Consider the following 72,089-nt stretch of genomic DNA (forward strand, 5'->3'; position numbering starts at 1 on the left):
TATTAATGTTTTTCTTAACCGATGTACATATGTAGCATCATCTACAACAAAACTTGTGAATTTGGACTAATTTCATTAAAAACAAATGAAGTTACAAGCAGCTACATATATTTCAGCATATGTGCGCCCAGAAAATCATTCCCAAGCAGTCATAAGTACAACACGAAATGTACAGATTATTAAAATGACTTTTTGGGGGGTTATGGGAGGTATAAATGTCACATGTCACATTACCAACAACATCTTTGACGTTCAAAGCATGAATGTGACAATCCACATTTTGTTTACTATCACTAATAAGCAGCGTAAGTAAGGCAGTGAGCTCCGTCCCCTTTAAAGTCATGCCCAACATGGGATGCAAATAATTGCTATTGCGACATCCAGTAGACACATTTAGAAAAGCAGTTTCTTTCATTTAAGAATATCAGCTCAATGTTATACTTACCAAACTCATCTTGTGGGCCGGATAAAACATGTTGGCGGGTCTGATCTGGCCTGTACATTTGACACCCCTGTTTCAGTGAAACTCACTAACAGAAAATCTAAAATGGCACTGCTGAAACAAAGAAAGAAGCTGAAGAGAACAAATGTGCACAGGAATGAGCACCTCACCAAACATAATTCTGTAATCGCCAAGAAAGCACACAACTTGAGGAAGCAGGTGAAATTTCCGAGAACTTGGAGCACCAACTGTGAAATCTTACATCAACCTGAATGGGTGTCCAGAAGCAAGAATACTTGTTGTCAAATACATTAAGGAGCTGAACAAATAAAACGTTGACACTGCTTCGACAACAACAACAATGATAATATAGTATGATGGACAACATCAATATTCAACACTAATACTACTACGTCCCAAAGGACCATTGAAGAAGAAGTCTTGGAGTCAGGAGCACAACGATCAACACTCTCAGACCTTATTAAAAAAGCACAGAAGATTGCTGAACAATGAGATATGTGTAAGTATGTGTAGGTCCCGGAATATCCCTAAAAAAAGCTTTAAAGTGCCTTATTTTCGCTCTCTCGAAGCCACTGTTCATTTTCCTGTGACGTCATACAGTGCTGCCAAAGTAAACAAACAATGGCGAATAGCACAGCAAGATATAGTGACATTAGCTCGGATTCAGACTCGGATTTCAGCGGCTTAAGCGATTCAACAGATTACGCATGTATATAAACGGATGGTTGGAGTATGAAAGTATTAAAGAAGAAACTGAAGCTATTGAGCGAATAGCTATTGACGCTATTCATAGCCATAGCATGGCCGAATAGCTGCGTTAGCATCGCCGGTAAAATGTGCAGACCAAACAATCAGGACTTTCGCATATTGTGACACTGGAGCAACTTAAATCCATCGATTGGTAAGTGTTTTTTTTGCATTAAATGTGGGTGGAAGGAAATGTAATATAGTTTCAAATGTACATACAGCTATAGCCTAAATAGCATTTTAGCATTGATTAGCTGGCAGTCACGCCGCGACCAAATATGTCTGATTAGCACATAAGTCAACAACATCAACAAAACTCACCTTTGTGATTTTGTTGACTTTATCGTTACAAATGCATCTGCAGGTTATCCATACATCTCTGTGCCATGTCTGCCTTAGCATCGCCGGTAAAATGTGCAGACACTCCGGCACATTCGATGGGGTCTGGCGGCAGATTTCTTGCCACTTTCGCATCTTCGGGCCAGTGGTGCAACTTGAATCCCTCCCTGTTAGTGTTGTTACATCCTCCGACAACACACCGACGAGGCATGATGTCTCCAAGGTTCCAAAAAACAGTCGAAAAAACGGAAACTAACCGAGCTGAGACCCGGTGTTTGTAATGTGTTTGAGAAAATGAAAATGGCGGCTTTCTAACCTAGGCAACGTCATGTACTGACGTCATCGCTTTAAGAGGGCTAAACAGAAAGGCGTTTAATTCGCCAAAATTCACCCATTTAGAGTTCGGAAATCAGTTAAAAAAATATATGGTCTTTTTTCTGCACCATCAAGGTATATATTGACGTTTACGTAGGTCTGGTGAGAATGTTCCCCTTTAAAGATGTTTTTATTTTAAATGTACGTTTACCAGAAGTGTTGCCGTGATACTAAAATACTTTGTTGTATTTGACACAGAAAAAACACTATCTTTCCAGCCATGTTTGCAACTGTCTAATTCCTCCAATTAGCACGCAGACAATGAAGGAGCAGGAAAGCGAGAAAACAGCTGACCACTCGAGACACATTTTGACTCACAGCAAACCAAAACTGACTATTTAATTTGTATTTTTTTTATTGTGTGTATATATATGTGTGCGTGTTAATGTGCACAGTTCCACGTTGGAAAAAAATATTTACAGTTAAATGTGAATAATTGTTAAAATCCAGTGTTGGTCTCCATTGTTGTTAGCCCCCTAGGCTCAGACAAACCAATAGTCGTTCTGATTTTGCCCAAACATTGCAGTTTCAGGCAACTATACTGCCTCACCTACAATCTAAAAAAGGTACAAGATAACACTATATGGCACAAAACCAATACTCCCCCTCACCCACTACCACTGCACCCCCAAAATTAAACAAAAATGGGTAGAGCTTTGTAATCTTCCCTAGGAATTGGGAGACCACTTGCTACATCACTGCATTGTTTACGTTCTGGAACGTAAACTACTATGTAGTTACGTCCCACCAAGAGTTGTCCCGGCACCAATATTTTGGTACCGAAATGCATTTTGTTATGTATTTCAATACTGTTTGATATGTTTCAAAATAATTGGTACCACAAAAATGTCATGATTGGCTTCATATTAACATAACTTTTATGATAAAACGTATGATTACACACATGTTTCTTATTGCAACCATATAACAATTTTAAAGATTGGAATTAAAATTAAAAGGCGCATTTTACACATGGGTTTTTCCTTTTGCACTCAAAGAACAGTTTACAATTATTGTACATATTACATACAGCTGCCATAATCTTGAAATTAATTTGAATTCAATAGAAACCTTTGTTGACATTGTATTAAATGCTTCATGATTTATTGTCGCTGAGTTTGATCTGTGCTTTAAGACAAATACATTCTTTAGTAAATACTGACAACAATAAGGCTAAAAGTACACAGATAAAACAAGTAGCAGTTAAGACACACAATGTACCAATTTAATTGTGGGACTTTGATACGAAATGCAGTCAATTCATTTACATTACTTGGGCCATTTTACTGCGCTAATAGTCAGTAGATGTTGTAACATCTATGTATCTGTATGTGCACAGGGAATGCTGTTAGCTATTTTACATGCTACTCTTTAAAATCCTTGTCCAGATCTGAATGTCTTTTGTGTTTACTTAAGTTAGAAGCAAAGGTGGTAAAGCTGTATTGACACATTTGACGAGGTGTGTTTTAATGCAGCACTATGCTTTTGTGTTTGAAGCGTCATCTTTATTGATAGTTTTGAAGCCCAAATACCTTTATAATGCCTTTCAGACCTTTTTCATTTAATTGCCTTTTCCTTAACCAGTAGAATTGCTGTTTTTTTTTTTTTTTTTACATTATTCTTTTTTACACTTTTTCTGCTTGTAAGTGCTCAGTGTGTGCGTTTTAATACACACATGTGCCACGCCTCGACTCAGCAATGTCACCTCTGCACGGCAGCATATGTGGATGAAAAATAACTACAGGTATTTTCCGAAGGCAGTAGTAACTTTTTTGTAATTAATTAGTACCGTGGTACTTTATATCAATAACAGGTACCGTACATAGTCTCATCATTACACAACACACCAGTAATAGAATTAACGGCTGAGATTATTCGCGAGCCTTAAACTATTAGGATTTTAGTATTATTATTTAGTATTTTAGGCTAATGTTGGCTAACTTGCTAACATTACAAACTAACTGGTAACTTATGCAGAATTGTGGAATTTTCATGTCAGCATCTGAAATGCCTCACTCTAAAGGGCGAGGTTCACACCCCCTACATCTCGTTATGCCCACTACTCCTACATGCAAATAGTCATTGGGACCCCCTATCTTCACGAGAACACGCAAAATTTAGGGATAGGGTTAAAAAGTAAGGTGAAGGGGTTATTGGGACTGGCCCTAAGTGTTACAATTAGATAGCTTTGATGATTGGATACAAAGGCTCTACATCAGTGATTCTTAACCTTGTTGGAGATACCGAACCCCACCAGTTTCATATGCGCATTCACCGAACCCTTCATTAGCAAAAAAATAAAATCTTTTTGTTTCAAATTCAAGACACTTATGTTTTTTTTACTGGTGCACAAAATGAACTGTGCATCAACATCACCTAGTTCAAAGAACAAAACCAACATATTACATGAACTCACAACAACTTACACACATGCAAATCAGTCTGACTTCTGCTGTTGCCATGTCCATAAAGCCGATAGGGAGAAGTTTTTATTTACACGATGAGTCGGGTGTGTCTTGACCTCCGCGGCGGAGGCTCCGTCAAACCCTTGAGGCCGACTCACCAAACCCCTAGGGTTCGATCGAACCCAGGTTAAGAACCACTGCCCTAAAGGGATATTTATGGAAAACAACATTTTGCCAGATCTCGCTAAAAGTGTTTTTCCTATGTCAGTAGAACCGGAAGTAAAACGGACATATAGATTGTGAACCAGAAGTGAAACAGACAAAGTGATGAAGGAACTTACCAATCACATGTGAGAGATGTTTATTGATTTCTAATTTAGTATTGGCCTAACATATAAAGACATCAAATCGAGGATGGATACACTCCTGCATGCTCCCGCTCCTCCATCGCTGTGTCTCTTGTACTTCCGGTTCACTGAACCCCTAGGATTCGATCGAACCCAGGTTAAGAATCACTGCTCTACATCCAAGAGAATTGTTTTTGGAAAGGATGACAAGCCTTACGTTCAATGCACAGATCTTGGACGGCACTTTGTTGACCAAAAGAACCCCTGTGGCTATGTTATTGGAAACAGTCACCACATAGTTGTCGGATAAATTCTGCTAGTTGGTGAAATGTCTTCCAACATCAAAATAAAGAGACCAACTTGAACCGAACCAAAGTCAGATAAACTTCGCTCTAAGAAATCGTAAAGGTTCTTGAGTCAGATTTCTCATAAAGAACTGGAGAAGAGTCTGTGTCTCAAAAAGACATCACATTTCTGTCAAAATTGAGAGGGAATATATCACAGAAGGATGATGGACATTATGAACTTCTATTACCACTTAAAGAAAAAAAAAACGTAACTACATGATCAATTTGCAAGGTGGGATAAACTAACGAAAACGATCCTCAACTCTGCAAAACATTTGTGTTCAACACTAAATAGAAAGGAGAAAGAACGTTATTGGATCGCCTTGATCGCGTTTCATATTTGTCAAAAGCCGTACAAGCAGTTGCAGGACTGCAACATGTCAAAGAATACAAACATGAGAAGTCAAGAACCAATGAACAATAATTATGCTTGAACAAGAAGAAGGATTTTGGCTGGGGAGGTAAAGATCTTGACAAAAAAAGAAAACAGTTGCTCAACTCAAAACCAGCAACACAAGAAAGCTGAGTCTATTCTTGGACAAAGAGAGCATCTATAAGCAAAGCTGCATTAATTCCATGCGTCAAATATCCTGCAATATACTCCCAAAGGTCAGCCACATCTCAGCTTTACTTATTAAGCAGTTTCATGAGAACATACATCATCAAAGTTGCGTAATGACAACGAATGAATTGCGATCTCATGGATTATGGATTTTAGGTTGCAACATGCAGTCTCTTGTCACATTTTCAAATGTGTCAAGTGGAGAAAGTAGAGGAGGCCCACAGCGGACTGGTGACTTACCACCGGAATCAACAGATAAATCTCCACCATTCACCTATGCTGGCGTGGATTGTTTTGGTCCATTTTATGTCAAGGGATCTGAAAAAACATGGTATCTTACTTACTCGTCTATGTTCAAGAGCAATACACATGTAGATGACTGATGACATGACAGATGATGCATTTATCAATGCTTTAGGAGCCTTTGCAGCTACAAGAGGAAATGCTCGTCAACCTAGAACCTACATCAAGAAAGGATGAAGGTTCTAGGTTGTGAATTTATTCTAAATCCCCCTGCCGCAAGCCACATGGGTAGCGTTTAGAAAAAAGAATTTGAACAATTACAAGTGTTCTTACAGCAGTTCTCTAAGAGATTGTGACAATTGTCAACAGCAGACCACTCAGTGCAGAATACAAGTACCATTGACCGCTAAGCATACCCTGACAATGAAGCCAACTGTAATTTTGCCTCCATCTGGACAATTTATCAAAGAATATCTGTATCTTCAGAAGAGATGGCGCAAATTCCAGTATTTGGCTAATGAGTTTTGGGCTCGCTTAAAGAATGATTACCTGTTAAGTTTGCAACTAAGACAAACGTGGCAGAAAACCAGAACAAATGCAAAGGTTGTTACTCCCTCCGAGGTCTTAATCAAGGCTCAAGTTGTTCGGTTTTCTCAAACAGCCTTCTTCTCCTCCAAAGTAATGCCAAAAAATGCCGGAAAAAATGCCGTCAGAACTAATGAATAAGAAAAAACAGAACTTACAATTAGTCTGACATCAAATAAAAGAAAACACATAGATTTCACATGCATTATGACAAAGAATCATACCTCATTGGCCTCACAAACTCCGAGGGAATTAAGTTTCTTTTCCAGCTGAGACTCCGTTAACCTCTTCCATCAAATGTTTGCTGTCTCATGCTACTTCCCTTATTCCGTCACATATTAATTGTCCCCCCAACAATGTGACCAAAACCGGAAACAAAAATATGTTCCTCTCCAATTTACATGGGTTTTGTAACAAAAATAAAGTTAACATATACTTGCATGAAATTACCAAATACAATACATTTTTAATCACAGTATATGTAAATATGAACTGAATATTTATACATTGTATTTATTTATTAAAACCAACTATGAAATTATATAACATGTATACAATGTGCTTCAGTCAGTATCTACAAAGGTTAATGACATTGTCCTTCCGGAGACCGGCTAAGCTCATTGAAGTCTTTCCAGGGTCACGTGGTAAGGTGAGTAAAGTCCGATTGCTTGTGTGCAGCCACTTAATTTGCTAAACGGGAAAAGCAATTACTTAAAACAGTAATTCAGGATAGACTTGTACAGAAGGTGGTTACATAATAGAAGCAGACTAAAGTTAAATATGCTAAAGTTGTGGTTTTTTTGCAACAATTACAATGTTTATAAGAATAGAAAAATCACATATATTGTGTTGTGTGATTTGGTACGAATGTAATTGTATGTATGCATGTGTCATTAGTGTTGTAATCTAAATGCGCAAAACGTGTAGTTTATTTTGAAGTTTAAAAATGCTTTTTTTTTTAAGTGACATTTACAAGTTGTGCGGCTATCATACTTTGTTGTATTTGACTTACTGAAGAAAAGACTAGCTTTCCAGCCATGTTTGCAAATGTCTAAATCCTCCAAATAGCAGGCAGCAGAGGTTAAGTACTTGGTTACATTTTAGGACATTGGGTTATGCTTACATGCTGTGCATGTCAATTGTATATACTTGTTAAGCTTATATTGTCATATGTGTTTTGGTTGATTTGAAGAGAAGGCTTTGAATAAACCTGTTGCAAGAAAGCCACGTGCTTGGAGGTAGTTAGAAAATGGAACTGAAAAAAATCTGCAAAAAAGATCATGGGAGTCAGAAGTTAGAGAATGATTCAGATCCAGATACATTTTTTCTCTTACATCAATAATAATTAATTTCATTATACAGCTTAACCAAGCAACATTAAATCTGACAACAAATTGTCAAATATTAATTTCAACAGTAGAAGCTTGTATGCAAACTGCAACAACATGAAGCATTTTTAGAACAATTCAGTGAAAAGTGGTCAAAATCTCACAAACATGAATTGATGAAAAAAAGGAAAATATTTTTTTATCAGGAAGGATATGAACTGAAACTACAGCAACAGAGCAAACAAGCACATATCAATTAATCCATCAATGTTTACTAATGTAGCCCTAACAAGCAACAACGACACCTCGCTCCAGCCCTTGACTGTCCCTGGACTTCCGAGCCTGCCTTGCCCTGTGGACTTCTGCACCGATCTCAACACTCACCTTCAACACCACCCGGTAAAACTCCACATATAATCGCTACACATAGTCACAGCGTATACATTCAGATGAGTCACGCACTTCATTTATATATTTTAATAAACACGCTGCAAGCTAACGTCGTCCCTGCCTCCATCTCCTTCTCCCACTGTACCGTTACAATATCCATTTACCAAACTAACAATTACTAAATCATCGCCATATTTGATTTTTGTCTTGTAGTCATATGTACTCTCACACATTTTTGAAAAAAATAAATAAGAGAGATGTAGAAGTATCTTTCCTGACAAAGTATATTGACCCTGACTTTTTGATTTGATTGTTAAGAATGAAAATACAAACAACACCAAGATAATACTTAAACGGGAAATACTAAACGTGTAAAGTATATAAAAAAATATCAAAAAAACTTTTAACAAAGTGGTCACTGCAATCTTGTGCATTCTTCAACTCTGCTCTATTGGAGAGTGCTTTTCTCGTAGTCGTTTCATAAAAGTTTGCACTTCTCTGCCCTTCTTGATTTCCTCTTGAGGAACTCTGAAGAAACATTATCCTTTTTGTGATTTGAACATTTCGTACAGCCGAAAACAACACTCGAGAAAGGCTAAATGGTGGCTAGTACCCACTGACAACAGACGCTAGCCTGACCACCTATCTTGCCTCTTGGTGACCGCGGTCGCATTTTTTTCGGCACCCTCTTTCCCCGCTTGCTCTCTGTGTCTTGTCTTTGTCTGAACTTTTCTAAAGCCTATTTCTTTGCGCTGTCCTCTAATCTAAACATCAAATACGAATATGATCAGCTGGACTCTCCTCGCAATTGACACAATCTTTTCAACAAGAAAAAGAATTTCGGGGGAGCCTGGCTGCCCTGATGGAACCATTGGTGCGGGGTACGTGAGAGACTCCTGGGATAAATGGAGGATCATGTGCCTCTCAGCTCTTTCCATCGAGGACGTGGAAGACATCTACCTATTTGGAGCTGTGATCGCGGGGCACCTGCTGATTGGGCTGGGCATTGCTCTGGTGTATCAACAAATTCGGAAGACAAAGGCAGCCACTCAAGGGGCCCAACGGCTGTTCAACGCAACGGAAGGATTGGGTCGGGCTGTGGGAACACAGACTGGGGCGATTTCTGATTTGAATCGCAAAATGGATCTCATCTTGGAAAAGCATTCAGAGAAGGAATAACTAAATTGGAATTGAAGAAATCCAGCATGGACACACAGAGAAGGCTAGTCACTGTTTTGTCTTCTCAAAGAAGAACAACTTCTTAATCTACGATTTGACTCCCTCAAATGGCCTTGATTCAATCAGGAACAGTCTGTTCTGAAGAACTCCCCCGAGGACACCTCAAAGATGGATGCTTTTGACCTTCCTATTTGTCAACAACACCTGGTGTCGAACTTTGAGATCGGCCTCAGTCCATAAAAAACATTTCATCATCTCTCCCAAGTTAATTGGGTATACACACATACCACCCATGTGACGTATGCCTGCTCTTAGCGGTACTGTGCCGAAAATGACATTTCAGTTCGTATGTGTCTTGTACATGTTGGAACGGACAAATAAAGGATTGTCAATGTCATATTTAATGAACAGGCCATGACGTCATATAAATCCAAGCAATTGAGCATGACCATTTATGGATGATTGTGGGAGAAGTAGTGGGAGGACATTGGGGTGGGACTTTTTTGCAAGTTTGATATATAATGAGACGACTGAGTACGTGTGTGAGCAGCATACTTTTACAGATTTTTTTTTTTTTGCATATGTACATTCTGAGGACACTTCTAAATGAGGCCACATATATCAGCCCCACTTCTGCCATTCAAGGCCGGGACCTAGTAAAGCAGGTATGTAAGATATAGTGCAGTGGTTCTCAACCTTTTTTCAGTGATGTACCCCCTGTGAACATTTTTTTTAATTCAAGTACCCCCTAATCAGAGCAAAGCATTTTTCGTTGAAAAAAAGAGATAAAAAAGTATAATACAGCACTATGTCATCAGTTTCTGATTTATTAAATTGTAAAACAGTGCAAAATATTGCTCATTTGTATTGGTCTTTCTTAAATTAATTGGAAAAAAAGATATAAAAATATCTAATAAATAAAGATTTCTACACATAGAATCAATCATCAACTTAAAGTGCCCTCTTTGGGGATTGTAATAGAGATTCATTTGGATTCATATCCTTAATTCTAGACATTTCTTTACAAAAAAATACATCTTTAACATCGATATTTATGGAACATGTCCACAAAATATAGCTGTTTACACTAAATATTGCATTTTTACATTTATTTTCACAGTTTATGAACTTAAATTCATATTTTGTTGAAGTATTATTCAATAAATATATTCATAACGGATTTTTGAATTGTTGCTATTTTTACAATATTTTAAAAAAATCTCAAGTACCCCTTGGCATACCTTCAAGTACCCCCAGGGGTACGCGTACCCCCATTTGAGAACCACTGATATAGTGTATGCATTTGACCAAAATTCCCTCATATTTTATTTTATTGTATTCATTGACACTTTTATTTTGTAATTTTTCAGCAAATAGTTAGTTTTGGGAGCATTTGTCATTTTATTTTGAAGTCCTACCTTCTTCCGGTAATGACATTGTCTTTCTCACTTGCTGTTGAGACCTGCTGTCGGAGGAGAGCGTTTTTCTCTGCTCTCGTGTTTTAAGAGAATGTAACTGTGAAACGAGGTTAGAAAATTTACTCTTGTGCTGCTAATGTTGCTGATATGTTCATGTACACTTGTTTTGCTCAGAGTCTGAGTGTTTTAGCTAACTTTTTGCTAGTGTACTGTTCGGTAGCACTTCTCACTCACACAGTGGCTGCGGATCTTCATTGAAGTTTTCCCTTCATTTTAGACTGGTGTGCTGCAGACTCGTGTGTTAATGATGCCGCATTATTTTCTGTGTATTTCATACTGGTATGTTTCTGTTGCTCCCAAAACTTTGTTCTATTTTTCTGTACTGTTTTAATGTATTATTTATTTTCCTTTTGTATAAAATATTTGACCGTGGTGTATTAATTTTCAGTGTATTTGTGATTTTAATGACAGCGCAGTGACAGAGGGGTTAGTGCGTCTGCCTCACAATACGAAGGTCCTGGGTTCAATCCTGCGCTCGGGATCTTCCTGTGTGGGGTTTGCATGTTCTCCCCATGACTGCGTGGGTTCCCTCCGGGTACTCCGGCTTCCTCCCACCTCCAAAGACATAGGGGATAGGTTGATTGGCAACACTAAATTGGCCCTAGTGTGTGAATGTGAGTGTGAATGTTGTCTGTCTATCTCTGTTGGCCCTATGATGAGGTGGCGACTTGTCCAGGGTGTAGACCGCCTTCCGCCCGATTGTAGCTAAGATAGGCTCCAGAGCCCCCCGCAACCCAGAAAGGGATAAGCGGTACGAAATGGATGGATGGATATAATTGTGATGTATAGGTTTTGTGACATTGGTGAATGTTTTATATAGCAATTCTGGTCATTTGATCTAATCTGCTATTGAGACATGCCATGAGAAGACTGGCTTGCTGCAGAGTCGTGTGTTAATGCTGCTGCATTATTTCCTGTGTATTTAATACAGAAATAAATACACCACCTGTTTTGGCTAAAGGCAACCACCGAGTCCCCTTGTCTTCCAAGCAACACTGCAATACACAACCCAAACTCGATCCGGCTACACTCGGATGAAGCAACAATATTTGAGGAAAATTGCCCTTTTGTTGCACAAAACCTTGGACATCAAATTCATAGTCATATATTCATTGAGATACTTCAACTGACCTTAGTTCAGTCCCCATTAGACATGGTATGGGTTGTGTTACATTATGAATACACTGTGATACAAAGTATAAATCCCATTGCTACCATTTCAGTCCATATACAGTAACTGCTGTTCTTTGTAGGGAAAAATGGAAACATGCAACAAAAGGGTTTTGTTTTTTTGTGTAAGAACATGACATGGTACTAATTACACAAGTTCTACACGGTAAGTGTGGAATCAACCGCCATTTCTTAAGCTCAGTTGCATTCACACTGAAAGATGTTTAAGGCGAATCTGCAAGCAAATAATACCAACACTTCCATCTACATGGCGTGTGTGAAATATGCAGCGACTGGCATTGTGGAGAATCTTCCAATGCAAGGTGCAATTTATTCCGGTGTATCCTACATAATTTCTCTGAAACAAGCAATGGTATTGTGCGGCAGGCCCACACATCATTCTGCATGAAGAATGCACACAAAACGCATCACGGTTATCTGTGACTAAACAGTCAACATTCATTTTATCCTCCCAAGTATGCAATATTCAAAAAGCCTGCACACATAACACCTAGGATTAAGCCTAATAAAAGGAAATGCACATTTTTGAAGGTGGATTTCACAGGCAGAGAAAGGCGCATGATGAGTCCTTGATTAGTATTCAGATGCTAATGTGATTACAGTCATAAACTTCTCATTTTGATCATGTAAATTTCCTCATCATTCCTGTTAAACAGAATCCATGGAGCACATCAAATATAATTGTGTGCATAGAGCAGACCTACACATCCCAAACTAGAACTATTTCAGATGGTATGATCGTTACAAGCGGCAGAAAAATGGATGGATGGATGGATGACCGTTACTTATCCTGGCCTGGTTTCAGCTTGATTTATTAAATGAGTACGACCTATGATTAAACTGGTATTTTCAACATAAATTTGAACCAAGCCACATGCGCGGTTTATGTAAATAAAATGTTACAGAGACAACTCGGAAGCGACTTTATTTTTAATATCAGTTTGACAACAGTGACTTTAACAATAACTTTTACACCAAAGAATGGAGGTGAAGATTTGTAATTCAACGGAGTGCTCCACAATGTGTATAGACATACACTTTTAACTGCTAGACCCTCTGTCAGCCGAAGGACCACAAATAACCAGAGTGTATTAGCTTTTGTCATCAGCATCGAAAAGCATTGCCTATCACATCCTTTTAACAATGATCAGTGACTGATTGAGATGAGCATTCCTAGTTATTTAGATATATTTTAGGCACTGTAAAAGGGAGCTGCACTTTTTTGGAGTTTTGCTTATTATTCAAAATCCTTATGTAAGACAATCACACATGTTTTTCTTTTTTTTAGGCATTCTACGTAGTAAATAAATAAAAGCAAAAGTCTGCTTTCAATGGAGTCAATGGGAGTTGCTCAATTCCACCTATACAGAACTCTAAAAAACCTCTAAACGCCACCATCATCATTGTATACTCTAAGTACATATCTAATGTGGTAACAGGCACATTCCAGCACTGTGCAGTACAGTGTTGCATTTGCGACTAAAAATATGTTGTGCGAGTTTTAGAAAAAAAAAAGTAGCACATGAGTGAATACAGATTTTTATCCCTTTCATTGCATTTTGCTCCCCAAATCAATCAATTTAAAGTTGATCAAACTAGAGTAAAATTGTTGTTTATTTGTTTAACATTTTCGAAATAAACTTAAACCATAACCAAATTGACTGTGATTGTAAAAGTGATTGACCTGGAAGTGTCACCAATAACATTTATTTAATGTGATCATCACTCTGATTACAATGTTACTGTGTACATGGACCCTGAAAAAAATTATCTGATTATTACGTGCATTTTCATGCATTACACCTACATAAATCGGAATACTTTACTTTGCCATGCTGAGAACCTAACTTAAACAGAAAGGTACGTCATTATTTGTGGTATGGCACCATCTTTCGGACGAGTTCGCTCACTGCAGGAGCTGAAGAAGCAGTGGACTTCCACTGTTATCAAACATGCCTTTGTGCATTTCTGCTTATCTGATTATTTATATTTTTTTCTTTCTATTCACTATTTTAGTTTTACCTCTCTTTTTAAAATGGAGCTGTTCTGTTTTTTTTATGATGTAATTTATTACATGTTGCGGCGGATCTTAATGTTTCAATATTTTATGTATGCGTTTGAGGCTAGCATTTAGCACTTGGAGTAGCTGTAATATCGTGAATAAAACAGCCCGTTAAGACGACAACTAGGTTCCTTTTTTTATTGCTACATCGACACATAACACTACATACCATACTTTTGTTTCTGCTAGTCTTGTTTTAAAGCAACAGCATATAACTGTCACGCCTGTGGATTATGTTGTATTTTTGTTATGTTTGGTCATGTTATGTTTAGTTTTTTGGACATTCAGTTTTGTTTTTGCACTTCCTGGTTTGTTTTCGTCTCCGTGCCAACCCATTAATTTTCACCTTGCCCTCAAGTCACGCCCCTGTCCTCAGCCTCACACCTGTTCGCAATCATCATAATAGTCATTATTTAAACCATTCTGTTTCTGTCCTGGGCCTGGCAACTTTGTACCTACCAACCTACCCTCATGTCCACGCACCTACCTGTCCCTCACCTACCTTCATGCCTTGCCACGCTGTTTGTTATCCGGGCTATACCAAGTAAGTTTTTGGTTTGTTTTGTGCCACAACTAGTATCTTTTGTCCGTTTGTAAATAGTAATGCCATTGTGCTGTTTTGTTTCAGTATAGTCTAGTTTGTTATCCGCCATTGTGCGCGCCCTTTGTTTTCTTGTTTTTGTATTATAGTGTTTAAATAAATCAAATATGTACTTCCATTCACGTCTGGCTCGTGCCAATTATCCTTTGCGTCAAAGAAGCAAAACAAATCCTAGTCCAAGTGTGACAATAGCGCTTATTCTGTACATGTTGAATTTAGTCCCCGCTCCACCAACAAAATATAGCTGACATCAAAGATATGCGCTGTAATAATAATTCTAACGGAATATGTGTTTTCATGTGCTCCAATATGAATGATTTTCGGCATAAACCACCAGTCTTATTTAGATCCGTACGTGTCTGATCGGGTCAGAATATTCTGAATGGCGTGTTTACATGAAGCATTATTATTCCGGTTAGGCTTTTAATCCGATTAGATGTGTCCATTGTGCACATAGCTACTGGTCACTCAGTGTGCGCTGCAGAGCTGTGTGTGTCCTCCTCCGCGTCCTTGCCCACAGGGGAACAGGGCTTTAGTTGTTCACAACACGCAATAAACAAAGTCTTAGTTGTAGGAAATAGTCAGTAAAAGACAACATTTTTTTTCACTACCTTAAAACTTAACACAAACTGCACTGCACGCGAGTAACTATGAGGATTAGTTAGTTAGTTTCAGTTTATTGCTGATGTGCGAAATAGATGACAGAAGGCATATTGAACAACAAATCACTGATTGAAGTGACAAACTTGAGATCCAAACAATTTTACCGGCGATGGTAAGGCAAACATGGCCGAATAGCGTCAATAGCTATTCGCTCAATAGCTTCAGTTTCTTCTTCAATTTCGTTTTCGCTATCTGCCTCCATACTCCAACCATGCGTTTCAATACAAGCGTAATCTGTTGAATCGCTTAAGCCGAAATCCGAGTCTGAATCCAAGCTAATGTCGCTATATCTTGCTGTGCTATCCACCATTTGTTTGCATTTTCATCGCTATGTCACGTCACAGGAAAATAGACGTTGGCTCTACAGATAGCGAAAATCTGGCACTTTAAAGCTTTTTTTAGGGATATTCTGGGAAGGGTAAAATTTTGAAAAGAAACTTTAAAAAATAAAATAAGCCACTGAGAACTGATTTTTATTCGTTTTAACCCTTCTGAAATTGTGATAATTTTCCCCTTTAACCTTGTATGGTAAAATATCTATTGTCAATTCATTAATTATTCCTTAGTCTATTTATTTGTTTTTGTCATTACCAGCTCCATCACAAAACTTTTTTTAAGATCTATGAACGAAGGGTCTTCAATTTTGTCTGGGACGGCAAACCAGAAAAGATTAAAAGAAAGGTTTTGTACAATGAGTATGAATATGGGGGCCTGAAACTTTTCAACCTTGAAGCTATGTGTCTCTCTTTAAAAGCATCAATTCTTCCAAAGATGTACTTACACACTGATTGGTACACAAGTGTCCTGTTGGACAGAAAACATGTACTGTATCAAAATAAATTGTATCCATTTTTACAAGTGATACCCCCCCTTTTTTCTTATGTAGAGAGTCTGCTGGGAAAGATGGAGGGGGTTCATAAAGGAAACAATCCACTCATGGTGGTGTTTTCAATTTTATGTGCCAGAAAAAAAAAGAGACAATATTTTACAGCAGATAATATGGATGAACTTTCTTTTGGACAAATATGTTTGAAAGAGAAATAATTTTTGTCAATGGTATTATCAATGAGAATGGTAAAATTATGAAGTATGATGAATTTAGAACTGTGTCTGGTGATGCTTGTTCAAGCTTTTCTTTTAATCAACTAACTGAAGTAATTAAGAAAAGATGGAAACAAATAATTAATTATGGAACTACTAAAATACTAGTTTGTAAACCTCTAAAAAGAAATTGTAGTTGGCAAAAAGGAACTAAAATAAATTTTAAAAAATAACATTTTTATTTAATAAAGAAATCTTTGAAGGCTGTCCCATACAACACATATGGAAAATGGGATGACTTTTTTGACTGCCCGTTGCCGTGGAGTTCCATATTCTAACTAATCTACGAAACTACTATCAATGTGCAAAATCGTTATTTTCAAATTAAAATTATTAATAATGTCTTACCCACGGGTAAAATGTTACAACTATGGAATATGACTGAGTCAGATGATTGCCGATTTTGTTGTCAGGAATCTGAATCCACCCTGCATTTGTTTTGGTATTGTCATATTGTGTCCTCTTTTTGGGTGGAAGTTGAAAAAATGTGTTCAAGGATTCGTTTTTTTATGAAGTTTGATGTAGTTTCTGTTTTTAGTCAGTTTAATTATAGTACTCGGTAAAAGGTTTATTTTTTAAGGCCAAAAACAGATATTCACTTAGTATTACTTTCTTTAAAATATGTATTCAGTATTTTTTAACTTTAGAAAGAAACATGATAATGATGCCAAAAAACATGAAAAAAGATGGGAAATCCTTAAATGCTTATTGTGAAAATGTAATTATGTTCATAGATATGCAATAACAACAACATATATGCTATCAGTTGTTGTGTTCCCTAATTTTGTACAAAATGAAGGTGTGTGCTGCTGAGTCTGACTTGGACATAATATGGACTATACACAAATGCTTTTTATGAAAATGTAATTTTGTTTATAAATTATATGCAATCTGTTGTTTCCCTAATTTTTTTGTTGGATGGATGAGGGTGTGTGTTGCTGAGCCCGACTTGGACATTATCTGGACTGGAAATGGTTTTAAAAACCTTTTAGACAAGTCTAATTTCATTAACAACCTGGTCTGGTGAAGATAAGGTCCTTTTTTATTTTATAAATAAAATAAGATAAATAAAATGAAAAAAATACATTAATTAAATAGTAATTCAAGTAACGTTTTGGCTAAAAAACAAATAACCATAATTATGACTTTTTAAAAGGTAATTTTCATAACAGAGGTCGGTGTTTCTGGCTAAAATCTTTGTGTTTATATCCTATAATAATGTGTACCTATAAATTCACCATTGTCAATTATTTGCTTGCTGCTGCTGATGTTTAAAAATGTCATCTTAAACCATGGCACTTTATTTCACATTTAGTTCTTTCGCATTTTTGTTAGCTGAAGAATTGAGCATAGCTAAATGTTTTTTTTTTTAAGAAGATTGGAGATTATATTTGAATTTTCTTGTATTATTTGTAAGGTTTTTTTCTTTTTTCTTATCTTAAAACACCTCTATATTTGGGATTGTATTATGCAAAACCTACTTTTCTTAATTGTCGGTACTTATTTTTGTGTATTTGGGATCACCATTAGTCCCAAAACTTTAAAATAAAGGCATGGCAGAGATATTTAGTTATGTCAACATATATTTACATTGATGGGTTAGTTTACAGTATGAGCCAAACTCTATTGGGATATGAGTTTGATCCGTATCGCCCAGCCTGACACTCGCGTTAGTGAAAGTCCTAGCACAGTTTAGGGTTAAAGACCAGTTGTTAAACTTTGACAGCCAATTTAGACTCGGAAATGGCGAGAACAATACGTAAAGACGCTTGATTCAACCCCCCTTTTCTTCGCGAGGGTTATGAGTCATCTTTAATCTCAATGGGAATATATGAACATCCCAGCAGTCAGCATCCTAATGACAGAAGATTTTGTACAGTAAGTGATGTCTTTTATGTTTTATGGCTACTAAAGTCAGCAGTGAGTAATAATCAGTGACATAATAGGAAGAAAAAGCAAAGTTTCTGGCGTTTTTGAAATTGATATGCTTAAAATTTTCTAAATACGTAAATATTAAATGTTATAATCAATGTGACTGTTACTACACTACACATTTACTTACATCATGTTGTAAAACCTTTATAGTGTTTGGATCTTTTTCAAGGGCTTTGTAGGTAGAATAGAGCGGCTCCATTGTAAGCAGACTTTTGATCGCATTTATCTAATATTTAGAATGCATTAAAAAAATAAAAATGTATATGTTCTTGCCTTACAAAGGAATGTGAATGATAGGCAAAAAACTAAAAAAGTGCAGCTCCCCTTTAAGCACATCTGTTTCCACATGCATGGTGGATATTACCATTAGCGTTACCATGAATTGATTAACGTGGACCCCGACTTAAAAAAGTTGAAAAACTTCTGCGGGTGTTACCATTTAGTGGTCAATTGTACGGAATATGTGCTGTACTGTGCAATCTACTAATAAAAGTCTCAATCAATCAAAAAGCATTAAACTAGGTTGGCATGCATGCAGTGTCAAAGTGGCCATAGAGCCACAAAGGAGAAGTCTGTTTATTCACTTTCTTGTTCCTCATTCACTTAAGTCTTCCTGAAGGGTAAATTTGCTTCATTTTCTAACTTAACTTTCAGCAAAAATTCAGATTACGTCAGGACAAGTTGCCACACACACAATTCCAAGGGTGTATTGCTGCTCTAAGGGGCAACCTTGAGGGGAATACCGACAGTGTCCTTAACACAGTGCTTTACTGTCATCAATAGTTTGTTGATGCACCTTTAGCAGCGATTGCTGCCTCAAATTTTTTACACAACAATGTCACAAAAGGGCTTGGCGATTTGGTAAATAAAATTATTATTTTTTTTTTTTCTTAATACGGATAATCCCATGCAGGGTTATACCAAATACAGTATCCTTAATGTTTACAACTGCAGTGTCTTGACATAATCATTTCCACCAATCATTGATTGAGGTAATTTATATTAAACAGCTGACAACTGTTATTTTGAACTTGTTATATATATATATATATATATATATATATATATATATATATATATATATATACAGCTCATGCTACGGTTCGTACCTGGTTTTAGGCCCACAGTTATGCTTCTTTTTTCGGTACATTTTGTGGTGGTAAAGAAAACAACTTTTCTTCCTCTGAAAGTTTTTTTTTTTCTCCCTTATCATCACAAACATACGGAGCACCTAAAGAGACATGGGTGTTTTGCAAGATCTTGCAAAAGAATTATGAGATCTCGCAAAAGTTTTTTTTTTTCCTATGTCAGTGAACCGGAAGTAAAACACACACAGCGATGGAGGAGCGGGAGCATGCAAGAGCGTATCCATCTTTTAGGGCAATAGTTCTTAACTTGGGTTCGATCGAACCCTAGGGGGTCGGTGAGTCGGCCTCAGGGGTTCGACAGAGCCTCCGCCGCGGAGGTCAAGACACACCCGACTCATCGTGTAAATAAAAACGTCTCCTTATCGGCTTTATGGACATGGCAACAGCAGAAGTCAGACTGATTTGCATGTGTGTAAGTTGTTGTGAGTTTGTGCAATATGTTGGTTTTGTTCTTTGAACAAGGTGATGTTGATGCACAGTTCATTTTGTGCACCAGTAAAAAAAACATAAGTGTCTTGAATTTGAAACAAAAACATTTTATTTTTTACTAATGAAGGGTTTGGTGAATGCACATATGAAACTGGTGGGGTTCGGTATCTTCAACAAGGTTAAGAACCACTGCTTTAGGAGCTACGTACAAACATTCTCCAGTAAACTGTATAACAATACAATAAGAATTGTATTTGAAGTTAACATTTACTAAACATTTTTAAATGGTAAATTAGTGCGTCTGCCTCACAATACGAAGGTCCTGATTAGTCCTGGGTTCAATTCCGGGCTCGGGATCTTTCTGTGTGGAGTTTGCATGTTCTCCCCGTGACTGCGTGGGTTCCCTCCGGGTACTCCGGCTTCCTCCCACCTCCAAAGACATGCACCTGGGGATAGGTTGATTGGCAACACTAAATTGGCCCTAGTGTGTGAATGTGAGTGTGAATGTTGTCTGTCTATCTGTGTTGGCCCTGCGATGAGGTGGCGACTTGTCCAGGGTGTACAACCTCTTTCCGCCCGATTGTAGCTGAGATAGGCACCAGCGCCCCCCGCGACCCCAAAGGGAATTAGTGGTAGAAATGGATGGATGGAAATTATTATTTGTATTTTTTAATTATATGTATGCATCGTTGCTTCTCACCAGTACTTTGGCAAACGACAAGCGGTGACCCACATTGGGGAGTTTTTAAAACTCAAATCATGTATCTTATACTATTTGAAAATACATAAAATGCAGTTTGAATATGAGGTAGTGTAAAATATTGTGTGCCAACACATAAAACAAATGTAATGATTATTTCAGGAACAAAGTGTGTTTTATATCCACAAATTTAAAAATGTTTAAAAAAAATGTCTGCAGATTTTTTTACTACATGTTATATCAGAGACAAGGTGAGGTGGTGACTTGTCCAGGGTGTAAAACCATCTTCCGCCCGATTGTAGCTGAGATAGGCACCAGCGCCCCCTGTGACTCCAAAGAGAATAAGCGGTAGGAAATGGATGGATATATCAGAGGAGTAGATCAGAGGTTCTCAACCTTTTTTCAGTGATGTAGCCCCTGTGAACATTTTTTTAATTCAAGTACCCCCTAATCAGAGCAAAGCATTTTTGGTTGAAAAAAAGAGACAAAGGTGCACCGTACTTACAGCCTACCATCCCCAAGCTAACGTCGCTTAAGGCGGCTTTGCGTGCGGCGCTCGTGGATAGCAACTGGGTTGACCGTTTACCTTGGGTTATGCTCGGGTTGCACTCAGCCCCTAAAGAGGATCTCACAGCGGCCCCCACTGAATTGGTGTTCGGTAAGTCACTCCGCTTTCGGGGGGAATTTTTACCTGAGGGTTGTACCCCGCGATCGTTTCCTTTTTTATCGAGGGGGTCTTTGGCTCCCAGCCCGGTCCACCACTGTTCTCCCGTCCAAAAGCAAAACCTAGTAACTCACTTCTAGCTGATTTTGAGAAAACAAAGGAAAACCAATCTATCTTGATGCTGTCTTACAAAGTTCTACAAAGTCATCAAACGTATAGATGTTTTCTTGAGCTTTCATTTTCTTGCCGATTGAGCCATGGATTGAATCTGCTCTCATGAACGTGTGCACTTTCTCCAGATATTTTATCACAATCTCGGGTGGGCCCCATTCTGCGTATGCACATTGGGCAAGAGCCGTGTACAGCGTCCAGTTTTTAGATTAGATTAGATTAGATAGTACTTTATTTATTCCGTCAGGAGAGTTCCTTCAGGAAAATTTAAATTTTCAGCACAATCCCATTCAAGATCAGACAAACATTACAGGGAGACAGAACAGGATCGCTGACGGGTCTGCCGGCTTCCAGCGCCCCTTACAAAAAAGATGAGATACAGGTAAACAAGGTGGGGGAATTGGAGAAAAAAATAGAAGATTAAAATAAAGGGGGGGGGGGGACAACTCATAGCCATAGTACACATCAAACATCAAAGAACACAAAGGACATTGAAGCAGCAGATACAACCAGACACTTCTACATACAGCTGTGAATATAAAGTAAAAGAAACATATCCACTGTGGTGGCCTCTGCAGTGTTCCACGCCATCGTCTGCTGGGGTGGAGGGAGCATGGCCAGAGACAGGAGCAGACCCAACAAAGCAACCAAGAGAGCCGACTCCACTCTCGGCCAGTGTCCAGTCCAAATGGATGAGCGAGGATACGTCCAAGGTGACTGAGGTGTCCGACACCTGTTCACCCAGCCAAGACACCGCGAAGCCTCTCCGTCCCAGTGCTTAGTGCTAGCTCTGCAGCCCTGTTCCCTCATCCGCATGTCCTCCAGTCCCTCCAAACCGACTCCGGTGTGGCAGACACCCAGCAGCTGGTCTCCATGGCCAAAAGGCTCCCGGGAGGTAGATCCAGAAGTCCACAAAAAAGCACCACAGAGGTCACGAAAGTGCCAACCCTTGTCACACAGTCCCAGGGTCCCGGACCAAAAGGCAAACAAGTATAATAACACATGAAAACAAGAGGGAAACACAAAAGGATGACACAAGAGCACGGAGCTCCTGCCAACAGCAGCCACTACAGCAGCCCCATCTTGGGGGAAAAAAAAAAAAACCTCCACAGTTATCTTCCCAAAAAGTATGCGAGGGGAAGAATCAAGAACAATACATTTAATGAAGGTGCTTGCAATGTCCTGGGCTAATCTTCCAAATATCCCCTCGTGCCATAATATCACATAATCGGGTTGACCGTCGGCCCCCATTCGTGCAAATGTCTCATTAAAGACAATAAAAGAAGCTCCGATTGGTCCCTTGAGATACTAGGTTTTTCTGTCGTATCTACGCGGTTATGTGGTAGTTGCTAGGTCCTGCCATGCGCGTAACAGCTTACTTACGGAACAAATTACAATATCGCATACACTAATGTAAAGCATATCACCTAGAACATGGGTGTCAAACTCTGGCCCGCGGGCCAAATTTGGCCCACCGTGTAATTTAATTTGGCCCTTGAGGCAATATCAAATTAACATTAGAGCTGGCCCACCGGTATTATAACACCGCATTCACCGCTAATACTCATACTTACCAACCCTCCCGATTTTCCCGGGAGACTCCCGAATTTCAGTGCCCTTGCCGAAAATCACCCGGGGCAACCCTTCTCCCGAATTTCTCTCGATTTCCACCCAAACAACATCATTGGGTACGTGCCTTAAAGGCACTGCATTCAACGTCCTCTACAACCTGTTGTCCCGTCCGCTTTTTCACCATACAAACATTGTGCCGGCCCAGTCACATACTATATGCGGACTTTACACACAAACAAGTGAATGCAAGGCATACTTGGTCAACCGCCATACAGGTCACACTGAGGGTGGCTGTATAAACAACTTTAACACTGTTACAAATATGCGCCACACTGTGTACCCACACCAAACAAGAATGACAACCACATTTAGGGAGAACATCTGCACCGTAACACAACATAAACACAACAGAACAAATACCCAGAATCCCTTGCAGCACTAAATCTTCCGGGATGCTACAATATACACCCCCCACTACCACCAAACCCCGCCAAGTTAATGTTGATATTTACATCAGAAAGCTGCGAAATAGGAAAGAGGCATTCAATTTTTTGATTTAAATTTTATTTAATATACCATTGATATTTTTAAATTATTATTATTTGAAAATCGATTTTGTATGTCACTATTAAGTTATACAAGCCTTGCTCGTTCAATATTCAATGCAAAACTTGTTTGGGTCCCTATTAAAAGGTTAATTTGTTCAACCTTGGCCCGCGGCTTTGTTCAGTTTAAAATTTTGGCCCACTCTGTATTTGAGTTTGACACCCCTGACCTAGGACCTCCAAAATTATTATCAGCTTAGTTTTGACCAAAATTGAGTTACTGGGTTTTGCCTTTGGACGGGAGTGTTTCCCTTAGTCGTTTGTGCCATCGGAGCTTAAATCTGCCCGTTTTGTCTTTGTACGTCACAACGCCCACCGTTCACCCCTCCAACCCCCTTACGATGGCCCATTTAGGGTGCTGGAACGCGGTCCTAAAAACTTTGTGCTGGATATGGGGGAATGCGTTTCTCTAGACATGCTTAAACCAGTGCATTGTGTTGCAGGTGAAGAAATACTGCCAGGCCAAATCCCCCTCGGAGGTCACCCTCCAAAATCTTTTAGGGTTAAATGTCTTTCGCCTCCACCGGGCCCTGATATTTGTTCTTCCCCACAGGGTACACCCGCTCCTCCGCGGGATCGACATTTTACCCGTCACGGAAGGTGAAATGTTTTCCCCATAACTTGCTGGAACAGGATTAACAGGTGGAACAAGCACTCACGCAGACACAAACACGTTCACATAAACACTCGTAAACGTACACGAACACACCTCATTCACGGACACACACGGCATCACGGTCAAAAAAAGGCGGATTGTTCCGTACGGGATTATACCCAGCATCATTGCTTCCCTATTGTTTACTACTGCGGTAACTTCTGACAGAAATTTCCTCCATGATTGATTAAGGAAATATGATAACAGCTGATCGCCGTGATCAATCCATCCATCCATTTCTAACGATTATTCTCTTTGGGGTAGCGGGGGACGTGAGGTCCCCGTGATCAAACTCAAATTAATCGCAATCAACGATCATTTAATCGCCCAGCTGTATGTCACAAACTTGGCACACATATCTTTGGGCAGTTTCGCCCATTCCTCTTAGCAGCACCTCTCAAGCTACATCAGGTTGGATGGGAAGCGTCTGTGTGCAGCCATTTTCCCATCTCCTCAGAGATCGGATTCAAGTCCGAGCTAAGGGCCACTTAAGGACATTTATAGAGTTGTCCTGAAGCCACTCCTTTAATATCGTGGATGTGTGCTTATGAACTGTTGCCCCAGTATGAGTTCTAGAGTGCTTTGAAGCATTTTTTCATCCAGGATGTCTCCGTACATTGCAGCATTCATTTTTCCCTCTATCCTGAAAAGTCTCCAATTCCTGCCACAGAAAACACATCCCCACATCATGCTTCTCTGTAGGGATGGTATTAGCCTGGTGATGAGCATTGCCTGGTTTCTTACGAACATGACGTATGGCATTCAGACCAAAGAGTTCAATCTTTGTCCAATCAGATTAGTTAATTATGTTTCTCATGGTCTAATTTGGGGCTTCACGGTGGCAGAAGGGTTAGTGTGTCTGCCTCACAATACGAAGTTCCTGCAGTCTTGGGTTCAATCCCGGGCTCGGGATCTTTCTGTGTGGAGTTTGCATGTTCTCCCCGTGAATGCGTGGGTTCCCTCCGGGTACTCCGGCTTCCTCCCACTTCCAAAGACATGCACCTAGGGATTGGTTGATTGGCAACACTAAATTGGCCCTAGTGTGTGAATGTGAGTGTGAATGTTGTCTGTCTATCTGTGTTGGCCATGTGATGAGGTGGCGACTTGTCCAGGGTGTACACCGCCTCCCGCCTGATTGTAGCTGAGATAGGCGCCAGCGCCCCCCGCGACCCCAAAAAAAGAGAATAAGCGGTAGAAAATGGATGGATGGATGGTCTGATTTGAACCCACAACTGGGAAAAGAAAAACTTCAAAAAACAAAAGTGGGAAAAAGATTAAACGTTGGGATAAAGAGGCACTCCTCGAGGGCAGTGGTTCTCAAATGGGGGTACGCGTACCCCTGGGGGTACTTGAAGGTATGCCAAGGGGTATGTGAGAATTTAAAAACATATTCTAAAAATAGCACCAATTCAAAAATCCTTTATAAATATATTTATTGAATAATACTTCAACAAAATATGAATGTAAGTTCATAAACTGTAAAAAGAAATGCAACAATGCAATATTCAGTGTTGACAGCTAGATTTTTTTGTGGACATGTTACATAAATATTGATGTTAAAGATTTCTTTTTTTGTGAAGAAATGTTTAGAATTAAGTTCATGAATCCAGATGGATCTCTATTACCATCCCCAAAGAGGGCACTTTAAGTTGATGATTACTTCTATGTGTAGAAATCTTCATTTATAATTGAATCACTTGTTTATTTTTCACCAAGTTTTTAGTTATTTTTATATCTTTTTTTCCAAAAAGTTCAAGAAAGACCACTACAAATGAGCAATATTTTGCACTGCTATACAATTTAATAAACCACAAACTGATGACACAGTGCTGTATTTTACTTCTTTATGTCTTTTTTTTAACCAAAAATGTTTTGCTCTGATTAGTGGGTACTTGAATTAAAAAAATGTTCAAAGGAGGTACATCACTGAAAAAAGGTTGAGAACCACTGTTCTAGGGTGACCGGCTGCAATGGATGACGAGTGGGTACGGGTATTGAGTTGTTGAATGAATAGATAATGTGATTAAAACAGGACTCGTTGTAGAATAATTTTGAGTTTCCTTCTTATTGTGTTGTATTGTTGGATTATTTTCTTCTAAATGTTCACGTGCATGCTTTAAAGTGTGCGTTTTTGTATTTGCATCGCTCAAACAACCAGCAGTGAACAATCTCGGTTAAAGATCTGTGGCTCAGTCAATCGATCTGTCCCTCAGTTGCTATTGGCCTGCCTTTAATACTTAATGAGAAAAGCTGTTTAATGAATGTGAGCCAGCCTGCTCCCTGTACGATTTATTAACATAGCTTAACATTATTCTCTAGGGTTCAGGAATATACACACCTTTACTGACCCTTTTGTTGTTTTATCTGGGGGATTATGTAACTTTGACTATGAGTCATGATTCATTCTGTTGTTGACTTATTTCATGTTAATGTAGGAATTCTAAATTAACCTTTTTAGTCTCGCAAGAACAGGGGCTATAATATGCCAGATACACTTTATTTACCCCAAAACTAAACACTAATTCAACGTGTATTTGTACACATATATTACATTCTCACACAGCCCGGAGGTGGGATAGGTGACTCATTAAAACAACATTTTGGGTACTAACAGCAGTATTTATTAAACAATTCAGGTGAATGGATGTTTCTATTTTAACATGTATGGATACAATTAGAGTACATTCAAAATACATGGAGTATACAACCGTGACTCACTACATTGCGCTTCAAATATTGCAGATTTGTTGTAAATATGATTTCCACCTGATGTATATTTGACAGATATATTATATAAATTAACTGTTAAAATAATTAATGTTTTTATGTATTACAGTGCAGTATTTCAATTTACTTCAGTTCAGTTTCAGTTTATTTGAAACATGCGTACGATACAATTTCCAGTTGTTTCATTACAGCATGTCCAAAAAGGAGTAGGAAGAAGCAGAGCTCATTAAATCCTAACCCTTTTCATACCATAGCAATTTTATCCAATTTCCTTGTTCTATGTAACAGAACATTGAACAAATAAATAATAAACCATAGTAAGGAAACAAATATTAAAGCCATAAATAGTATTTGTCTCAATAACATGAGGTGGCGACTTGTCCAGGGTGTACCCCGCCTTCCACCCGATTGTAGCTGAGATAGGCACCGGCGCCCCCCGCGACACCAAAAGGGAATAAGTGGTAGAAAATCGATGGATGGATGGAACAAAAAAGGAAAAAAAGTGTTCAAGATGTTCATCATAATTATTGTTCTGTCTACTTTGTGAACACTTGAAGTTTGAACAGTCTCTTAAACTGAATCATGTTGGTGCACTGTTGGATTTCTTTGGTCAATTCGTTCCATAATTTAATTCCACATACTGATATGCTAAAGGTTTTAAGTGTTGTAAGAGCATACAAATGTTTTAAATTAGATTTTCCTCTAAGGTTATATTTCTCCTCTTTTGTTGTGATGAATTGTTGTACATTCTTGGGTAGCAGGTTACAGTTTGTTTTATACATAATTTTAGCTGTTTGCAAATGCACCAAATCGTTCAATTTCAATATTTGTGACTGAATAAATAAAGTTGTGTTCTCTATATCCAACATAATGTATTATTCTAATTGATCTTTTCTGTAACACAGTTAGTGAATGAAGCGGACATTTGTAGTCGTTTCCCCATATTTCTACACAATAACTCAGATATGGTAACACTAACGATTTGTCTTGTTGTTTATTCTCCAAACTGGACTTCCGTGGGCTCTGTACCGCGGATGTCGTTGTGGCTTGTGCAGCCCTTTGAGACATTTGTGATTTAGGCATACTTGCCAACCTTGAGACCTCCGATTTCGGGAGGTGGGGTGTGGGGGGCCGTGGTCGGGGGTGGGGAGGAGGCGTGGTTTGGGTGGGTGGCGTGGTTAAGAGGGGACGAGTATAATTCACCAACTCGAGTATTTCATATATGTATATATATATATATATATATATATATATATATATATATATATATAAATATATATATATATATATATGAAATACTTGACTTTCAATTAATTCTAGCTATATATATTTATTTTATTATATAAATAAAAGAAATAGTTGAATTTCAGACGGCACCTATCAAATACACAGTAATAAAAACACAGTTGTTCTACTAACTGCACTGTGCTTGCTGGTTATTAAAAAAACAACAACACTTACCTTTCACTATTTGAGTAACCTTTGTTCTGCCATTTGCGTGCCGTACTGGCGAGAGTCACTTGCCGTCAGGTGCACAACACCACATAAACCGTGGCCAATCAAAAAGCAACCCCATAACGCTATAGCCAACATTCACCAGGAGATGGCAACAGACAACATAGAATCCCTTTATTACAGACGGTGTCGCCATGGCTGTAACGTCCTCGTTCTTCTGCTTCATCTCCTTGTGTTTGCAGTTTTTTATTAAAATTCGTAGATGTTGTAACGTGATTGGGCAGGCAAGCTGTTTATATAACAGGAAAGCGGACGTAAAAACAGGTTGTCCCCACTCATGTCCGCATGGAACTGGAGGGGGCGTGAATTTCGGGAGATTTTCGGGAGGAAATTTCTTCCGGGAGGTTTTCGGGAGAGGCGTTAAATTTCGGGAGTCTCCCGGAAATTCGGGGAGGGTTGGCAAGTATGGATTTAGGGCTACAGTATATAGATAAACATTGATTGATTGAGAGATTGATTGTTTTCAGACCAGGTTAAGATTTGACACTTAACACTGCAGCTACATTTGGCACTTTCTTCACCGCAACAATCAAGTTGACTAATGTTAAGCAGAACAGTTAACACCTGTGATTTCCTCACATGAAAGCTCATTTCTAATTTAGAGGAATTACCCAGGATGTGATGAAGTATTTCCACATGTTGCAGTGGCCGGGCAACAGCCACAGCAATCCGGGCTACTGGAGAGTATTGTAATTTACAGTAAAACAATCTCAAGACTACTATATTGGGTTTAACAAGTGTAAAGGTGACTATATGGGTGTTATTTCTTGTTTAGAGGGCTATAATTGTCTTATAAAAAACTTTTTGAGAAGCTTTACAGTTTGTAATGCTGTAAATATTAAATTATTTGTTTTATTAATAAGAATCTTCCTTCATGGAAATGTGTTTATATACGGTCAGGCCTCTATGAGCTTTGATAAACAAGGGCATGTAAAACATTCATGCCTACAGTATATTGGGTGTATGGACTGTATACCTCTGACGGCAACCATTATTATGCCATTGAAGCTTTATTGCGTCAATATTCATAAGATTCATTACTGTCATTTTTCCAAGATTTGTATTAAATTTAATGTTGAACTAGTCTTCATAATTGCCCATAGCTTTTATTTCCATAGTTAATCAGAGACCACAAGAAAATCCCTTCAATAGAGTTCACTGTTTAGCAGCTGTCCAGGCTGTCATGCTTCATTTTATCACAAGTAGTAGTTCCGCCTTAGGGGTAGAGAGACATTAAGGCGGTGAGGGCAGCTTTTCAGTTGGACTGGCTGACTAAAAACAGTTGGATAGAGGATGGATGAGTGGAGAAACGTAAAAAAGCGAGCGAGAGAAGAGTAACACTGCTTGCTGGGGAATTAGAGACAGTTAGGGGATGAAAGAAACAGAGAAAAAGTAGCCTTCAGCCAACATTCTAACAGAGTTGGCCTGGCATTTAGATGGTCAGGGCTCAGAGCAGATGGTCTAAAGACTTGCTATGGGTCTCGTATTAGAGAGGCACATGAGGTTATAAACAATTGTAGAGTCTTTCTTATCTGCCAGGTCCAATTTTCCCTTTAATCGCCTTGCCTTTTTACAGAATTTAGACTGGACCAACCCTTTTCAAACTTCCTATCTTTTAAAACATATCTGGCCGCTCTGTGTTGAAGGGGACCAATGATGATTCTAATCTACATTTAACAAACTTCTTTTGTGGTCTAGATCAGTGTTTTTCAACTTTTTTTGAGCCAGGGCATATTTTTTGCATTGAAAAAATCCAGAGGGACAACACCATCAGAAATCATAAATAAACGAAACTCAGTTGAGAGTAAAAAGTCGTGCAATTGTTGGATATGACTTTAAACCATAACCAACAATGCATCACTATACTTTGTCTCAAAGTGAGTGTACTGTCACAACCTGTCACATCACGTTGTGACTTATTTTGAGTTTTTTGCGGTTTTCCTGTGTAATATTTCAGTTCTGGTCTTGCGCTCCTATTTTGGTAGCTTTTTCTCTTTTTTTGGTATTTTCTTGTAGCAGTGTCATGTCTTCCTTTGAGTAATATTTCCAGCATCTCCATTGTTTTAGCAATCAAGAATATTTCAGTTTTTTTATCCTTCTTGGTGGGGTCATTGTTGATTCTCATGTCATGTTGAGATGTACACAGTAAGTCTTTGCTGTCGTCCAGCATTCTGTTTTTGTTTACTTTTCAGCCAGTCTGTCTCCATGCATTTCACATTGCCATGACAGCCGTGCAAATGTTGGACCCAATTTTCTCAGCGTATCAACATATTGACAACAAAATAGGCACCAACACTACCCATATCCACATAGGTTTTATTTGTCAAAAATATATTCTGCCCTGTCCGTTGAATTACACATCGACATACAGGCTAACGCACATATATTTCCCCCGTTAACCTATATGTCAATGTGTAGTCTAACTGGGCTATACGTATGTTCTCATTGCTAGCATGCTAAGCATTCGTTGCACGAACACACCAGCTTTGTTAAACAAGATCATAGACTATATTGGACAATAGAGTTTACATACAACTTGTCCATTTCCATTTAATACAAGTATAAGAAAACATAAAATCCTTACATACCTATTAAGGAGGAAATTAGCCAATTGGGCATCAGATGAAAAAACGTTTTCTGCCTTCAATCGTCTCCCTCTTTCAAAGGACACCCCAAGAAAAATCCTTGGTTTGTTCCTGGGTTTGTCATGCATAAGTTGAAAATTGTAATGAGGCCTTTAATGAGGTAAAATTAATTTACAAAATTGATTTCAATACAGTGTAAAACCAAATAAATATTATTTATTATATATCTACTTCATATATATTATTGTTTTAGTTGCTTAAGAGATATTCCTGGCTTTGAATTTGTTCATTGCTATTTTTATGTTTTTGTGCATTATTTGTTGCCTTCATCATTAAACGAACAGGTTAATCATCAGTTATTCAGTACTTGAGTAGTTTTTTCCACAACATACTTTTTACTTTTACTCAAGTAAATATTTGGGTGACTACTCCTTACTTTTACTTGAGTAAAAATCTCTAAAGTAACAGTACTCTTACTTGAGTACCATTTCTGGCTACTCTACCCACCTCTGCCAGTACGTCCGCCGTGGGTTTATCAAAGTTCAGTTATCGATCTATTAGATCATTTTAGTTTAAAAGGGCGATCCGGCATGTAATTACAACTTAATGAAAACGATTGAAAATAAGTCGAAGTTCCTGGTTTTTCAGCCACAGGTGGTTCATCTAGTTATTTACTTTATTTATACATTACTTAGGTTCATTAACACATCTCTTTGGCATTTTTGCTTTAATGGCTCTGACATGAGCCTTCCTGGCAAATTTCTGATAAAGCCTGCATTTTCATTTTTGTTTCTGCTTCAGTGGATTCTCCCTTGGATTTTATAGCCAATTTCTGTCTCTGCGACTCTCTCCACTTCTAACTTCTCCAAATGCAAAAATCATAAAGAGTAAAAACCATGTTTATTTTATTTGCTAACTTCCTTTATATGAATAGCCATTTCTGATTTATAGCATGAAATAACAGAAATCTTGCAGTCATGCTGTTTATGTTTCAAAATGATTCAACTATTCAATGTACAAATATAAACAGTAGAAATAATGAACAAAATGTTTTTCTTGTCATAAAACACCAATGAAAATGAAATGTAACATTTAGAAAGGCTATATTGTAGCAAAGGTCATCACATGTCTGCCACAAACATGTGTGTTCTTAAATGTGTATTCCGGCTCTTCCATGTGCAGAGCAGTTTTGATTTGGACTTACATAGTAAATAATGCCCCAAACAGGTAAATCAGAAAACTTTTTATTGCCATTGTTTAAGAACGGGTCCACAAACTAGGAATTTTACTTGGCGCAATCGTGCAACATAAACAACGTATAACACAGAATAGAATAACATGAGCTGTAACTGAGATAATAATGCCCCAAACAGTCATTTTAGTTCATCCAGACAAATATGGCCAAGAAGACGCATTGTGGGTTTCCTGGACGCCGTCTACATCGCTAAAAGAAAAGTCCAAGGAAGAGAATCCCTCTGCCATCTTCTAGTATTTTTAAAAAATATATAAATTACCCTCTTGAATATTCCCTCTTCTTTTCTGCAACTCTCTCCTCGTCATTTGGGATGTTCACATCTGTTGTGATTTCCCTTTTGGTTCGATGACCCACCCTAGCTTGCCTCTGATTGGCCTGTCTGTAATGTTTTGCCCTAATCTTACCCAATCGTGACTCATCAAAGTAAACTAACCAACCAATCTTGGAATTTCTTATACACAAAGCAACCAATCATCATTAATGTTTCCCACATATGTTGTCCCCTGCCCGTGGAGTTGCTTCGCTACTTATCTTCGATTTTTAAGTAATTTTTTTAAAATGGAAAACCATAGTTTTTATCACTGGATTATCAAAAACTGTACTCATTATGGGAAACCCGTAGTTGTTGGCAGGTATGGCAAAGTGACCGATCAAGATTTTAACACACATTGTAGGTCGGAAAAACGAAGAAAAACGTAAAATATTTTTTTTATATTTTCACAGATAGAAAAGACAGATTTTCCACTACAGACGGAAAAATTACATGCCTGGGTAATACTAACTGTCGGGATTGGTGTCGCCATCATCATTACTACCATTTAGCATTACATCCCTACAATAAAGTCTTGTTTCACAGTGTAAAAGCGAAGCACCGTGTTTTAGTAGTTGTAGTTCTGATTAAATCCCCGTCGTGATAACCCCAGCCCCCTTGGATAGATTCCTAACTTGTTCCACTTGCCTAAAGACAAAATTAGATATGGTTGAATTTTGTCTCTGTCAATAATTTTCGTCTCGTTTTTTTTCGCCGACTATATTGTCAATCTTGTCATTGTCGTCAATGTACATTTGTTGTCATCCTGTTTAAGTCAGTGGAAAATAGGTAGTTGACGATAACGAAAACGAAAATGTGGAGTTAACAAAATTAACCCTGGTCCCACAACAAAAAGATAGAGAAAAAGAAGGAACTTATTGACTACAGCTTTGGATACAATGGACTCTCCCGCAAAGCTCTTTGGGAGAATGTCTACCATACTGTAAATGTCGATATCCGCTGACGTCACATGTTGGAAAAATGGCACAAATATTGGACAAATTCAAAATGGCTCGTTTGAAGGAAATGTATAGAAGGAAGGTAAGATCATGTATCAATATCTATGCTTGGCCTGGTCCGATATAAAATTAAGTTGTAAGATTTCCAGCGTCGATAAATCGCAACATCAATAAATGTTTATTTATATAGCCCTAAATCACAAGTGTCTCAAAGGGCTGCACAAACCACAATGACATCCTAGGTAGAGCCCACATAAGGGCAAGGAAAAACTTACCCCAGTGGGACGTCGACAATGCTGACTATGAGAAACCATGGAGAGGACTGCTTAAAGAGCATACTTATTGTTCATATGTACTGTATGCTCATCATTTTCAGCAACTGTGTGTGTTTGTGGGGGGAAATTCTCTTGTCTTTCATCAAGTGTCTTTGCCTCTTTGTGCGACTCTTACATTGATGTCGAAGTTCGTGTTTTTAATGTGCTTGTTTGGCAAGCGAGACGGCCTGCAAGAGTGATCACTCTTTAACATCGGTTTCTGCGTAGCGGGCATTTTTACTACAAATAAACGGTAGTAATGATAACCGTTTTAAAACTCCCGATGCTTGGTATTACCGTATTAAATTAAAATAATCTACAAACCGTCATTCATTACTGCACTTTGATACGAAAGGAATGACTGGTGCTAGCTTGTTAGCTAGCTTAAATGCTAACATGTAAACAACAGATATTAACGAATTTTCCCATTACGAAACTACATTTCCCAAGCTAAACTTGTACAAACACATTTCTGTTTAAAAAAGTGAGTGTCAATATTCAGATTGAACATTAATTATGAGCTGTTTTTGCACAAAGTGATCGATAAACTCGACAGTGTCAAGTTGAAACAGATGGACACGTGACTCACGTGATGTCACATAAGCCAGAAGTGAAACAACTGACTATCCTTGACAATTTAAAAGAAAAGAAAGCCTATTTTAACACACAAATAAAAATAATGTGGCTCTTATGAAGCCAGAACAATATTTGATGTATCCTCTGCCAAGAAAGTATATTGTGTCGATTTATTTTAGTTATTAAAAATGACAACTTAATTAAAAGATTTTAGTGCGTGTGTAAGTACTTTTTGAGCACATTCAACAATACCATGATAATAATGATAGGATTATTGTCCATATTAGCAGAATGGACTTTTTAAGGGTTAGACTCTGGTCACTCCATTTTGTTAAAAGGAACAGACACAATTAGTTCACCCTGTTAGTATTTTAACACCTACTTTGAATCATATGGAAGGAAATTAAAGGTGAGGAAAGAGACCCAAAGCCATTCCACTTGGAATGGACAAAAGCTAGTGGGGTTGAAACGATTTTTTAAGAATGCGCCAGACTTTACACAGCTCGGTCTTCTCTCCAGTGCTTGTATTGCTAATGTTTGTGCTTACTGAATAAACCGTTCATCTTCAATTCTAGTTCCCTGACTTTACTCAGAAAGCTTTTAGAACAGACATGGGCAAATTACGGCCCACTGGCTGTATGCAGGCCAAATGTGGGCCGGATGCAGCCTGTTAGGCTGCATATTTCAGTTTTGGATTCCCCTTTAGCCGTGTAGCACAGAATTGTGACATAATGCATCATGATTAAATATGTGTATTAGTGAAAACAGGTGCGTGACATGGGAACAAGGTGAAAACTATTGGGTTGACATGGAAACAAAGCAAACAAGGAAGTGCAAAAACAGGAAACAATGGAGTCTTAAACAGAACATAACTTAACAAAACATGATAACAAGACATGACAATAGTTTGTCCCAGCTTTGACAAAAGTGCCTGTTAACTGGTTCTTGTCCATCAGACATAAACTAAAGGACAAAACTAAATAATATATATAATAGCCCTACATATATATGTATATGTATATAGGTTGATACTTTTACCCAGATGCACTGTGTTGTTAGTTCCCAGTCCCCATTTTGCATTCAAATTGAAGCCTATTGAGTGCATTGAAGATTAACTGAGTATGTGCTCCAGGCCAGCATGACAGTGACAGTTGCATTGGATTGCTCGCTCTTGTTGTCCCACCTGTCACTTTGAATGACCCAAGGGACCTGCGGATTACAGGCCTGTAAAGATTACTTAGAAAGGTTTCCCAGTTGTGCGTGCATGTGTGTACAGCTTCAGATCATTGAACATCCCATACTGTGTTGAATCAGAATGGTGCAAGCAAGTAAAAAGTGCTGATCGAAATATCAAAAGGGGTCATTTCCACAGACGCTTTCCTATATTAAACTTTGTCATGTTGCTCCAAAAAAAAAAAAAATTCTTCCTACTAACCTATAAAAAAATTTGACTTACATAACTGGAAAACTAACACTAAAATAGAGGACAACTAAAGAACCTAGTTATTTTGTTTTGTACATTTACAAAATAAAAATGTCTTACTCTACAATCATGCTTTGTCACTAAAGGTGAGCACCAGTGTCAGTACTTTTTTGGCACCGACCGAAACCAGCCCGTACTACCAGGCACCGATTCACATAAGATCCAGCAGTGCCATATTTCGGTGCCTAGGTTGCACATGACATAACGTCTGTTTGAATTAGCACTTGCGAGTGGCGAGTACTTGCTAGCACTTCAGAGGAAAACAGGCAAGCTCTTGGTAATCTTGCAACACATCAATGTTTCATGCCAAAAACACAACCATGCCATGTAGAAAACGCTCAAAAGTGTGGCTCATCTTTTCCAAATGCGATGCCAATGCAGATTACGCTCGCTGCAGTATTTGTGAAGCAAAAATCAAGGCAAGGTCGGGAATACTTCCAATCTAAGGAAGCAGCTGGTGAAGCACAGGATTTTTTAATTTAATTGCCTTAATCGCCTATATGGACCCACAGCACTTATTTTTCAGATGGAAAAAGAAAAAAGTACATCTATTTTGTGCAACACTAAGAATATAACAAAGCATTGTTGTAGTTAAGTGTTTTCACGTTGAAGATATTTAGTAAAGCAGTGGTTCTGAAATGGGGGGACGAGTACCCTTGGGGGTACTTGAAGGTATGCCAAGGGGTACGTGAGATTTTTTTTTTAAATATTCTAAAAAGAGCAAAAATTAAAAAATCCTTTATAAATATATTTATTGAATAAGACTTCCAACAAAATATCAATGTAAGTTCATGAACTGTGAAAAAAAATACAACTTCAAGTTCATGAATCCAGATGGATCTCTATTACACTCGCCAAAGAGGGCACTTTAAGTTGATGATTACTTCTATGTGTAGAAATCTTTTTTTTATAATTGAATTACTTGTTTATTTTTCAACACGTTTTTAGTTATTTTTATATCTTTTTGTCCAAAAAGTTCAAGAAAGATCTCTACAAATGAGCAATATTTTGCACTGTTATAAAATGTAATAAATCAGAAACTTATGACATAGTGATGTATTTTACTTTTTTATGTCTTTTTTTCAACCAAAAATGCTTTGCTCTGATTAGAAGGTACCTGAATTAAAAAAATATTCACACGGGGTACGTCACTGAAAAAAGGTTGAGAACCACTCTATAAGAGGTCAATCGATTAAGGGAAATACATATAAGCATTTTAAGGTTTCATTAATACACAAACATTTTTTAATACATGAACACAAACAAAACTACAATTGGTACCATAACAATTCAAATGTAAAAGGTATCCCTCCCTTTGTGTCAGAGATGTTTTGTTATGTTATGCTCCCCTCACCCCCCAAGGGGTGAGGGTGGTGGGTCAAATGCAGAGGATAATCTGATCACACCTTGTGTGTGTGACAGTCATTGGTACTTTAATTTATTTGCACCTAAAGAAATGTTAGTACATCTGTTGAGGAATATGAGGGGGGATATTGTGTAAATTATTTTAAAGCAAATGTTGGCCGAATCCTCAATTCTGAAATGATAGCAGGTGGAATGTTACATTCTATTTAATAAAAATAAAACAATTAAAAGGGAAGCTTCAAACATTGCCATGCAGCAATATGAAGACCATTGACTTGTACTACATGTAATGTACAGAATATCAGAAGCCTTTTTAAAGGTAGAAGTATGACAGATTAGAGCTGGGATAGACTCCACGACCTAGTGTGTCCTGGTGCCACGTGCCCTTGTGGGCACACTAATGTTTGAACACAGTGCTTGTTATGGAAAAACTGTGGCTAACACAGAAGTCCAATAACAGAACACCAGTCTGGTTCAGATCGGGGAGACCGTTCCTCCCAATCGCTGGAATGGATGTATCGCTGTCGCTGCCAACGTGGGCATTGAAGTCACCCGGTAGAAATACAAAGTCCCGGGGGAGGACGCCCTGTAGCACTCCCTCAGGATACCCAAGAAGGCCAGGTACTCCCAACTGCCATTTAGTGCACACACGCATACCACAGTCAGAGCCTGTCCCCTGACCCGAAGGTGCAGGGAAATCATCCTCTCGTTCATCGGGGATGACTCCAAAACACGGGTGCCAAGCCAGGGAGCTAATAATAAGCCCACACCTGCTCGCCGCCTATTCCCAGTGGCAACTCTAGCATTGAACAAAATGTCAAAACCCTCTCAAGGAGCTTGGTTCCAATCCAACCCGGACGGTATTTTTCAACCTCACGCACAAGCTCAGACTTCCTCCCTGCCAGAGAGGTGACGTTCCATGTCCCAAAAACCAGATTTTGCAACCGAGGACCAGGTCACTGAGGCATTTGGGGTGTGGGGGGTTTCACATCTGTTGGGTTCCACATCTCTCTTTCGAGCTGTGCCCGACTGGCGTCCGTGGAGAGAGTCCCGGCCACCAGGCGCTGGCTGACGACCCCAGTCCCAAGCCTTGCTCTTGAGTAGGGCGAGGTGCGGTTCCCGGATCTTCTTTTCTTCATAAGTCTTTTGAATGGCTCTTAGTCCGCCCCATCACCTCTGACCAGTTTACCTTTGGAAACCCTACCAGGGGCATGTAGCCCCCAACAACTTAGTTACTTGGATCATTTGGGTACTCAAAGTCGTCACCCACCACGTTAAGGTGGCGATTCATGGAGGAGTGTTTATTTTTTCTTTTATATTTATTTTACTTAATAACAGTTTAAAAAAATAAAGCAATATTTATTTATTGCAATATTTATTTTTCTTTTTTTCCACCTGCGAGATTGCCACCTTATTGTGGTTAGGAGCTACCAGAAGGAGCTTAATCTTCAGGTGGGACACCCAAGTTGAACAAGTGTAAAGGTGGAGGCCCGACAAAGTGCAATCCTTTTCTCCAGGTTGGACACATACGTCCTGATTTGTTAAAACTTGATAGCACATGCAAATCCGATCTACTAAACTTGTGCAAAGTGGATTGTGTCTCTTAAGGGCACTTTTTTAAAATTGTTTGCCTGTCGTCCACAATTATTATGAAAGACATGACAATAGATGTTGTTTATTTTTTTCATTCTAAATGTTAAATAAATGCATTACAATGTATTACAATGCCCGCTAATAATGGAGCCTATTTTTGCTTTTCACTTCTGCCTATAGAGGCCCTAAAAACCTTTCCAACATCTCCATTAGTGTTTTATATATCGTATTTTTCGGACTATAAGGTGTACTTCAAATCTTTTAATTTAGTCAAAAATCAACTGTGCTTCTTATAATTTGGTGCGCCTAATGTACAGAATAATTTTGGTTGTGCTTACCAACCACGAAGTTATTTTATTTGGTACATGTTTTAATGATAAGTGTGACCAGTAGATAGTAGTCACACATACAAGATCTCTGTAGACTGCAATATGACGCCAGTAAACAACACCAAAACTTTAAATGTTCCATTGAGAATATAAAACATTACACATGTCAATCAAAAATATGTCAAAATGTTTTAGTACGACTTTGGTGAGATATGAAGCCGCACCGCTTGATGGATTGTCGGCGCATAACGGCTACCGTAATCATCTCAACGTTTTCTGTTTTTGCTTTATCACTGATTATTACTCACTGCAAACTTCATGAGAGCCAACAAACCTAATAAAACATCACTTATCGTGCAAGGTCTGCTGTCATTAGGATGCCGACTGAGAGAATGTTAATATATTCCTATTTCGATGAAAAATGTATCCTAACCCTCGTGAAACGTGGTGGTGGTGTGGGGGAGAGAACAACTTTTCCTGTCTTTCTCGCCAGTTCCAGATCCTAAATGGCTGTCTACGTTCCTACTAGACGTCCAATGTCCAGGTGAGAGGCATGATTTATGATCTTGAATAAACTCAGAGAGAGAAAGGATGCAAGAAAGCAGCAGACCACTCAATGATGTAAACATATAGACCCATAGAAGTGATCACAGCGCCGCTAAAAATAGTTTGTCTGCGTTGGCGCTTACAATAATCCATCCATCCATTTACTACCGCTTATTCCCTTGGGGATCACGGGGGGCGGTGGTGCCTTTCTCAGATATAGATGGGCGGAAGGCGGTGTACACCCTGGACAAGTCGCCACCTCATCACAAGGCCAACACGGATAGACAGACAACATTCCCACTCACATTCACACACTAGGGCCAATTTAGTGTTGCCAATCAACCTATTTACAATAATAATGTCACTAATATTTGGGTAATATTTAAGTCCCGAAATGTAAATGGAGAATTGCTGGCGCTTTTTTAATAGTAATTTATTGGATATTTGTCCTCTTTAGCTGGACTGTCCGGGAGGGGTTTCTTAATTGCCTCAAATGTCCGGTGTTTTGTGTCAAGGTTGAGTGTATTTCCAATGTATGTACAGGGTTGAGAAGGGTTAAACACAAACCAAATTGTGAAGGTGTGCGCACGGAACTACATTCGTGAGGGAGGGGCAGGGACATAGAGAGCGAGGGAACGATGTAGTGAAATAACTGTCAATCAAGACATACTTGTTCAACAGCCATACAGGTCACACTGAGGGTGGCCTTATAAACAACGTTAACACTGTTACAAATATGTGCCACTCTGTGAACTCACACCAAGCAAGAATGACAAACACATTTCGTAAAAATATCCGCAGCGTAAAACAACATAAACACAACAGAACAAATACCCAGAACCCCTTGCAACACTAACTTTTCCGGAATGCTACAGTATACACCCTTCCCCCGCTACCTCCTACCCCCCCACCTCAACCCCGATTACGTCACATCAAATATTCCAATTTGAAAAATATTTTTGGTGGAAGATTTTGCATATTTTGTGTTTTCCATTAAAAAAAACATAGTTTTGTTTGACAAAAAAGGGTGGAAAACAAACAAACAAAAAACAACGTAAAAAACTAAAACATTTTGAAATGAGGAGTAGATCGGAAGTTGATGTAGACTCCAAAGATTCAAGCGTTAAATATAAAATGTATGTATGCCCTGACACACCATTATCATCATTTCATGACCAAAGCAAAACACTTTTTACACTTTTATACTGAAATAAATACACCTACAACTTATTCAATAAAAACATACAAAAAACTACCAGCAGCGGTACAGTTTAGATCCATGAAGGAAAGAAGAAAGTGAATGAATATTTATAACTGAATACATTTACATTTGCATAAAAATTGTGTCTTCTTTTTATATAATTTATTTTAATGAATTAAGTAACATTTATGACAACCTTTTTCCAAAACACAGTATATAATGTGATGTATAACAGGTCAATGCATACGTTTATCATTTGTTTTCAAAACCCTTACAAAAAAGTGGGACCCCAAAAATTTACCGTGCGACCCCATTTTTATTACTTGATGGGGTCCATGGGACCCTATTTTGAAAATTCCCAGCGCCCACACTGCTGTCAACAGAGGAGAAAAAATGCTTTATTTTAATAAATCCATTATTTATAAAGCAAGTTCAAGTATCAATGGCAAATTTTCACTTAGTCCCGGCCTTGTCGTGCTGCCCGCCTTGGCACGCATATATGTGTCCTCTCTGTGGGATTTCACAATATGGTCAGCCTATGTATTACCTATTTAAAATAGTGACACTCCCATTGGCTCTGCTGTAAGCTGACTTTTATTATAGTTAATTTGATTTTTAGAGTGTATTAAAAAAAACCTCCGTCGTCATGTCTTTCATAATGATTGTGAACGATAGGCAAAATTTTAAAAAAAGTGCAGTTCCCCTTTAAGTGAGCAGAATAAGGCATGCAATTCATTTTGCGTCTCTGTCATTAATAATATCCAAAATAAACAATGACCATCAAAGCGCCTACAATACAAAACGAAGAAAATGCAAATACAATTATTTTTCATGCGCAATGTTATTTATCAACACATCAGCAATTTGCGAGCACTATTTTGCGTTTTATTTAGTAACTGTGCAAACCAACAGTTCCACACACAATGGACAGATGACAATCGTCCGTCTTACGTGTGTGTGTCAACATTTTTGGATGGTCAGAAAAAAAATACCCGTATTGTCTATACAGCAACACAATTTTATAGCCGCTAGAGGACTTAATGGTTTCTTAAAAAAAATATATATATATATGCGTTTTGGTGTCTTTTAGTATTTTTTTTTAATGACATCCCATATATAATACATGGTATATACCATAAAAATATTCCTTATAAAAAAAAAAATACAGAAATATGGATTTTTGCAAATGAGCAAAATAAGTGCAACCTCTCTCCCATGCGCTTTCAGTGGTGCAAAAAATAAAATAAAAAATGTGGTGTCAATGTAGATGCACTGCACGACTGCTTCTAAAATGCCCATAAAAAGTGGTAGATGTCTTCTGCAAGTTTGAAAACCTAACAAAACGCCACAGGAGCATGATATGTGCAGTAAACGAGAGTGTCTCCGTGGTGACGCCCCATATAGTACACACAAAATCCTCATTTAAAATAAGGCAGTCTGCACCACTTTTTCAATTGTACACCCAGTCTTAGTAAATCACACGCAACTCGCCCACTAAGAGTACACACTATTTTATAGATTGCCTACGCTGTTTAGTGTGTGATATTAGGATCTTGTTAAATCTGGCTTTTATTGTAGCTGACAACCAAGTTCTATGAAGAAGGCAATGTTACTACTGTAGGGGCTCAGAATTTTAGTGCTGGAGCACGATGGAGCAGCATGTACACATGATGCCCCCTTCCCTTTTCTAACTGCCCCCTCATAAATGCCAGCCTAGAACTGGCCCTGCCGACAATCCTTCAAGGTATTGAAACCAAATTAGAATCCGCTCAGTCACTCTAAAAAAGACAGGCAGATCTATTATAATGTTCAATGACCAATTAAGCCGTGCAAATGTATGCAAAGAAATACATTATACATGCATGTGGTTGGACTGTGTAACTAAATTAACAACAGAAGGGGGCTTTTATTGGCAATTTTTGTTCTCATTTCTAATTTAATTGTCTAATCTCTCTCACCAGCTTTGGAATTACAATTTCTAATTATCAGTTTTCAAATTAATGAACCACGGCAATGTTAAAGTATGTGTGTCTGCGGGCGATTATGTTCAATTAATTAAACATATGAAACATTATACAGAAAGTCTGCTCTGTAATGTGCATAGAACCAATCATCTCACTGGGTTAGGTTTTTGCTTGGAATTACAAAATGAGAATTGAATAAGATAAAGAGTTGTTTGTGGTTTTTTCATTATTCATCTTGTGCTTGTTTATCAATGGTTGAGGAGAGTATAATTGTAATTATCGTTATTTTTGATAATGAAATACTGAACAGTTTTATCTGTTTAGCAGATATGAGATTTGGAGGGTTACACTCGCATAATTGACAGTTTCGTGAAGCCATACTATATATATATATATATATATATATATATAAATATATATATATATATATATATATATATATATATATATATATATATATATATATATATATATATATATAAGGATGTATAAAACAAAGAAAAGCACAATATTTAACACTACCAAAAACACCAAATAATACTGTTATCAGTGCAAGCCTGGTTAGTTTTCTGGATATGTAATATCTAATAGTGGTTAAATGTGCATGAAAGGTATTTTTTTGGTAGTCTGCAGTAAAAATAAGAATAGGGACAATGTCTTTAATGTCATTGTGGAAATTTTTGTTAATTCCCAATATGACGGAACAATGAATTTCTCTAGACACACACTAGAATTCAAAAGTGAATAGTGAAGTGAAGTGAAGTGAATTATATTTATATAGTGCTTTTTTTCTAGTGACTCAAAGCGCTTTACATAGTGAAACCCAATATCTAAGTTACATTTAAATCAGTGTGGGTGGCACTGGGAGCAGGTGGGTAAAGTGTCTTGCCCAAGAACACAACGGCAGTGACTAGGATGGCGGAAGCATTATTGTCTGTTTCAATACATTGATACAGACATAATGCAAATAATATTGATACAAATAATACTAAAGATTATAATAGTAACAGCAACAAAAATAATACAATCATAACACAGGAACACTTACTACAGAATTATGATAATATATGTTTTTTACACCCTAGATCTGATATAGCTGGGTTGCATATGACGTCGAGTCCATTTTTTTTTTCTCCGCAACTTAATTCACACTATAGTCAAGCCGCTTGAGCGTAACATTTTAACAAGTTAGAGTGAGTGTAGAGTTTGAGGAGAAAATGCCGTATTGCTTGCTATTCTTGGCTGTTCCAATTGTTCAAATAGATAGACAGAAAAGAGCTATCATAGAGTCCCGAAAGAAGTGGTTCATAAAGTTAATAAAGTCAGGATTAAAATGAGAGTGAATGAAGGACTGGGTTTTAAAAATATCACTTTCATCCCGTGTGTCTGCAGTGATTAATTTGTAAAAGTACATAAAGAAAGGACAAGAGATATTCCTTTTGTTGTTTCATGGCGTTGCATTCATTTGTGGTTGCTATACCTAAATATAACCGTGATTGTGCAAATAAACTAACATCTTGCTAAGTCTTAGTAATCAATATTGTGATTGTTGGTCCAATCCAATGTATTTTTGTTGTTGATTTTCATAACATAAACTAAAAGCCAGTTTTTGTTCAACACCATCACGGATAGCCACATTATAGCGTCTTTGGTGATATTTGTTCGCATCAAGAAATTATCCTTAACAGTATTTGTCAACTAGATGAAAAAAACTCTTGTAGGCTCAACATATCGCTAGGAAAAATTGCTGAACAGGGAAATAAAAACAACTTCTAATTTACCCAATCGCCAAGTAAGTTTATATGCAGCATTACACAGTTAGTAATTATTTATTTGACATGTAAATACAAACAAATGCAATCTGGAGAGAAAATATAAATCATTTAAATATGTTTTATTGCGATGAGGTGGCGACTTGTCCAGGGTGTACCCCGCCTTCCGCCCGATTGTAGCTGAGATAGGCGCCAGCGCCCCCCTCGACCCCAAAAGGGAATAAGCGGTAGAAAATGGATGGATGGATGGATGGAATAAAATAATAAAATTTACAAATGTAGCACAAATATCATAGGGGAAAAATAGGGGAATGAGCCACGTTCTCTTAATTTTCTCTCCATTCACTAAATCTCTGTAGAAGTAATGGTGAAGGTAACTTCTTCCATCATTTTTTTGAAGTCTGAGTATACCTCATAAGATCCTCAGATAAGTAATTCAGTTCTTAGTGTATCAGTCAAATGGTGTGGCCAGTCAGCAGGATCAATGAGGACAGCTTTGATAGATTCACAGGCATCTGTTGAAGCTGAGGATGTGTCTTTAGCTTGTTGGATTGAAACATTGAGTCTGCTACTACTGCTTCATTATCATGTAAGAAAATTAAACACACACAAAAAAAACATATACAATATGTATATTGATGTATAAATAATGCTGATTTTAGATTAAATACAAGACCAACATTTTCAGTTTTGACTGTTTTGAGTATTCACTGTATCCTGTTAACATGAGTATAAATAACGATATACTATAAATATACATAAAAGTACATAAGCAAAGTATATAAAATAGATGAATATGATATAATGATGGGGCAGCACGGTGCGACAGGGGTTAGTGCATGTGCCTCACAATACGAAGGTCCTGGGTTCAATGCCCGGGCTCGGGTTCCCCCCGTGACTGCTGGTACTCCGGCTTCCTCCCACCTCCAAAGACATGCACCTGGGGATAGGTTGATTGGCAACACTAAATTGGCCGTAGTGTGTGAATGTGAGTGTGAATGTTGTCTGTCTATCTGTGTTGGCCCTGCGATGAGGCAGATATTTATCCAGGGTATACCCCACCTTCCTCCCGAATGCAGCTGATATAGGCTCCAGCACCCCCTGCCACCCCAAAAGGGACAAGCGGTAAAAAATGGATGTATAATGATAGGGTGCAACCCATAATATATATACAGTATACCCGTGTGCTTTATTTTCCAGTAATAGAGTTAAAATAACTATGTATCTTATCACGGCACGGTCTAGAACCCGCATTCCCTCGGCAGCACGTTTTTCCAGCTCCAATGTTGGCAGCATGTCAGGACACACACCTGCTCGCGCTGGGCGCTTCACGCAAACGCAACAACAAAGTTGCAGACAATCAGCAATCAGCACACATGGCTGTCATCAAAACAGCAGCATAAAGACCAGTGGACCATTGTAGCCTACGCCGGAAAGTTGTTAACTCTTCGCAGTAAGCATCCGGTCTCTGGCTTCCCTCCCGTGTACTGGCTCTTCCTGTCCTCCTTGTTTTCCCACGTCTCTTGTCCTTTGTGCTTCCAGCAGCACCCTCCCCGTTTCCTCCGGACTTTGGACTGCCTTCCCTCGACCCTCGCTTGGACACGGACCTTGTTGCTTCTCTCCAAACCCCGACAGTTCGCCTGCCCACGGACACCCTTTTTGCTTCGCCCCTCTGGACTGACGAAGGATCCATCCAACACGCACTCACAACACCCCTTGGTAACGTTTATATTGTTAAATTTACACACCGTCCTGCACCAAACACATAGAGTAGCATACAACTCCCACACACTCATCAAAGGTTGCAATAAACCTGTAAACCTGATATTCCTCATGATGTTGTCTCCTTACCCTCACGTACGTAACACATCCATTGCTAAAAAGTCCATTTAACAACACTGATAGCTAGTTTATGAGCATGCAAAATAAAATCCATGATTAAAATCCATTATTTTCTCTTGTAGCATGATGTTATAAGCAATAAAATACATTTAAGCACTCATTTTAATGTAGCCAAAGTAAGACAACTATTTCAGATGAATAGGCCAGGATCTCTTGAGAGAATTTAAAAACGTTTGTGACAAAAAAAAAAGAGTCTGATAAGGAATAAGATGTATTACCATTGAACATATACGTTGTACACGTTTTATTGGAAAAAAAATGTGTTATTAGTCTGTTACAAAAAACAAACACTCACTTGAATCCACATGATAGATGTTGTAGTGTAAAACACAAAATGGCGCAAATGTCATATCTGCATGCATAGGGGTTAGTACAGGGACCCCTTCCAGTAGCTCAACCCACTCAGCTGATGACTTTATGCAATTCTTTAGTAAGAAAATTGAAGTCATTAGAAAGGAGATTAAAGACAATGCGTCCCAGCTACAACGGGGTTCTATTAACACTGATACGATGGTATATACGGCGGATACTGCCCTCCAAAATAGTTTCTCTCGTTTTGAGGAAATAACATTAGAGGAATTGTTACAACGTGTAAATGGAATGAAATAGACAACATGTTTACTTGACCCTCTTCCTGGGAAACTGATCAAGGAGCTCTTTGTATTATTAGGTCCATCAGTGCTAAATATTATAAACTTATCACTCTCCTCGGGCACTGTTCCCCTAGCATTCAAAAAAGTGGTTATTCATCTTCTTCTTAAAAGACCTAACCTCGATCCTGACCTCATGGTAAACTACCGACCGGTGTCTCACCTTCCCTTTATTTCAAAAATCCTTGAAAAAATTGTTGCGGAGCAGTTAAATGAACACTTAGCGTCTAACAATCTATGTGAAACCTTTCAATCCGGTTTCAGGGCAAATCACTCCACGGAGACAGCCCTCGCAAAAATGACTAATGATCTATTGCTAACGATGGATTCTGATGCGTCATCTATGTTGCTGCTCCTCGATCTTAGCGCTGCTTTCGATACCGTCGATCATAATATTTTATTAGAACGTATCAAAACACGAATTGGTATGTCAGACTTAGCCCTGTCTTGGTTTAACTCTTATCTTACTGATAGGATGCAGTGTGTCTCCCATAACAATGTGACCTCGGACTACGTTAAGGTAACATGTGGAGTTCCCCAGGGTTCGGTCCTTGGCCCTGCACTCTTCAGCATCTACATACTGCCGCTACGTGACATCATACGCAAATACGGTATTAGCTTTCACTGTTATGCTGATGACACCCAACTCTACATGCCCCTAAAGCTGACCAACACGCCGGATTGTAGTCAGCTGGAGGCGTGTCTTAATGAAATTAAACAATGGATGTCCGCTAACTTTTTGCAACTCAACGCCAAAAAAACGGAAATGCTGATTATCGGTCCTGCTAGACACTGAACTCTATTTAATAATACAACTCTAACATTTGACAACCAAACAATTAAACAAGGCGACACGGTAAAGAATCTGGGTATTACTTTCGACCCAACTTGCTCCTTTGAGGCACACATTAAAAGCGTTACTAAAACGGCCTTCTTTCATCTCCGTAATATCGCTAAAATTCGCTCCATTCTGTCCACTAAAGACGCTGAGATCATTATCCATGCGTTTGTTACGTCTCGCCTCGACTACTGTAACGTATTATTTTCGGGTCTCCCCATGTCTAGCATTAAAAGATTACAGTTGGTACAAAATGCGGCTGCTAGACTTTTGACAAGAACAAGAAAGTTTGATCACATTACGCCTGTACTGGCTCACCTGCACTGGCTTCCTGTGCACTTAAGATGTGACTTTAAGGTTTTACTACTTACGTATAAAATACTACACGGTCTAGCTCCATCATATCTTGCCGATTGTATTGCACCATATGTCCCGGCAAGAAATCTGCGTTCAAAGGACTCCGGCTTGTTAGTGATTCCCAAAGCCCAAAAAAAGTCTGCGGGCTATAGAGCGTTTTCCGTTCGGGCTCATGTACTCTGGAATGCCCTCCCGGTAACAGTTCGAGATGCCACCTCAGTAGAAGCATTTAAGTCTCACCTTAAAACTCATTTGTATACTCTAGCCTTTAAATAGACTCCCTTTTTAGACCAGTTGATCTGCCGTTTCTTTTCTTTTTCTTCTATGTCCCACTCTCCCTTGTGGAGGGGGTCCGGTCCGATCCGGTGGCCATGTAGTGCTCGCCTGTGTATCGGCTGGGGACATCTCTGCGATGCCGATCCGCCTCCGCTTGGGATGGTTTCCTGCTGGCTCCGCTGTGAACGGGACTCTCGCTGCTGTGTTGGATCCGCTTTGGACTGGACTCTCGCGACTGTGTTGGATCCATTATGGATTGAACTTTCACAGTATCATGTTAGACCCGCTCGACATCCATTGCTTTCCTCCTCTCCAAGGTTCTCATAGTCATCATTGTCACCGACGTCCCACTGGGTCATTATTGTCACCGATGTCCCACTGGGTGTGAGTTTTCCTTGCCCTTATGTGGGCCTTCCGAGGATGTCGTGGTGGTTTGTGCAGCCCTTTGAGACACTAGTGATTTAGGGCTATATAAGTAAACATTGATTGATTGATTGATTGAAATTGTATTTATTGATGAATAAAATATAGACAATGGGGAAAAAAACATTCTCTGCAGTCATATTGTAAAACTGAAAAAACGTGCATGTTTCTTCACAACAAGGCTCAGGTGAACAGAGTATCACCTTCTCCTCTGTAGACATATGCCTGTCCTGGCTGTAAATATATTCTGATTGCATCACATCACAAACAACATCCATTATTTTATTTAAATACTATTGAATTGAATTGAATTATATTTATACAGCGTTTTTCTCTAGTGACTCAAAGCACTTTTACATAGTGAAACCCAATATCTAAGTTACATTTTAAACCAGTGTGGGTGGCACTGGGAGCAGGCGGGCAAAGTGGCTTGCCCAAGGACACAATAGCAGTGACTAGGATGGCGGAAGCGGGGATCGAACCTGGAACCCTCAAGTTGCTGGCACGGCCACTCTACCAACCGAGCTACAGCGCCCCAATTTATAAATTTCATATTTATATATTATAAATAATATATTATGTATTATAAGTAGTAATAATATATGAATAATGGTTTACATTGCAGCAAAATGAGCCAATAGCCGAGCTTACAGTAAATACAGTTTAAGTTTGGGTTACCAACTATTTCACCCTTCCTGAATTTCTGGGTGTTCTACTTTACACATGTTACTCATTTACTTTCTGTTTACTTGAGAAGTTCACTCAATTGAACTTATAGTTACCGTATGCAAACTACTCATACCAGCAACAATAGTGTGTTGTTGCTAGACCAAATACGGAAAGTCAAGATGCTAACGCTAAAAATGAATTAGCTAAATATACAAATTAGTCAGCCCGTATTGCCTCCTCGTCCACCCTTCACTTTATAGGCCGCAGCGGATAACGTTGATGTCTCCCCTTTTCATCTTAAAAGATTGTCAGTCAGAAAAAATTGCTCCACTGGCCTGCTTCGATCGTGACGTGATGTGCGGTCGCGGCGTCACCTTCCACTAGCAGTTTCAGCAGGTTCACAGGGCAGGCGGCATGTAGCAACAAAATCAAATCATAGGTCATTGCTTAGGTTGTTATTTTTTTAAAGAAAAAGTTCCATTTGAGTGTACAGAGTGTGCATTTCACCAACATTTGTATTTACATATTTTTATTATTAATTCAATTGTTGTTTTGTTTGTTTTTTCACATTTCATCCAATGGATGGCATCCCCTGTTTTATCTTTCGGGAAAGCTAACCCTGTATGTGACCAGCTGTAAATGTGAAAAGTGTTTTACATCATGATTTTGCAAAACACTTCACGGGACAAGCGGTTGAAAAATGGATGGATGGATTGAAACATTTTTCGAAAAGTTGGGTGTTTCCATTACCAGATTCTTATTGCAATATTTAGGTTTTGCGCATTTCTAGGGGTAATGAAAATGAAGCTATTGGTGATTTGGTCTCTGGAGTCCTTTAACGTCATCTGGAGTCTCACTTTTGAGTATTTGTACTCTTCGGTGAATCGTGATAGGCAGTTTAAGGGCCCTTTTGTCGTATAACCTGATGATAGTCAGATAGCGTGGGACTCCAAGTCATTTTTTAACATATAAAGTCAATGTTGGCTTCATCTTTTCCAGAGTTGTGATTGGGACCTTGTCGGTGGTGAGTGGCCGCATTACCCGAGGCAGAAGTCCGAATTGCAGGCATCAGAATTTAAGTTCACCAAGCAACAGATTAGTTTTGATATTTTCCAGATTAATGTTAATTTTCCTGAAGGAACTCTCCTGAAGGAATAAGTAAAGTACTATCTAATCTAATCCATCTAAGATTGTTGGTGACGTCCTGCCTTAGCAGCTCCACCTGGTCTTTGTCGTTGAGGCTTGCATGATACCATTAATCCAGGCTTTTAATGTTTTAAGCTCTCCTTTGACTATTGAAATGATTTGTGACTTGTTCGGCTTGATTTTCATCCGGGCCCAACTGATCTTTTCCTGCACTTTTCCCACTTGTCTAGTGCATGCTGCAGTAGTGGTCAGCGCGGTCATGCTGTCTATGAATATTCAGATAGGTGGAGGGCGGGTTCCGTTCTTAGTTAGCTCTCCGTCCACCACCCATCTTGAGGTCCTAACAACATCCTTCATGACTATTGTAATGACTAGGGATGAAATTGCGCAGCCTGCCAAGAAGCCTACTTCTAGACACAGCGTTGATGTTGATTAATCGTCTGTTGGGGATCTCAGTTTTAGGTCTTCAAAGTAGGCTGTCACAAGAGAAGTGATGAATTATGGAACATGGAAGAAGTTAAATGATTCCCAAAAAAGGTATCCAAAAGCATTGGCAAAATAATCCAATAAAAATAGAGACGGTAAAAAAATTAAATTAAAAAAACATTAACAAAACAGGGCTAAATACCATACCAACTTTATTTATACAGGCATTTAACAACAACCACAAAGTTGAATAGGTAAAACAGTTCAAACTTTAATGCTGTTCATCAGTTCCCAGAGGCTTATTTTATTTTTCAAAGTTTTTTTCAAAATTTTACCCATCACGCAATATCCCGAAAAACGGCTTTAAAGTGCCTAATTTTAACCATCGTTATATACACCCGTCCATTTTCCTGTGACGTCACAGCGTGACATCACCACAAACAAAGATGGCGGATAGCAAAGAAAGGGATAGCATAATAGTTTGGATTCAGACTCGGATTTCAGCGGCGCAAGCGATTCAACAGATTACGCATGTATTGAGACGGATGGTTGGAGTGTGGAGTCAGATAGCGAAAACGAAATTGAAGAAGAAACTGAAGCTATTGAGCCATATCACGACAGACAGCGGAACGGGAAGAAGCAAGGACAAATTTGGCGATCGCCTTCTAACCAACGATTGGTATGTATTTGTTTGGCATTAAATGTGGGTGGAGGGAAAGGCTGGATGCAAAATATAGCTACAAATGAGGCATGATGATGCAATATGTACATACAGCTAACCTAAATAGCATTTTAGCATCGATTAGCTGGCAGTCATGCCGTGAGCGAATATGTCTGATTAGCACATAAGTCAATCTGTCGTAGCATCGCTATCGTCGGTAAAGTGTGCGAGGGACTTTCGCATCTTTTGACCACTGGTGCAATCTGAATCCGTCGATTGGTATGTGTTTGTTTGGCATTAAATGTGGGTGGATGGAAAGGCTGGATGCAAATATAGCTACAAATGAGGCATAATGATGCAATATGTACATACAGCTAGCCTAAATAGCATGTTAGCATTGATTAGCATGCCGTGACCATTGATATGTCTGATTAGCACACTCCACGTAAGTCAACTTGAATCCGTCCCTGATCGTGTTGTTACACCCTCCGACAACACACCGACGAGGCATGATGTCTCCAAGGTACGGAAAACAGTCGAAAAAACGGAAAATAACAGAGCTGATTTGACTCGGTGTGTGTAATGTGTTTGAGGAAATGGCGGATTGCTTCCTGTTGTGACGTCACGGTTGAAAGTTCATCGCTCCGACAGCGAACAATTGAAAGGCGTTTCAATCGCCAAATTCACACTTTTAGAGTTCGGAAATCGGTTAAAAAAACATATGGTCTTTTTTCTGCAACATCAAGGTATATATTGACGCTTACATAGGTCTGGTGATAATGTTCCCCTTTAAAAGCCAGTAAGTAAAAATGGGTTTTAACTTAAAAGCAGCCAAAGAACGAGCCTGTCTCACATGGAGAGGGAGATCGTTCTAGAGTTTGGGGAAACAGGGAATAGAGTATAAAAGAATGGCAACACAGGGATATAAGGAGACATTGGACAATATAAAGTGCCAGAAAAGAACGTACGTCTGTTTTTAGGAGGAACGCCAGTTAACTCTTGTTACATGAGGCCCCTTGTATATGCTTTCTCAGGCACCTTCTCTTACCTTGGTGGGTTTTCAGCCCCCAGCATGATGTTGTCTTGCCCAACCACAAATGCACATCTAAGTGAGTGTCCTGCTGCCTTTGTGGGTGTGCCGTATTCATGTGTATTCCTGGGTCTCTAGCCGTGTTGTCAATCGTTGAGCCATCTTATGCCCCCGCTCTCGCAGGCTCAAAGGGTATTTTCCTTTCTTGACTGTTTTTTTTTTAGCGCTTGGCGGGTTTCTCCAACAAACTGAGACAGCGTTGGAGACTGCCGCCGTGGGTGGCTCGCCCATGACAGCCCCAGTGGGGTCTTATTCCTCCCGTCAGCTGTCTCTCCAAGCTGTCACACAGATTTCCTATGTTATCAGCTGCCCTTTTCAGCAGTCACTAGACAAGTCGAGACTTAGGTTCATACCAACACGAAAGCTGAGGGAAAATGATCTATTGTGCCAATAGATGCTAGTGACATGAAATTTGCTCTGATGATGAGAGTGGGAAGAATGGACATTTTGGGAAACCTCATAAGTAATATATAACATAATGCTTGTTGATCAGATAATATTGAAGTATAAATATATGCAATTCCATTCATTTTTTCTGTCAAAAGAATGATTACGTTAAGTACGAAAAATGTAGTCCTTTATTGACGGACATAATTTCCAGACTTTCGCGGGCCCCATAAAATGATGTGGCTGGCCAGATCTGGCCTCCGTGCCTTGAGTTGTAGCATGTTCTTCCATGTGCTTTGTGTAGACCAGTATACCTGGCCAGCACCTGCTGCTGTAAAGGACATGTTGAAGCATCAGAATCGCTGCTGCCAAGTATTTAATTGTTCTGCTCTAAGCAGTCTGTTGCAATAGAGCTTTTTGTGTTTTACTGTATCTCTACTTTTCACTATACCATCTTTTTAGTTTGTTACTTGGATTCTCCATTTCTTGTTTCTTGTGTGTTGTCATCGTTTCTTTCCGACCCACTCTCGTGCCATTGACTAATTATCATTACAAATGATTGGACGAGGGGGGATATAACATGTGTGAAAGGACTTCTGGGACTCCCCTTGGTCAATTAGGCCAAGGAGCCTTGACAGACAAGCAACTGACTGAGCCAATCAATCGTCTGTCTCTGTTGTGTTGTGTCAGCTCGACCAGGCCCGGGAGTTTTACTGTAAGTGGACCGCAGATAAATAAACAAATAAATGGCCATTCTGATCAACGGCCCATTGATGAACTAGTAAGGAAGGGATAAGTTAGTTCATGGTCACTGTTAATTGTAAATGTTTGAAATGTCAAAAGAGGTTTGAGCTACATACTCAAACCTCTCAACGGTTTTGAACTGGTGCGAAGTGTATTCTATTATTATGGGAGTGTGTACATGTGTGTGTACAATATGTGTGCATGTGTGACAGGTTAAAATTGAGTCACATGAAACATTTTTCAGACTATAAGGCACACTAAAAATACTTTTATTTTCTCAAAAATCGACAGTGCAATTTATAGTGGCCTAGGGGATTAGAGTATCTGCCTTGAGATTGGTAGGTTGTGACTTCAAACCCCGGCCAAGTCATACCAAAGACTATAAAAATGGGACCCATTACCTCCCTGCTGGGCACTCAGCATCGAGGGTTAGTATTAGGAGTTGAATCACCAAAAATTATTCCCGAGTGCGGCCACAGCTGCTGCTCACAGCTCCCCTCACCTCCCAGGGGGTGACCAAGGGTGATTGATTGATTGATTGATTGATTTGATGGGTCAAATATAGAGAATAATGTCGCCATCTAATGTGTGTGACAATCATTGGTACTTTAACTTATAACCATACTTGCCAACCTTGATATGTATCTATATATATGTATATATATATATATATATATATATATATATATATAAATAAATATAAATGGGTTGTACTTGTATAGCGCTTTTCTACCTTCAAGGTACTCAAAGCGCTTTGACACTACTTCCACATTTACCCATTCACACACACATTCACACACTGATGGAGGGAGCTGCCATGCAAGGCGCCAAACAGGACCCATCAGGAGCAAGGGTGAAGTGTCTTGCTCAGGACACAACGGACGTGACGAGGTTGGTACTAGGTGGGAATTGAACCAGGGACGCTCTGGTTGCGCACGGCCACTCTTCCACTGCGCCACGCCGTCATCCATATACACACATTAGGGCTGAGAATCTTTGGGTGTCCCACGATTCGATTCAATATCGATTCTTGGGGTCGCGATTTTTTCGATTCAAAAACGATATTGTTTCGATTCAAAACGATTCTGTATTCATTCAATACATAGGATTTCAGCAGGATCTACCCCAGTCTGCTGACATCCTAGCAAAGTAGAAGATTTTTTTTAAAAAGCTTTTATAACTGTTCTTTTTTTTTGAGGTCCTCTCCAAGGTTTCTCATAGTCATCATTGTCACTGGCGTCCCACTGGGTGTAAATTCTCCCTGCCCACTGGGTGTGAGTTTTCCTTGCCCTTATGTGGGTTCTTCCGAGGATGTCGTAGTCGTAATGGTTTGTACAGTCCTTTGAGACATTTGTGATTTAGGGTTATATAAATAAACATTGATTGATTGATTGATTTTTTTAAATTTTTATAAATGTCCAATGATAATTTCAATGAGGGATTTTTAATTACTGCTATGCTGAAATTATAACTAATATTGATACTGTTGTTGATAATATTAATTTTTGTTTCACTCCTTTTAGTTTGTTCCGTGTCTTGTTTGTGTCTCCTCTCTTTTGCTCTGTTTACTGCATTTCTGAGTGTTGCTGGGTCAGGTTTGGTTTTGGAACTGGATTGCATTGTTATGGTATTGCTGTGTATTGTTTTGTTGGATTGATAAAAAAAAAAAAAAAAATCGATTTTTAAAAAATAAGAATCGATTCTGAATCGCACAACGTGAGAATCGCGATTCTAATTCAAATCAATTTTTTCCCACACCCCTAATATATTGTATATATGTGTGTATATATATATATATATATATAATCCGTTCATTAATGAGTATATCCGTTCGCCCACCGTGTAGCATACCCTGGCGTGGCGAAGTTGGTAGAGTGGCTGTGCCAGCATTCTGAGGGTTACTGGTTCAATCCCCACCTTCTACTATCTTAGTTATGTCCGTTGTGTCCTTGGACAAGACACTTCACCCTTGCTCCTGATGGGTCCTGGTGAGGGCCTTGCATGGCAGCTCCCACCGTCAGTGTGTGAATGTGTGTGTGAATGGGCAAATGTGGAAACACTGTCAAAGCGCTTTGGGCTCCTTAAAAGGGGGTAGAAAAGCGCTATACAAGTACAACCCATTTACCATTTACCCTTCGAGCTGTCCTGGATTAACTGAAATAATTTTTTCCAATCATTATGGAACTTGCAAGCGTACTTCTTCTTACTCGTCGTCGTCATGCCTCTTCTTCGTTCTTGTGCTTCGTCTCTGTTATGTTTTTAGACTTTACTACTTGCCGTAGTTTTGAAGCACTGTATGATTGGAATCTGGGTGTTGTGTGTCAGTGTATTAACGTGCCGGCTGGATTAAACACACGCTGAGAAATAACTCCATGCCTGCCTACTTTATAGGCTATAGATAAACCTATGGATAACAGTGACATACTGTATATAATAGTCTCCTCTTCAGGTGAGAGAGGACGCTCAAGGCAGTGCCTTAAAGGCACGCCCCCAATATTGTTGTTCGGGTGGAAATAAGGAGGAATTCGGGAGAATGTATGCCCCGGGAGATTTTCGGGAGGGGCACTGAAGTCCCCCCCCCCTGGAAAACCGGGAGGGTTGGCAAGTATGCTTATAACCTGGTGCGCCTAATGTACAGATTAAGTCAGGTTGTGCTTACTGACATTGAGGCAATTTAATTTGGTACACAGTGTAATGATAAGTGTGACCGGTAGATAGCAGTCACACATAAGAGATGACGTTATCAAGCAAGTTCAAAACTTTGATTATATTTAATTGAGAATATGGAATTTTACAAACGGCCTTCAAAAATCTTTTAAAATTTTTGAGTACGAGTTTGGTAAGCTACAAAGCCGCACCGCAGGTGCATTACAGCTACAGTAATCAGGCGTACTGTGTTTCAACATACAGTATTGTTATGGTGTGTATTTAAGGACCCCGAAATGGCACCATTTGCGAGACATTAACTGGTGTTTTTTTCCGCAATATTATGCAAAACCAACTTCTGGTTCCTGCTGATGTGTATTTGGGATCTGCAGTCTGAAAATTTGCGCCCATCCACCATTGTAGCCCGCGCTGACACCGTAGCCAATAAGCTCATTTTTTCTATCCTTTTTTTGTGGGGGATTCACCCTCTGTTGTTGCCATTTCAGTAGCATCCAGTTTTAAGTAACTACTATCGGTCAATAGTTCGCTATTGAAAGCGCTAAAAACTACTGGTATAGTGGGTTTACATATTTCACCTACGGCACTTTAGTTATTTTTAGAGAATTCCGGTCGGACGGTTTTTCATTTCCAGTGTTGTTGTTGCACTGGTGATCCACGGATTATGAGATGCTGCTCCATTTGTTAGTTTAAGCAAAGTCTGAATGTCATTAAAACAGGTAGCTCCATATTTTGACACTCCTCCTTCGACTCCCGTCCTTACACACTACACCGGTACAACAAAGATGACCGGAAGAAGGAGTTATCAAGATGGAGACATGTAAATGAGACTCGCCCACAAAACGGCGCATCCTGAAGAAACAATCAAAAAGTGGCCTGAAGATGGTCTGTAAAACATAATCAATGCAACATTTTGACCAGAGAAACACCATTATGTAATTTAGTTTTTTAAATGTAGTTTTAATTTAGTTTTTTAAATTCCCTTAATGCACCTTATAATCCAGAGTGACTTTTGTATGAAAATAGACATGAACAAACCCGCTGATCAGCGACGAGCCTTATACGCATACTTGCCAACCCTCACGATTTTTTCAGGAGATTCCCGAATTTCAGTGGCGCTCCCGAAAATCCCCCGGGGCAACCATTCTCCCTAATTTCTCCCGATTTCCACCCGAACAATAACTTTGGGGGCGTGCCTTAAGGCACTGCCTTTAGCGTCCTCTACAACCTGTCGACACGTTTGCTTTTCCTCCATACAAACAGCGTGTCGGCTCAATCACATAATATATGTGCCTCATACAGACACACATAAGTGAATGCAACGCATACTTGGTTAACAGCCATACAGGTCACACTGAGGGTGGCCGTATAAACCAGTGGTTCTCAAATGGGGGTACGCGTACCCCTGGGGGTACTTAAAGGTATGCCAAGGGGTATGTGAGATTTTTTTTAAATATTCTCAAAAAAGCAACAATTCAAAAATCCTTTATAAATATATTTTCCTGCCTTCCGCCCGATTGTAGCTGAGATAGGCGCCAGCGCCCCCCGCGACCCCGAAAGGGAATAAGCGGTAGAAAATGGATGGATGGATGGAATAATACTTCAAGAAAATATGAATGTAAGTTCATAAACTGTGAAAATAAATGCAACAATGCAATATTCAGTGTTGACAGCTAGATTGTGGACGTGTTCCATAAATATTGATGTTAAAGATTTATTTTTTTGTGACGAAATGTTGAGAATTAAGTTCATGAATCCAAATGGTTCTCTATTACAATCCCCAAAAAGGGCACTTTAAGTTGATAATTACTTCTATGTGTAGAATTGTTTTTCTAGAACTGAATCACTTGTTTATTTTTTAACAAGTTTTCACTTATTTTCATATCTTTTTTTCCAAATAGTTCAAGAAAGACCACTACAAATTAGCAATATTAAGCACTGTTATACAATTTAATAAATCAGAAACTGATGACATAGTGCTGTATTTGACTTCTTTATCTCTTTTTTCAACCAAAAAAGCTTTGCTCTGATTAGGGGGTACTTGAATTAAAAAAAATGTTCACAGGGGGTACATCACTGAAAAAAGGTTGAGAACCACTGGTATAAACAACTTTAAGACTGTTACAAATATGCACCACACTGTGAACCCACACCAAACAAGATTGTCAAACTCATTTTGGGAGAACATCCGCACCGTGACACAACATGAATCCGTTTCAGCACTAACTCTTCCGGGACGCTACAATATACACCCCCGCTACCACCAAACCCCGCCCCCCACCCTAACCCGAATACGGCAAATAAGAAGGAGAAGGTATCTTTCAGTCAAGAGTAAAGAGTAAATTATCACCCAAATACAAATAGTCGAGTTAATATATATCAGGATTAAAAAACTGAAGTGTAAAAAGTGTACTTGTATTGTTTATTTAATTTCATTGTGTAATTCTGCATGTAAATATTTGAATCTGGGATGTGTAGTAATTTGGTCTGTGATCGACTGCTTTTGTCTCCACCCACATAAGAAACGGAACTAGCTTTCCTCATTCTTCTTAAGTGCTCAGTGAGGAAACATCACTGTTGTGATTATTGCTGCCCAATTCTATGGTGTTAAATCCAGGTCAAAAATTTTGTACTTGAAAAAAATTAACTTTGAAACCGAAAGTTCAAGTTATGATGTTATATTTGTAAAAACACATCAATGTATTCCAAATAAAAAGAATTGAATACATTTTTTTCAGGTTAGATATAATTTGGATTCACACTCAAAGTTATTTTTAATGAATTATTTACTTTTATTTTTCACTTTCAGATGTTTTGATATTAAAGTTTGTGTTTTTTTCAGATTCAATTTTTAATTCAACAGTTTTTTCAGGTTCAAATCCTTATATATTCAATGACTGTTAGGTAAGCGTGTGCATAATCATTGGTGTATATTTTTTTACGATACTATGTATTGTAGAAAAAATGTCAGATGTTATACTTTTGTAAAAAATTCAAAAATACTGTTTTGTATTGTGATGTTTTCTTTAACCAGAATAGAGCGTTTGTGGCGAGACTGGGGCTGTCACTTTTGAATCTTCTACTACGAGCTTCTTCACAGCCTTGAGGATAAAGGTCAAGTAGATACTTCTGACAGCCACCAACTGCTCTGTCCGTAGCATGTTTTTCTTCCACTTCTGCATGATGTTTCCAGGGTGGGTTTGGATAATCACCCTCTCAGGACAGAACACAATCTGTGCCCACAACAACTGTGGACAAGAGGCTCTTTTCCACCAAAAGTTCAGGAACTTTAGATTGCTAATGCCTCAAGTTACTGGAACTAAAGTCTCCTGTAGAAGTGTGTGGTTTGTGTTTCCACGAAGTGTGTGGTTTGTGTTTCCACCGCATTTCATACTTCAGGGTAGGTTCCTGTAGAAGTATGTGGTTTGTGTTTCCACCGCATTTCATACTTCAGGGTAGTTTGTACAAATTGGGTTGATGACGTATAGAGAAATTGTTTAACATATTTCTAAACCGATACCATGAAGATCAAAACGCTAATCCATCCATCCATCTTCTTCTGCTTATCCGAGGTCGGGTCGCGGGGGCAACAGCCTAAGCAGGTAGGCCCAGAACTTCCTCTCCCCAGCCACTTCGTCCAGCTCTTCCCGGGGATCCCGAGCCGTTCCAAGGCCAGCCGGGAGACATAGTCTTCCCAACGTGTCCTGGGTCTTCCCCGTGGCCTCCTACCGGCTGGACGTGCCCTAAACACCTCCCTAGGAAGGCGTTCGGGTGGCATGCTGACCAGATGCCCGAACCAAAACGCTATTATTAGGTCATAATCCTTTTACTGTAGTCTAAGTAAATTAATTATAAATCGATAATATAAAAACAATAACATTTTAAAACAAAGTCAACCGTATTGTTTATAAAAAGTCAGGCTTTTGTCCGCTATATCCAACAGTCAGAAAGTTGTCCCCTCAGAAAATGAGGAATTTGTGAGAGTCAGGCGATTCCTTATGGTCCACTTCAGCTGTAAATAACGATATGGGGGACGGTGTGGCGCGGTTGGGAGACTGGCCGTGCCAGCAACCTGTGGGTTCCTGGTTCAATCCCCAGCTTCTACCATCCTTGTCACGTCCGTTGTGTCTTTGAGCAAGACGCTTCACCCTTGCTCCTGATGGGTCGTGGTTAGCACATCGCATGGTAGCTCCTGCCATCAGTGTGTGAATGTCTGTGTGAATGGGTGAATGTGGAAATAGTGTCAAAGCGCTTTGAGAACCTTGAAGGTAGAAAAGCGGCATACAAGTATAACCCATTTACAATTTACATATAATGTCAGTGTTCATCTCACACCAACAACACGAACACATTGGATTTAGGGTTAGCTTTATTACGTCGCGGTTGCATGGTAATGCGTGGGTCATTCTCCCAAGATGCAGATGAAGGTAAGTAAATGATCTAATGTCCACAAATCATTCAAGAAATACAAAAAATACAGCAAGTTGTACGCATGTGAAGCTAACGGAATAGCTAAGAAGAAAACAAACGCATAGATCAGGAATCCAGAAGTAATCAACATGTCCATTATTTAAACCTATAGTTGCCAGGTGGTCAGCCTGGCGACACTTCCTTCATGCCATGCCATGCCATGCCTGTTTAATCATTCTGTCTATAGTTTCCCATGCCACGTACGTTTTTTTTTTTTTTTTGTCACAGTTATTGAGTTTTGTTTTTTGTTCATAGTCATGCCATAGAGCTAGTTTTTGTTGTATAGCCAAGTTTTGTACTTCCAACCTCGTGCGCGCTTTTTGTTTGCTTCCTTTTTGTAGTTTGTTAGTATAAGAAATAAATATTTACTTACATTCACGTCTTGCTCGTGCCAACTTTCCTTTGCCTCGGCAAAACAATCCACGCCCAAGTCCAAGTTTGACAGAAAGATCATTTCAAGAAAATCAGCGGTCGACAACACCATTTGCCCCTCGAAAAGCCTTCCAAAAAAGTACCACATAAACTAAATCTTCCCAGGTAGTTTTTGGTGAAAACACAGGGGGAACTTTTTTTACCCGGGTAAATGACAAAGTTCCTAAAACAATTCCTGTGGTGGAAAAGGGCCTACAGACTGGGACTCCAGAATCATGTAGATGCTACAGATATGGTAGAAGTACTAAGTCAAATATTTATTTGATGATGTTGACTCTTAATAGTTTTGGCCAGTGTTCCTATGCTATTTAGTGACTGGAGGTTTAAAGGGGAACTTTGGAATTTTCCTTATTATTTACCATAGTGATGCAAGACAAGAACATGTTTTTTTAAGCATTCAAAATACTAAAGAAATGCGATCAAAAGTCCGCATTCAATGGAGGCTATGGTAATGGTCAATGGGTTGTACTTGTATAGCGCCTTTCTACCTTCAAGTTACGCAAAGCGCTTTGACACTACTTCCACATTCACCCATTCACACACACATTCACACACTGACGGAGGGAGCTGCCATGAAAGGCGCGAAACAGCACCCATCAGGAGCAAGGGTGAAGTGTCTTGCTCAGGACACAATGGACGTGACGAAGTTGGTACTAGGTGGGGATTGAACCAGGGACCCCCGGGTTGCGCACGGCCACTCTCCCAACTGCGCCTCGCCGTCCCTATAGGAGTTGCTCTATTCTGTCTATAAAGTGCTTTAATAAAAAAACATCCAAACACTTCCATTAATGTTTGATATACACACGATTAGTATATATACAATGTAGTAACAGGCACATTTATTATTCATGATCATTTTAAGCATATGCGGCACATTAATGTAAAATGTTTGCTGTCACTAGGATGCCGATAGTAGATTGTGATAGTCCGGTTTGGACAAAGAATGACTCATAATCCTCATAAAGAACAGATGGGTGGAACCAAGCGTCTTTTTGTGTCGTTCTTGGCATACCGGGTCTAAATTGGCTGTCAAAGTGTACCAACTTGTCAGAATACGTCCTCGTCTTTCTACTATGCAGGTATGAGGCATGATCTATGATCAAAATAAACTTCCACAAGTAAGGAAGCAGCTTACCACTCAATGATGTAAACATAGGCACATGAGTTTGTGAGCACAGTAAATAAATAGTTTTTCTGTGTTAGCGCTTATAATAACATTATAACTAACACTTGGTTAATATTCAAGTCACAAAATGTAAATGGAGTATTGTTGGTGGTTTTTGGATGTTTATTTATTGGGTTTTAATGGCGGAATACATGTTGTAAGCGGACCTATATTTACATTTATTTACGAGTTAGAATGCCATCCATCCATTCATCCATGTTAAATAAATGATAAATGGGTTGTACTTGTATAGCGCTTTTCTACCTTCAAGGTACTCAAAGCGCTTGGACACTACTTCCACATTCACCCATTCACACACACATTCACACACTGATGGAGGGAGCTGCCATGCAAGGCGCTAACCAGCACCCATCAGGAGCAAGGGTGAAGTGTCTTGCTCAGGACACAACAGACGTGACGAGGTTGGTACTAGGTGGGGATTGAACCAGGGACCGTCGGGTTGCGCACGGCCACTCTATCACTGCGCCACGCCGTCCCTACCTACCCTATGTTCTACCGCTTGTCCCTCTCGGAGTCGCAGGGGCTGCTGGACAAGTCGCCAACACTGATTGACATTCACACACTAGGGCCAATTTGCATTAAATAAAATAAATCTGTCGTTATGTCTGTCATAATGATTGTGAACGGTAGGCAAAATTCCCCAAAAAAGTGCAGTTCCTCTATAAGATAAAACGATTGTGGTGGTGTCAGAGAGGAGAAGTCTAGCAAAACTCCAAGCCATTATGGACAACACCTTCCACCCACTACACTCGGACCTTGAGGAGAGAATGAGCACGTTCAGTGGAAGGCTCAGACTCCCAAAATGTAACACTGAACGACACAGGAGGTCCTTCATACCGACAGCCATCAGACTGTATAATGCATATGTTCCTTCTTGACTGCACTTCAATGTAGAATATATGTAGAATATATTTATATTATTCATATATTATATACATAATATATGTCATATATTATTTATTATTATTATTGTCTATTGTGAGCGAACTGTGGTGCTGAATTTCCCCCAGGGATTAATAAAGTACTTTCTATTCTATTCTATTCTTTTTCTGATATGTGAGGACTGTACTTGCTTTTGTGAAATACTGTAACAACTGTTACATAAACATGCCGAATTGTGAATTACTCATTTCCATATTGGAACTGTTGGGATAACTAAAATGTTTATTTGTTTTCTGATTTTATAACTTATTTTCAAAAATCTGCTTTTCTAAATAGATTTTGAGACCAGTCTTGCCAGCAAGCCTAATGCAAACAGTTCTGGAGTAGTTGTTCTGAAGATTGAATACCACATCCTTGAGCAGAATGTAGCAGGCATAAGGGCCAACATTGATGTTAATAGACCATCTGAGTCCGACGGCCAAGACATTTATTTGATGACACTAAACTATGTTCTAAATCACTGTGTGCACAATGTGTGCATTGTGCATGCACACACCAACACATAACTCTTATGTCTAGTTTATTTGTTGAAAACAACAAATGAAAACAGTGTTTACTTCACTTACTTTTCCAAGTTCAAAAAATATATATGGACCTTAAAAAGTACTACTGTGTTCCTTCAGAAGAAAATACAAGGACAGAACACTAAAAGGGCACCAACTTTAGTGTACTTAATATTTATATTGTATCTAAAACATGATCCTGACTAAATGTTGCTAAAGTCTTGGCAAAGGTAAAAAGCCTCTTTCAACACATTTTTGAACTGGTCATAGGACTTCATATGTCTAACAAGTAACTTAATGCTCTTGGCGCATGCTGAAACAACAGGGTAAAAGACTCCCAAGACACCCAAAAATGAGTATTGCAGACATAATTTAACTTCACTATTACTGCAACATTTTTCTTTTCAGCGGGATGAAGTGCAACATGTTTTTGCCTGCCACTGTACGTATGTCATCTCAGCATCTATTCAGTAAAATGTGAATATCTTAGTGATAACACAATTTTTTGTCCAAAGTTGAACTTATGTAGCTATTTTGAAGCAACCTATTTTGTTACTTATTACATAAGTTTCAATAGTTCCACATGTCATCCTTCTGTACCTGGATAGTGCTTGAGTGGTGATTCAACGTCAGATGTTTAACAGGGTTTGTGGTGTTGCCACAACTCCTGTTTTTTTTACAGATGTCACGCAGAGCCCCTCAGCTGTTATCAGCGCTATATAACCTCCGCCCATTGTTTCATCCACAAAAAATGACAGAGTGAGTGACCTGGGGTCGTCTCTGGAATAATATTCAAGTTACATAGAAACTTGTTTTCCACAGGTTTCTTAGTGGAAAAACCCAGGAAAAAATCTTCATGATAAAAAAAACACATTTTACGGGCGTAACGCGCATAACCTCTACATATGAGCATTTGTATAAGTGTGTGTGCATTTACTGTATGTGCAGTGTTTGATTAAGTTGGTAAATGGCTGTGTGTTTTTCTAAAGACATGCGGGTGCGTGGGTGGAAAGTGGGGATCTGACTGTGGTAGGAAGTTGAGGACAACAGGGATATTATCAAGTAAACAAGGGGACACGGCAAAAAAAGAGATTGTTGCACAAAGTTGATAAACAGTGTCATGGTCCATGAACAAATACCGTATTGTGCGGACCATAGGGCACATCGGTTTATAAGGCGCACTGCCGATGAATGGTCTAGTTTCTTTTCTCATATATACAGTGCACTGGATTATATTGTAAATTAAAGGAGTCATATTTATTTTCATTTTTTTTCCAAATTGAAAACACTTCCTTGTGGTCTACTTAACATGTCATGGTGGTTCTTTGGTCAACATGTTGCATATACCTGTATATGCATATATATATATATATATATATATATATATATATATATATATATATATATATATATACATATATATCCCAAGAGCTAGCTTCTGTAGCCGAGGATCGGACCGCCAAGTGCCCTGCCTTCGGCTGCCGCCCAGCTCACAATGCACCCGACCTCTATGGCCCCTCCTATGAGTGGTGAGCCCATTGGAGGGATGACCCACGTTGCCTCTTCGGGCTGTGCCCGGCCGGGCCCCATGGGAACAGGCCCGACCACCAGGCGCTCGCCATCGTGCCCCAACTCCGGGCCTGGCTCCAGAGCGGGGCCCCGGTGACCCACGTCCGGGCGAGGGAAATCTGGGTTCATTTCGTTGTAATTCCATAGAAGTCTTTGAGCTGCTCTTTGTCTGATCACTCACCTAGGACCTGTTTGTCTTGGGAGACCCTACCAGGGGGCATGAAAACCCCCAGACAACATAGCTCCTAGGATCATTGGGACACGCAAACTCCTCTACCACGGTAAGGTAGCAGCTCAGAGAGGGGATGTGTTTAGGGCACGTCCAGCTGGTAGGAGGCCACGGGGAAGACCCAGGACACGTTGGAAAGACTATGTCTCCCGGCTGGCCTGGGAACGCCTCGGGATCCCCCGGGAAGAGCTAGACGAAGTGGCTGGAGATAGGGAAGTCTGGGCTTCCCTGCTTAGGCTGCTGCCCCCGCGACCCGACCTCGGATAAGCGGAAGATGATGGATGGATGGATGGATATATATATATATATATTCTGAAAGTCACTTCCGGATGCACCATTTTTTTGGCCGGCCCTACAAACAAGGCTCACCTTCGGCAGCGTCTTCTCCCCGTCATCTTTGTTGTAGCAGAGTATCGGGCAAGAACGGGAGTAGACAAGGAGGCAAAAAATGGAACTAACTGTTTTATTTTCATTGAGACTGTACTTGAATCAATAACGGAGCAGCATCTCTTCATTCCCAAACAACAACATAACCGTCCGACCGGACCTCTCAAATAACTAAAGTTCCTTGGGTGAATAATGTAAACTCACCACACCAGTATGTTTTAGCGCTTTCATGGCGTGTTTACTAACACATATAAGTAAGAACTTTACACTACTTTATATTACAAATGGCAACAGCGGAGGATGAATGCCCCATAACAAGAAGATAGAGAAAAATAAGAAGCTTATCGACTACGGGGTTTCCACGGACTACAAAGGCGAAGCGCGCAATTTTTCAGGATTTATGAAGATTCCAAATACAGATCAACAGGGACCAGCAGGTAAAAAACGTTGTTTTTGCATAATATTGTTAAACAAAACACCAGCTAATAAGTCTTTCCCTATTCTCACACCATGATAATACTTGTATGTTTAATGTGCCAAACATCCTTCAAGCGGTGTGGCTTCATAGCTTACCAAGGTCGTACTAAAACATTTTGATAGATTTTTAAGCGCCGTGTGTAATGTTGGTGTTGTTTACTTGAGTCATATTGCCATCCTATTGCAGTCTAGGTGTATATCTTATGTTTGACTGCCATCTACTGGTCACACTTTTCATAACAGCGTGTAGCAAATAAAATTATTTGGAGGTTGGTAAGCAAAACCAGAATTATTCTGTACTTTAGGCGCACCGCAGGGATTGTGATGTATCATGTTGTATGCTTGCGTGTTTGAAATAAAGTTAACTCAACTCAATACTGTTGAGTTTTTTGGGGATTTTTTTTTTTTAAGTGCACCTTATATTCCAGAAAATACAGTATGTAAAAGTCTGTGCTTTATAATATTTTAACTAAACAGGCATATTTCATAGAAAAGAGAAAGTGTAATTCGATACTATTAGAACAGTAACCTTACTGAGGCATTTCATACAGCCACTACAGTGAGTCACTTCACAGACTATTAGAGAACTTCATTTGCTACGGTTAAGGAGACAAACTCCCTATCAATCTCTTTTTGGCTGAAGTCCAGAGATCCACAGATGGCGTGTAACTCGTTGTGCAGGACCACGACAAGTAGAAGGTGGTCGGCAGCCATACTTGTTCGTACAATTCCTCAGGGTGCCTTCAGTGGGAGGTCAGCATCTTCGAGGATTTGAACGTAAGTACACTACAAGACTGAAGCTGTCTTGGATTTAGTCCTCGAGCTACTTCAGAAGCTTGGAGTGATTCAAAGTATTAATTGTTGATTGCTTTTGGTTTGCCGTGTAATACATTTGCAAATATTTAAAAGAAAGTGTCAATTATTTGTGTTTTTTCAGTTGACTGTCCTGAGCACATTTTCGCAATTCCACACCTTCATGTCAATAAATCATATTTTAAAACTAAGGCTACAATTAGGATATTTTGATTAAATGCAATTTGTCCATAAATAGCTCATAATTAATGGCAATCTATCGCAAACAGAAGTCTTCATAATCTTTAATAAAAGCACTTTATTAAAATGTGCTCACTGAATATGGTCCCACTGCTCACTTAATTTTGTCCATTCTGCTATCTCTCCCAAACGGAGCTGCTTTGGTTTTAATCCATCGAAACTGAAAATTAATCTAAGTCTGTGTGTATGACTTAGCAAATACACACATGTCTGCTCTCGCCTAATCTTATCACTGGTATTTCCTCCCACCATCGAATCTTGGGAGTAGTTTAGGTGTATGTATGAGAGCAGGCGTTACCATAGCAATAGGGTACTCCATTGTGTCTCCTTCCTCGAGCAAAACAGAGTGCTCTAAGAATGACTTGCTAAGCATTCTATTCTACTTGAGGAGGAAGTACCTCTAACAGTAGCTCTCTAGATATGGTTAGTTCAATGGAGCATTCTTGACTCCCCACTGTCCTGATATTTTTCTCCCAGTGAGACAACTGTTTAACAAACATTTGTGTGGTCCTGCACGCACAGCTCAAGACTGATTGCTCAACTGACTTTGACCCTAAGACAGAGTCAAATAACTAATTTGTGCATCATTACTGAACAAAATTAAGTATATAAAGTGTTCAGGCACTAACGCCTGTCGAAGATGTTGAGCTCCAAGTACCACCTCTAATTACACCAGGAGGTATAATTTTCTACATATGGGACGGGCGGTAAAAAATGGATGGGTGGATGGATGGATGAATGTCATAAAAATTATATGTAAATTATCAAAAAACTTTCCACTCTCTAAGTTTCCAGTGAACAGATGAGAGCTGTCTTTGTTGCACAAAGCAAAGTCTTGGAAGATTCCGCTGTGTACGTTGGAATGAGATGGGAGGGGTTATCTATTGTCCTCAAAGACCTGCCGTAGCTGAATCCAGGACGAGCCCAAGCCTGAGGCATCATCTTCTTTTGTCTTCAATGTGACCGAAAACATTGACTGTTACACCCCCATTCCTGTTGTGACATGTGTTGTTGCGTAAACATTGAATATTTTAATAAAAGAGGAGACGTAAACCCCTAAGATGGCGGCGCCCGCAAGGGCTGCTACATCGAGGAGCTCTTGCTAAAGATGGAACATTTGGCAGAAATACCGGACAATTCTGCAAACTTTATGGCTGGCTCACATCGTGGTCACTCCGTGATCACTTACGACCGCCAGACACTTCTGGATGTGGACATATCGGGCCGTTTTGGACTGATAGACGCGTGCTTGCTAGACCTGCTAACTAGCACGGGAATACTTCGGCGGCTACATCCAGCGGCCTGTGAAGCAGGGGAGTATAGTAGCAGCGGGGGCCGTCTACGGAGCAGACGCCAGCGGTGTGATCGGAAACGCGGATGCCGAGCGGGGCTAAAAACAAAGCAGAAGGCTAATCCCCACAGAACACCACTGCCCTCCACCCTGAAGCCGGATTTGAATGGAAGATGCGAGACTACTGGTCTGGGTAAAGAGTCAGTTAAATTAGAACAAGTTTTTTCTGCTTTGATTCTTTCAGAGTTGGACATGCGTTCTACTGAGGTGGCAAACTATGATGCGTTCAGTTTATCAAAGCAACAAACAAAAAATCGGAAAATTCCGGTCGTATCAATTCCTAGATATGGTCGTAATTATACTAAATGCACTGGGCATAATAAACACAACATTATTAATATTGCTACTACAGATAATTTGATCAAAAATTCCCTGAAACAGCCCACTACCTATAATATAGTTTTTTTAAACATAAGATCATTGTCTCCCAAAACGTTGTTAGTTAATGATATCATCAGAGACAACAATCTTAACGTCATCGGTCTCAGCGAAACCTGGCTTAAACCAAACAACTTTTTTGCGCTAAATGAGGCATGTCCTCCTAACTTTACACATGCGCATATTGCCCGTCTTCTTAAAAGGGGTGGGGGGGTCGCACTAATATACAACGAAAACTTTAACCTTAGTCCTAACATAAATAATAAATATAAATCGTTTGAGGTGCTTACTATGAGGTCTGTCACACCGCTGCCTCTACACCTGGCTGTTATCTACCGCCCCCCAGGGCCCTATTCGGACTTTATCAATGAATTCTAAGAGTTCGTTGCTGATCTAGTGACACACGCCAATAATATAATCATAATGGGGAACTTTAATATCCATATGAATACCCCATCGGACGCACCCTGCGTAGCGCTCCAGACTATAATTGATATCTGTGGTCTTACACAAATAATAAATGAACCCACGCATCGCAACGGTAATACGATAGACCTAGTGCTTATCAGGGGTATCACCGTTTCCAAAGTTACGATACTCCCGTATACTAAAGTATTGTCCGATCATTACCTTATAAAATTCGAGGTTCAGACGCATGTTCGTCAAACTAATAATAATAATAACTGCTAAAGCAGGCGCGACATAAATACGGCCACAACGACAACTCTTGCTGACCTACTGCCCTCGGTAATGGCACCATTCCCAAAGTATGTGGGCTCTATTGATAACCCCACTAACAACTTTAACGACGGCCTGCGCGAAACCGTTGATAACATAGCACCGCTAAAGTTAAAAAAGGCTCCAAAAAAGCGTACCCCGTGGTTTACAGAAGAAACTAGAGCTCAGAAATGATTATGTAGAAAGCTGGAACGCAAATGGTGCACGACTAAACTTGAGGTGCACCATCAAGCATGGAGTGATAGTTTAATAACTTATAAACACATGCTTACCTTAGCTAAAGCTAAATATAACTCAAATCTCATCCACCGTAATAAAAACGATCCTAAATTTTTGTTTAGTACGGTAGCATCGCTAACCCAACAAGGGACCCCTTCCAGTAGCTCCACCCACTCAGCTGATGACTTTATGCAATTCTTCAGTTAGAAAATTGAAGTAATTAGAAAGGAGATTAAAGACAATGCGTAGTCAGCTGGAGGCGTGTCTTAATGAAATTAAACGATGGATGTCCGCTAACTTTTTGCAACTCAACGCCACAAAAAAGGAAATGCTGATTATCGGTCCTGCTAGACACCGACCTCTATTTAATAATACAACTCTAACATTTGACAACCAAACAATTAAACAAGGCGATTCGGTAAAGAATCTGGGTATTATCTTGGACCCAACTCTCTCCTTTGAGTCACACATTACAAAAGTTACTAAAACAGCCTTTTTTCATCTCCGTAATATCGCTAAAATTCGCTCCATTTCGTCCACTAAAGACGCTGAGATCATTATCCATGCGTTTGTCACGTCTCGCCTCGATTACTGTAACGTATTATTTTCGTGTCTCCCCATGTCTAGCATTAAAAGATTACAGTTGGTACAAAATGCGGCTGCTAGACTTTTGAGAAGAACAAGAACGTTTGATCACATTACGCCTGTATTGGCTCACCTGCACTGGCTTCCTGTGCACTTAAGATGTGACTTTAAGGTTTTACTACTTACGTATAAAATACTACACGGTCTAGCTCCATCCTATCTTGCCGATTGTATTGTACCATATGTCCCGGCAAGAAATCTGCGTTCAAAGGACTCCGGCTTATTAGTGATTCCCAAACCCCCAAAAAAGTCTGCGGACTTTAGAGCGTTTTCATTTCGGGCTCCAGTACTCTGGAAAGCCCTCCCGGTAAAAGTTTGAGATGCCACCTCAGTAGAAGCATTTAAGTCTCACCTTAAAACTCATTTGTATACTCTAGCCTTTAAATAGACTCCCTTTTTAGACCAGTTGATCTGCCGTTTCTTTTCTTTTTCTCCTATGTCCCACTCTCCCTTGTGGAGGGGGTCCGGTCTGAGCCGGTGGCCATGTACTACTTGCCT

This window comes from Nerophis ophidion, linkage group LG05 (genome assembly GCF_033978795.1).
Source record: "Nerophis ophidion isolate RoL-2023_Sa linkage group LG05, RoL_Noph_v1.0, whole genome shotgun sequence".
Lineage (NCBI taxonomy): Eukaryota > Metazoa > Chordata > Actinopteri > Syngnathiformes > Syngnathidae > Nerophis > Nerophis ophidion.